Source organism: Camelus bactrianus, chromosome 8 (genome assembly GCF_048773025.1).
Source record: "Camelus bactrianus isolate YW-2024 breed Bactrian camel chromosome 8, ASM4877302v1, whole genome shotgun sequence".
NCBI lineage: Eukaryota > Metazoa > Chordata > Mammalia > Artiodactyla > Camelidae > Camelus > Camelus bactrianus.
The window spans coordinates 91,946,624-92,018,712 of NC_133546.1; positions in this window are offsets into that span (position 1 = coordinate 91,946,624).

The following is a 72,089-nucleotide window of genomic DNA, read 5'->3' on the forward strand; positions in this document are numbered from 1 at the left end:
TCCCTTTACAGCAAAACTCACCCAGAGAGTTGTCTATACTTGGTAAAGAACCCACTTCTGCTCCTCCCATTCTCCTCCAAACCCACTGCAGTCAGGCTTTCCTCCCCCAAAACTACTCTTGTCAGGACTACTAGTGGCTCCCTTGGTGTCAGATCCAGTGGTCCTTGCTCAGTCTTCATCAAGGAACAGAGTTTGGCACCCTTGGCCACTGTTTCCTTCTTCAAGCATGTTCTTCACTTGGCTTTCAGGACACCACACTCTTTGGGTTTTACTCTTACCTCACCAACCACTAACTTCTCAGTCGTTGTTGCTGCTTCCCCCTCCTCTTCCTAACCCCTAAACCCTGCAGTGCCCTGAGGATTAGTCCATGGCCTTCTCTTTTCTAGCTATGTCCACCTCCCAGGTGACCCTATCTGGTCTGATGGCTTACGTAGTTTGAATATACTGATGTGGTGATGCCAAAGTTACTCTAATGAATGTGTAACAGCAAACTGTGATCAGTGGGGGAAGAAAAGGTGCACGGTGCTATGAGATCACATACCAGGGGTTCCTGTTCCCGTCTAGAACAGGGAACGGGGGGGGGCAGCGCAGACTTTGAGTTGCAAGCCATTATTCAGCCAGGGATCTGTTTTTGCAAATGAAGTTTTACTGGAAGTCAGCCACCCCCATTTGTTTTGTCATCTAAGATTGCTTTTGCACTACAGTGGCAGAGTTGAATTGTTGCAAGAGAGACTACACAGCTTGCAAACCTGACAGTATTTACTATGTCCCTTTATAAGAAAATCTGTTGACCCCTGGGCCAGAAGATCAGAGAACAGATGATATTTGAGTTGAGGTCAGAAAGGCTAATGTGAGTTATCCAGATGAAGAAAGGGGGAGAGTGTTCCAAGCCATCGGAACAGCACGTGTCTGAGCCTTGTGGGGGAAAGGAGCATGGGGGATCAGGGACCTGATGGAAAGCTAGTGTACCTGCAGAACGAGAGCAAGCATGAGGCTGCTCAGAGATGGAGGTGGTTGTGTCCTTCACAAACACTGCCTAAAGCAGTGCTTCCACAACTTGATTGTGTCTAAGAGCCACATGTTAACATGCAGATTCTGGTTCATCAGATCTGGAGTGGGTCTGTGATTTGCATTTCGAACAAGGTTCCAAGTGATGCCTAAGTAGCAAGTGCCATATGCCACCTGGAAAGTCAAAGGGCATGATCTCATTAAAGCTGAGTGGTTGGATGAGGAGCTTGATGGGGAGGAAGGAATCAAGAATGATTCCAGGTTTCTAACTTGAACAGCCCATTGGTGTCACTTACTGGGAAGGGCAGCCTGGGGACCAAGCAAGTTTGAATGTGGAGAGGATGAGTTAAATTTCAGATGAGTTGAATGTGTGGTGTCTATGAGACATTTACATGTAGACCAGCAGGTAGTTGAATATTCTGGAAGGGAGGGATTCGGATTAAGGAATGGTTTTTCAAAAGTAGATGAGTGCATGTGGAATGTCTTCATAGGCTTAGGGGAAGGTATAAGAGATGGGGCAAGATATTATGGTCATGAGTCCAAAGGAATTGCTATCTGTGGGGAGGACAAGGTGGGGGTGTGGCAAACAAGAATAAGTATTTATGTAGATGTGGTGGGTGGAGCTTGAGGACGCTCTCACTGCTGGCCTCAATCTTCTTTGTGGAAAAGAAAGCAAGACCTATGAAGGGATTGGGTGGAGAAGAGAAGACAGGGAGGAACGAATTTCTGGCATGTGAATGCATGCCAGTGTATATGCAAAATATCAAAAATTTGCATCTTCTGATAAAATTTTATTTTATTGTCTTTTAAGGAACGTGGTTAAGTGTCATTTTAGAAAAAGCACAGAACGTAGAAAGAGTCAAGAAAACTGCTATTGTCCTACTATTTGACCCTTGACAGATCCTTTCCCCTCTCTGGGCCTCAGTTCTCTCATTTGTAAAATGAGAGGGGTCGGGATTGATCGCTAAAGCGTCATCTGATTTTCTGGTTCTGACTCAATACAATCAAAGGTTTTTAAATGTAGCATATAAAGAAATACTTAATAGAAATATTTACATTTTATCTTGAATCTTAATGAGGAATACCTATTCTGCCTAGAATTGGATGAGAGTCAAAAAAACATTTTCATTTCAAGTCACCCTGAAGGGATTCAGTGCATTTAAAGGATAAGAAATAAGTAGGGAGTTAAGTCTTGCAGAATTTCTGACTAAGGCTACACGACACTATAGGAACAACACTTACAATCTTCAAAGCGTTTGGTAATTGTGAATGCATCTTCACAAAATGCCCTGGGAGGTTGTTAACTTCCTTTTAAGATGGTGTAGAAACTGAGAGAAGGAATTTGTGACTTGCCTAAGGCTTTGGAAGGACTCCTGCAATCCTGTTCATTAAATCCAGGGCCTGAAGAACAGTCTTGTTTGGCTGATTTTCTTTACTTGAAGTCAGAGCTCTGGAGGAAGCCTCTGGGGCACCTGGGCCCCATCACCTCCACCTTCACCTTCATGTAATGACATAAAGTCTAGCCTATCAACAGGAGTTCCTTCTTTCAGGGGATATTTGAGAAGCTCCTGGAGAGCTGAGACCATGTACAGTTCATCTTGACATTTCCTACAGTAGTTGAATAGGAATTTATTTCTTTTTAAGCATTATTTTTTAGAATGAGAAAATTAGATTTTGCCCAGCAAAGGTCTAGCTACAACCCGAAAGTAATGCAAAAGTAAAACTCAGGTTCAGAGTTTTGCTTACTGAGAATGTGGTTCTTCCACCGAGTTCTGCCAGGAAATTGGTTTTTGCCCAATCTGCTCTCTGGGATAAGAAAGTGGATCTCAACCTTTCACTCAGTTGCTGTGTGCCAGTGCAACTTAAGTCCATCTTTTCTGTTTTCCCATCTAGAAGTCCAAAATGATAATGCCCCATCCTATCTACCTCAAAGGCTTTTTAATTTTTTTAATTGAAGTATAGTCAGTTACAGTGTGTCAATTTCTGGTGTACAGCACAATGTCCCAGGCATGCATATATATACATATATTCTTTTTCATATTCTTTTTCATTAAAGGTTATTACAAGATACTCAAAGGCTTTTGTGAAGATACCTCTTAAGTACTTAGAGCTCTTAGGAAAAAGGTGTTATATATATGCAAAGTATTGTCACATATACACACTAGATGCTTTATATCCAATATAAATTTTAAAGCCAAAATAAGAAAGTTTGTCGAGTACTTGTTAAGAAATATAAATGGCTGTACTGATACGTATCTGTTTCACAGGGAAGTTAAAAGAAGTAATTGATACTTGTAAAGTTCCTTGAAGTCTTTGAATTAAAGAGTCTAGAATTTACAAGCTATGATTACCTTCTGTATTATAAATGTTATAATTAATACACACACATATTTTCCAATTCAGATGCAGAGCTAGGACTTGTTTAAAATGAATAAACCCTTTGAAATGACTATTTTGGGGAGTAGCCTCTCTAGCCTCTCGAGTTCTCACTCATTTGGGTGGGCACCAATTGATGCGGACTCCAGTCTCCCCCGAGTACTTTTACCACCTGTATTTTGTAATTTTAGTAATCTGCCTTGCCTTCGTGGCAGGAAGAATTGAAATAACCCTGTGTTATGATTTACTCAAGCTTGACAGGAATCAGGAGCCAAATAAAAGGGAAGACAGCTATTTCTCTGTCTAATAAGGTGACCTCAGATTGCTGGATGTTCCCTGTGACATTTGCTTGAAAATTTTTCTTCCAGCTTCATTAAACTGTCTTTGGGAGGTAGCAACTAAATATTCCCCGTGGTCTAGATGTTCACGTTCCCCAATGATTGGCCCTGCAGCTGGAAGGAGAGTTGGGATACACAAGTGGGTGGGCTGGGATCAGGGCAGACAGTGGGGGCAGTCCCAGGCAGGGCAAGGGAGTCACCAGTGTTCTTTAAATAGCAAAGACCTTTGGGCATTTTAAGAAATATACTGTACTTACAGTCATTTGCTGAGACAGTACATACAGTTAGTTCAGATTACAAATGACTGTCCCATTGAGGTGCATACTGTTCAGAAGGACAGAGAACAAAGTGCCCCTGCCCAGGCTCACCTGGTCAGAGTGTACTAGGGGAAACCAAAAGGAGATTGCTGTCTTTATAGTTCTAAAACCCTTGAATGCTGTTCATTGTAAAATTCTTTCAAGTTCGCTATAGACTTGAAATTTTTCTAGTACAATGCTGGAGGGAAAAAAATAAAGAAGTGCCTCTTTACTTCATGACCACTTCTCTCTACCTCAAACATCACCAGATACACAGGATAAGAACCCCCCAGATCTATTTAATTGCATTTTAAGTTATATATTCTAGAATGTTCTCTAAAGTGAATATTAGGCATTTCTCTCTCATCATCCAAAGAAGTGACAACAAGGTGATTAGAGCCATGCATGGCAACAGGTTCTTAAACATACTGAAATCATACAGGAAATAGGAATGATAATGACAAATCTTCACACACACATTACTAAACACCTAGGGAGCCAAAAGTGACCTGAGATTTTCCTTTTTTGGAGATGGGTGAAAGGGGAAGGGGAAGAGAAAAACAGCTGCTAGTAAATTAAAAAAGGCGATGGTTGTCATCATATGGGGTACCCAGTAGGTACTTTAAAATGGAACTGACTATTTAAGAAGTAAATTAACCAAACCTCATGGTTGAATTATTTTTGCATGAAGATTGTATTTACCCCAATCGGGGACACATGCTTTGAAACTTGGACTGCCTGGAAAATTCAAGATGGGTGATATACCAGCACTCTGATTCCAGTCTCCCTTTGTACTTCATAGAGCTGGAAGAAAACATTTGAGATAAAGCTCTAGGAAGAATTGTCATGAATCTCATTTTATGTTAAGGGACAATTGGCATTTTGAATTGGAGTCCTGGGGCTGAAAGCACATGTGCATAATGTAAATATCTTAATTATCATTCATTATGCATCTTCAGGAGGTACATTATTATACATAATTGTGCATCTGCCTCTAAAGAGGTAGGCTCCTACCTACAGTGACCACATTTCCCAAATCCCAAACTGAGAAGGGTAATTGGAAACGTGGTCTGACAAGGAGATTGGATTTTTTAAAATCTGGGCCGTCCTGGAAACGCTCACACGTCCCTTGGCAGGCGCTGTGCCCAATGTGTGTGCACTTTTTAACCGAGGATGAGGAGACTAAGCTGGGCTCAAGTCTGTAAGACCATAAAGCAAGGCGGGGGCGGGGGACTGCTCTGCAGAGGGAAAAGGTCAGAAGGAGGTCATGGCTGGGTGACTTCAGAGCCGTTTGGTTGTGTATCTTTTGCAGCTGGGGAGAGTAAAGGAGTTCCATAATGGAGGTTTTAGGAACAAGAGAACAAGGTCTCCATTTGGCAGGAGAAGAAGGGGAGAAGAGGAAAAGAAACTAATATTTCCAAGTGCAGGTGGTACCTCACTTAGACTGGGGGGCTGGGGCCCCAGGCTCACTGTGTGCGGGCCGAATTGTGTCCCCCCAAATTTATATGGTGAAGTCCTAATGCCCAGCACCTCAGAATGTGACTGGATTTGGAGACAGGGTCTTTAATTAAGTTAAAGTGACATCATTAGGATGGGCCCTAATCCAATCTGCTTGGTGTCTTTATAAGAAGAGGAGATTAGGACCACATACAGAGGGAAGACCACTTGAAGACATGGGGGATGGCAACCATTTACAACCAAGACAATAGACCTTTGAATAAACCAACCTTAGCAACACCTTGATCCCAGACTTCCAGCCTCCAGAACTGGGAGACAATACGTTTCTGTTGTTTCAGCCACCCAGTCTGTGAGGCTTTGTTACGGAGCCCTAGTGAACTCATGCACAAGCGTCGTGTTGATGCAATGCCCGGGGGTCCGGCGGGAGGGGAACCAGCTGGGCCTGGGAGAGACCAGGCTGTTTGGGACGGCTCGGTCCTGGTGTTATACTCACCTGCTCCTTGCAGCAAGCTTCCAGGAGAAACTTTTAACTAGACAGTGTGACCCTCTCTGAGGCCTTGCAGGCTATGGGTTTCCTACCCCAGGCTGCAGCCCCTCCGGAGTGATTTTGAGCCTCATGTGCTTCCAGGATGAAGCAGGACTTTTATGAAACCAGCTTGCCAAGACTCTGAGGGGCTTGTCTGGGGATTCCCAATGATAGAGCTGATGGGGATCATGAAATGGTATCATCTTCAACTGACGCCCCAACAGCTGTGTGAGTTTGATGTCCGCTTGCGGTTAGCTCACTTCCACCTGTTCCCAGCATGCCTGCTTTTTCCCTGAAGAAATGGGCTTGACATTAACCAAGACACCATCCCGCCATTTGTCTCTTCCCTAGGCACACTATGAGGTCTGGACTCGTCAGCCTGAGAACACAGAGGCAGAGAGGGGCCACGATCCAGCTGCGCAGACAAGGAGGAAGGAAACGAGATGCTGCCTGCCGCACTCTGCCCCTCCTGTGCGTGTCCCCTGCACGAGGGCCACTGTAGCCGTTGACTGTGCTCCGTCTCACTCCCTCCCACATCCAGCTTATGAGGTAGGTACTATCATTTTCTACATTTTGTAGGTGAGGAAACAGAGGCTCAGAGAGTGAAAGGGCCAGGGGCAGAAGCCAGGTCTGCATGACTCAAAGCTTATGACCCTAATTACCCTACTTACTACCTCCCCCCTTAAAGGCTATAAATACATCATCCTGGACTTAGTCATTGAATCTGGGGATGCTAAAATGAAAGGACAGCTTCCTTCCGAGCCCTCCTGGTACACATCCTGAAACCCAAAGGAGGCACTTCAGGGCAAATTGAAGGCAGTCGTCTCTGTGTAGTGGGGAACAAAAATACTACTTGTTTTTTTAACCTCAAGTTGTAGAGCCTGAAAAGATTGGCTTGAGAAGGGTCTAGATCAGTTCCCTAGACACCAAGAGGGTAGAAATGCAGGGATTGCTGTTCTCAAAGCAAAACAAACAAAAATGCTCCCAACCTGACACAGAATTTATATATAATCCCCCTAAGACTGTGCAGGCAGCCAAAGCCACAAATGCTTTGACCTTGGGGCAAGATTTTTGTCAAGTCCATCAGTTCTGGCTTTCGACTAGTAATTTAGCCTCATCTTCACAACCATCATAGCTAACCCATCCTGACCTCCTACTGCATGTCAGCCACTGTTTGATCTCATTGAATCTTCACAGCAACCCTGAGATACAGACTATCACCATCCCCATTTTACAGATGAGGAACTTGAGGCCATTTCACACTGACAAGAAACTGATTATGAGTTACCTGCTCCTTTTATAATTCATTTTTTAAAAGGGGAAGGTTTGGGGGTTGGGGAGATACAGCTCACTCATAGCGTGTGTGCTTAGCATGCACAGGGTCCTAGGTTCAATCCCCAATACTTCCATCAAAAAAATAATAAAAATAAAAAAGGAAGAGTTTCATTAATTATTACTTCATAAGTACAGTTAGTAAAGAAAGTTATTCAAATAATTAATTGCAGTTAATATGGGGGAATATTTTAAAATATGTAGTTCCCAGTGGGGAAAACCTAAAAAAAAGAGGATAAGAAGATGGGCCGTTTATTGGCTTAGGTCATGTCGTGAGTGATAGCCTTATCCTGGGCTGGTAGAGAGGTCCAGGAAGTGCAGAATAAACTCCAACCTTTGGGGACCACCTCAAGGAGAGCGGTGACTACATGCACTCACAGCTCATCATGTAGAGTCTCTGAGCTGGCTATGTCAGTGGAATGACCTATTTCTTATGTAAAAGCTCAGAACATAAGAAATAAGTCATCCTGCACCACTAAGATAACTCAAAAATCCAGAAACATGCACAAAAGGGACACACCTGTACAGCAGTTTGTGGCTTGGGCCCCATTCCTGCCACAAAATGCACCACCCTCGCCTCCTGTTCTACTTACTGTCACAGGCTACACTTTGCTCGAGAGCTCAGATCCACTGGGGGTAGAAATCCCAAGCGTAGCAACAGTGTCCAAGCAGAAGCAGCAGCCAAATGTCCTTAACTAGCAGAGGAAAGGCCTGAATAACGATAATCAAGCTCAGAAGCCAAATCAGAAGTGGGTTCAGTTGTAGCAGGCATGGCTGGGGGGAGTGGGGGCCGCAAGGGGTAGGAATAGCGAGGCAGGCCGGCAGGCCCAGGCTTTTAGGCTTTTGCACCAGATCTATGAAAATTTCGTACATCTTGGCAGTGCCGTAGAATATACCTCAGCTACCCAGGAGAAAGCACTGGAAAGGGGGCCTGATTTTCCTCAGAAATAATAATAATTACCATTGAGTGACAGTTTACCATATGCCAGATACTATTCTAAGCATTCATTATCTCATTTTATTTTATTAAGGGATAAGAAACAACCCTACATGGCAGGCACAATTATTAAGCCCCATTTTACATAGGGAGAAACTGAGGCTCAAGAAGGTTAAGTAACTTCTAAGGTGACACAACTTCAAAATAGCAGAATTAGAATTCTAATCTTGGTGTGTGTGAATTCTGAATCCAACTCTTTACCCACTAGGCCAGAGTGTCGCAAACTTTTCTGTAAAGGGCCAGATAGTAAATATTTTCAGCCTTGCAGACCACATGGCCTCTGTCACAGTATGAAAGCAGCCATAGACAATACGTAAATGAATAGGCATGTCTGTGTTCCACTAGAACTTTATTTTAAAAAGATGGTGATGGGCTAGCTTTGGCTGTAGTTTACCGACCCCTGAACTAAGCTATGACACTTCCCTAATTGTCTGCAGCAACAATTGTTCTGGTCTTAGAATTAAGTACCCTAGAATTAGAGACGGTGATCTAATGCAAGGAAGGAGAACTGACCTGAAGAATTTGGGCTCGAGCCTCAGTAGTGCCACTCACTTTCTGTGGGATTTTGGTCAAGTTATGTAATGCCTTTGGGCTTCAGTTTCCCTATTTGCAAATTAAGATGAGAATCACTGTTTTATCTACCTCTCTGGAATATATGTTTTCAGGAAGATGGGAAAACACAGGTGGCCTGCTTGTTGAAAAATGGAATTACCATGCAAATCGTAGGTGCTTACTTTTCCTTATAGAATGACTGCCTGGAGCCCCAAGCCATAATTTCCCCATAGATCACATCCTAGGCCTGGCCCCTGGTGCCTTTGGAAGGAGCCGCAGGTGAGTCACTTGCATATCTATATGAGAGTTGATTCCTATGGCAACAAACATAATCAGAAGCAGCTCTCACGCTGTGCAAAAGAACAATGTGAGGATAGCAAACCAAAAAGTGAAAATCAGACAAGATATGGAATTGCAAGGAGACGGTTAAGCTCAGGTTGAGTGGCTAGTGCTGATACCAGTGACAGGGATTGTTTCCATCGAGTGAGAGCGAGCTCTTGCTTTGTTGAAGCATGTGTTTGTGACGCCGTTAAACATTCAGATAATATACTCCTTCCTGACAAGGAGCTTTCCTCAATGCCAATCGCCGAAGGAAAAAAAACAAAGCACTTCCTTTTGCTTTCTCTCACATCTGGGCATGGGGAAGAAGCTCTCCAACTCACCCCGGAAAGCTCAGCCCCTAGAAGGAGGTTGCAGAGACGGGCCTAGAGGGCCAGGGCACTAGAGCTGTAATGGCCCATGGAGATGATTTTGTCCAGCGCTTCACGTTTCTAGTATGGAAACTGAGGCCTGAGAAATGGCTGGCTGAAGGCCCTCAGATGTAAATAGCAGGACCTGCATTAGAACCCAGGTCTCCTGACTCTCCTGCTCGATGACGTGTCCCTTATTTGGAGTCTGAAATGTCTACTTCAGTACACTCCTGTGCATTGCAGCCATTTTTATTGACACACTCTGATATTGACAAGGCAACCTAGGCAAGAGTTTCCTTACATACTATTTACTTTTGCAAACCTTTAATTCACAGCATGATTGGGCCTCTTTCCCTCAAAAGAAATAAAGGAAAAGGTCGTTTGTGCCTCTGTATTCCCATGGAATTCTTTGAACAATTGGGATGAAAGTAGTATCTTGTTCTTTTCTCTTTGTTCTAGTTGTTATTACTGAAGTTGACATTGAAAATAGTTAAAACTTCTCTTCAATGTTTTAAGAGAATAAGCAGTATTGATTGTGAGATAAGGTTTCTAAAGCTTTCCTTTACTAATAATTGTTAGACACAGTCACTGTGTAGTACCTTTTAACTAATACTTGGTAAATTAGGCCATTGACGTTGCCAAATCATAAAGTATTTTCTTCCAGCTTTGTTAGTCTGTGACGAGCTTAACAAGACCTCTTAGTGCCTGAACATGGCAGGCAGTGAGAGTTCACTTTTCCCCTAATTAGCTCCGTGCCTATTTGCAGGGAGCTTTATTTTTTTCTAATATTTCTGGGTATAGTATTTCCTTAATATTGCCAAGGTCTTCATTTGTATCTTATGCCCTGTACACTTGAGGAAATTTGGGGTCAAGAAGAGGTTAAATATAGTGGTTAAAAACATGGGATTTAAAGTCAGAGTGGAGTTCAAGTCCCAGCTCCTCTATTTTCCTAGTTGTGTGACCGTGTGGGAATCACCCAAACTCCATCCTCAGTTTTCTCGTCAATAAGGTGGGGAAAATAATGGTAGCTGCCTCTGAGGATTGACTTGCAGGTGAAATGAGCTGATGCAGGCAGTCCTTGGCAGAGGCGTGCTCCGTAAGCGTGAGCCACTGTTTCCTTGGGGAGCCTGGGAAGCTTATCTCACTTCTCTTCTATGATACAGGAAGAAACAGAAAATACTTATTTTGAAGCCGTGAATAATGTTAAATAAAAATACAGAAATGCCCATTGTTAGTGCTGACACACACACCCTCTGTGTTAAGCCTACTTAAAGTCAATTTCTCCATCAAAAATTCTGTGCTGAGAAACAATTTTTTTCTCTCTCGGCCAAACGCCTTCCCGTTTTCAGTGTAACTGGTGTGTTTTTATTATTGCTACCTTATTTCCCAATGAGACATTTTTCCTCCAGAGCATATGATGTAATTTATAGCTACTGGTACAGACATTTTTTTCCCATATTTTGTCAGTTAAGCATATCACAGGATTTAATATGTACAGTCTTATATGGTTCACTGAAGTACCTGGAGGAGAAGAGAAATAATGACAAGGAAAACAAAATAAGAGGTTCTACTTTCAGCACCAAAGAACTGAGGGTAGAATCCTGTCCTGTTGATTTCATGAGTGAATATTAAATATTATGAGGCTTGTAATGAACATACTGATAACTTTGGTAAGCATTTCAAAGAACAAATTAATATTGAAATATTTAATATCTAGAACTCAAACTTTTGCACTGAAGCTTGCCAATTCTCTCGTATAGTTGGGAAGCAGATGGCATATCGTGCTTGTGCGAGGTAAAGTTGCTTATTGCCAAAACCTGGGTGGTACGCAGGCAAACTCATTTGTGTTGATGATGCTGGTGTGGTAACGTGGGCAGGTCACAGCATTTCTCGGTTTCGATATAAGTGGGTATGTCTGAATTGTGTTCCGCTAAATTCACACGTTGAAGTCCTAATCCACAGTATCTCAGAACGTGGCTGTATTTGGAGACAGGGTCCCTAAGAGGTGATTGAGTTAAAAGGAGGTCATTAGGATGAGCCCTAATCCAACATGACTAGTATTTCCCTATAAGAAGAGATTAGGATGCAGACACACATAGAGGGAAGACCATATGAAGACACGGGGAGAAAGCAGCCGTCTGCAAGCCAAGGAGAGACACCTCAAAAGAAATCAGCCCATTTGACACTTTGATCTGGGACTTCCAGCCTACAGAGCTGTGAGGAAATAATACATTTGTGTTGTTTAAGCCGGCTTGTCTGTGGTATTTTGTTATGAGGGGCCCCTGGACACTAATACATATGCCCAGTCATTGCCTTGATCACCTCAGCTGAGGCGGAGAAGCATAGTAGGTCTGCATTTGTGCGTCCTTCTGCCTCAGTGACTCGAGAGAGGAGCAAAGCCACCACAGCAGCCACCCAGCCCTGGCTGAATGGCCACCCCATGGGTAACGGGAGCTGGGTTTTTCAGAGGTCAGGCATGGGGCACCAGAGAACGGTCAGGAGGTCAGAAACCTAGGTGATCAGGGCACAGGCAAAGGAGCCAGGAAGGAGTCAGGAGTCAGGGCAGACAGAAGGGCCACAGTCTAGGGTTGTGGGAGGACACTAATAAAAGACTCTCCCCCACATTAACTTTGGACCCCATAGGATTGTACTCTGATGGAAAGTAGGAGCCAAAGGTACCCTTCTCCAGGGTTAACAAGAGCAGTGGAAATAAAAAAAGAAAGACTCATCACTGAGAATTGTGGCCATGGGCCTGTCCTTATGTAGAACTGTAGCCTGGATTTGCATTGCCTGGGTTGTCAAAGAAACACCAAGCTGTGAATGTGACTAAAGGTGGTCTTGGACTGGTCATGCCGCCAAGCACTTGGCAGAAGTGCACACAAATCCTTCTGCAAGAAACTACTTTCATCTTCAACTTAAAAATTTCCCTCAGGTAATTCTTTTATGACAATGAGATGCACACTCCTATCTTAGTTTAAAGAAAAATAGAGAAATACTTGAACAACACATTAAACAAATTGGACCTAACAGACTAGGTATAAACTAACATCTACAGCTATAGACTGTCTATCCTTTTCATGCATATATGGAATGTTTAAAAAGTTTGACAACACTTTAGGCCAAAAGCAAGTCCAAATCTATTTCAAAGTATTGCAGTCAGCTCACTCACTGCTGTGAGTAGAAATCAATAGGAAAAATAAAACCAACACAGCCCCATGTGTATGGCTTTTACATTTTTTCATCACTTAACTTTAATTTAAAATGTAGACATTAACATATGCACAATTTTTACATTCTTTTGGAATTTCTTCATTTTCCATGGAGTTACAATATGGATACAGTAATGTTTAAAGTGCAGTAATCTTTGGTGTATGGCTTTCATTTAAAATTTTTTTTTTTATTTTTAGAATTAACACACAGTAAAATGGACTCTTTTGCTGCATAGTTTTATTAAGTTTATACCATTTATAAATTCAAATAAATACCACCACTGTAATCAAAATACAGAATCCTTCTATCACCCTACCTCTACCTCCTGGCAACCACTGATTGCTTTTCCATTATTAGTTTTAGGTTTGTCTTTTCAAGAATGTCTTTAAAATGTCATAAAAGTGGGGGAGGGTATAGCTCAGTGGTAGAGCCTGTGCCTAGCATGCATGAGGTCCTGGCTTCCTTCCCCAGTACCTCCACTGACAAAAAAAAAAAAAAAAATGTTGTAAAAGTACATACATGCAAGGCATAACCTTTGGAGATTGTTGTTTTTTTTTTTTTTTTTTTTCCATTCAGCATGAATCCCTTCAGATCCATCTAAACTGTTGTGTGTATCAATAGTTCTTTCCTCTGTATTGCTGAGTAGTATTCCATGGGATATACCACAGTTTTAAAAAATTGTTAACTCATTGAAAGACACCTGGGTTTTGTTTCCAGTTTGGGCTGTTATTAGCAGAGTGACTATAAATATTCATATAGAAGTTTTTATTTGGATATACATTTTCATTTCTCTGGGCTAAATACCCATGAATAATACAATTAGTTGTTTAATTACTGTTGTCTGTCTTTTGTATGTTAAATTTCACGAGAAACTGTCAAGCTGATTTCTAGAGTGGCTGTAACATTTTAAATTCCCACCAGCAATATCTGAGTGATTCAACTGTTCTGCACCCTAGCCAACACTTAGTCTTTTCATCATGCTTTTAAAAAACATTTTATCTTGAAATAATTTTAAACTAATAAAAGTGGCAAAAATAATACAGAAATTTTTCATTTATCCTTCACCCAGCTTCTCCTAATGTTAACATCTCACAAACCATGATACATGTATCAAAATTAAAAATTAATAGAAGTATGATACCCTTGACTACTGACTTTTTAAAAAATTTCACCGTTTTCCCCACTAATGTTCTTTTTCTATTCCGGGATCAAACCCTGGATACCACATTGCATTGAGCTGGTCCTGTCTTTTTATTGTCCCTATAATCTGGACAATCCCTCAGTCTTTCCTCATTTTGTGTGACCTTGACAGTTTTGAAGAGTACTAATCAATTATTTTGTGGAACGTCTCCCAGTGTGGGTTTGCCTTATGTTTTCTCATGGTCAGACTGGAGTTATAGATTTCTCATCACATTGTATTAGGGGGGACATGATATCAACATGACTTATTTCTCATCATATTAAACTTGATCACTTATTGCAGGGTGGTCTCTGCCAGATTTCTCCTTTATAAAATTACTAATTTTTCCCTTTCCATACTCCATTCCTTAGAAGCCAGTCATTCAACCCAGCTCACAAGCAAGAGGAGAGGGATTAAGCTCTACCTCCTGGATGAAGGAGTATCAAAAAATCTGTGGACATATGTTAAAGCCACTATAGTAATTAATCAATATTTAGGGGGAGATACTTTGAGAAAGCTATGTAACTATTCTGTTTCTCCTTAAAGTATTGTCCCCTAATGTTGGCATTCACCAGTGAACCTTACCTGTAGCACTCATTGCTGTGGAGTTCTAATGCGGATTCTCTAGTTCCCTAATTCCTTCTACATTTATTACTGATAATTCTCCTATAAGAAAGATCTCGCCCTTCTTCCACATGTATTTGTTATTCGATCATTTATTTAGATCAGTATGAACCCATGGATACTTAGTTAACTCTTTGGGTTAGACTCCAATGCTATAATTATATAGTTATTTACCTTGCTGCTCAAATTATTCTAGCTTTGGCAATTGAGAACTCTTTCAAGTTGGCTTCTGTGTCCTTCTGACGTGTCCTCATCCCTTTTCTTGCATTTTCCCTGCCCCATTTTCCCTGTCCCAGCCCTAGAACTGTCATTTCCTCAGGAAGCCCTGGCTCTTTTGATTGGAGAGTGATACTTATAAACTATAATGTGGGTGCAGGGTGTGCTCATTCCTACTGGAGTGTCCCTGCTCCTAGGACCCCTCAGCAGACAGAGCTAGGATAGGAGACATATATTAATATTCATATATGTATAAGTGTGTATTAATCCATATATGTACTTATTTCTATATCTATCTATATGTGTATATGTGCGTTTGTATATATGTACACGTATACATACATATATGTATGAGTTCATACTGGTGTCTCTGATTCCAGTCCAGCACCATAGGTTTTATTCTTCTAACTTCCCACCTTGGTTATTTGTAAGTTCTTTCTCTGACTGTGAGAAACCTGGCTCTCATCATCTATCCACCATCCATTTACTTATTTGTTCAAGCCTAGTGTAGTTTCAGAATGGCCAACCTGTATCCTTGTGAGAAACAAATTTACTGACTGGGGCACATAGTTTATATATAGTTTTGTTTGCTTTTCGCCTTACAGCATCAATTCAAAATATTGTTTTCCGAAGTTACTTAGGTTGGCTACCTTTTCCCCCATTCCTTTCAGCAAGGTTACCTTATACATTTGTAATACAGGTAGATTCATTTGTGATGGTCTGCATTCCATCCTAGTTTCTCCTGAAATCCTTTTTGATATTTTGAATTTGCATAAAGTAAAGGTCACTCTTTGTGCTGTAGTGTTCTGTGGATTTTGAAAAATGTAGTCGTGTATCCAGCACCATCGTACCAGAGAGAACAGTCCCAGCGCCCTGCCAGTTCCCTTTGGCAGCTGTTTGTACTCAGTCACTCCTCCCACCCTGACCCCCAACAGTCTCTGATGTGTTTTCCACATCTACATTTTTGCCTTTCCAGACTATCATATAAATGGAATTATACAGCATGTGGTATTTTCTATCTGGCTTTTTTCACTTTGCAAAATACATTTATGATTAATCCATGTTGTTATGTGGATTAATGGCTCATTCGTTTTTATCACTGAATAATGTTGCATTGGGTGGATAGACCACAGTTTGTTTATACATTCATCTACTGAATGATACCTTTTATTTTTGCTTCCAGCTTTTGGCAATTATGAATAAAGTTACTTTAAACATCCACATACAGGTTTTTGTGTATACGTAGGTGTTCAGTTCACTTGAGTATCTAAGAGTGACATTGTTGGTTATATGGCAAGTATATGTTTAAATGCATAAGAAACTGCCAAACTGTCTTACAAAGTGTCTGTAACATTTTATATTCCCAACAGCAATGATTTAGAATTGTTACTCCACATCCTTTCCACATGAATTGTTGTCTTTTTAAAAATTTTAGCTAAATAGTTGTGTAGTAATTCTCACCAAGGTTTTAATTTGTATCTGCCTAATGGCTGATGAATATCTTTTTATGTGTTTATTTGCTTATATCATCTTTGATGAAGTTTTAGCTTACGCCTGTTGCCCATTTTTCAGTTGGGTAGTTGTTTTCTTACTATAGAGTTTTGAGCATTCTTTACATATTCTGTATTCAAGTCATTTGTTGGATATGTGGTTTACAGATATTTTCTCTCAATCTGTCATTTGTCTTTTCACTTTTTTTGACAGTTGTCTTTGACAAAGCAAAAGTTTTTAATTTTGACAAAGTCCAATTTATCATTTTTTAACCATGGTTGAGAATTCACCTCCTAGCCCCATGTCATCAAGATTTTCTCCTAAGTTATCTACTAAAAGTTTTATGTTCTTATGTTATACATCTAAATTTTTATTGGTTTTCAGCTAATCTTATATAAGATATGAGGTTTAGATTGAGTGTTTTTTGGGTTTTTTTTTTTTTTGCCTGTGGTTGTCCAATTGTTCCAGCACCATTTGTTGAAAAGGCTATTCTTCTCCCATTGAATGCTTGTATTCCTTTGATAAAAGTCAGTTGGTCATACTTGTGTGGGTGTATTTCTGGGTTCTCAGTTCTACTCCATTGGTCTATGTGTTTATTCCTCTGCCAGTAACACACTGTCTTGAGTATTAGCTATCTATATGGTAAGTCTTAAAATTAGGTAGAATGATTCCTCCACTTTATTCTTCTTTTTCAAAATTGCTTTGGCTATTTTAGTTCCTTTACCTTTCCATATATATTTTAAAGTCCCCTTGTCTATATCTACGAAATGATCCTGCTGGGATTTTGCTAGGAATTGTGTTAAACCTGTATATGAATCTTTACTATGTAGAGTGTTCTCATTCAGGAACATAGTGGGTCTCTCCATTCATTTAGGTTTTTTGAGTTCTTTCTGTGGTATTTTTTAGTTTTCAGAATATAGATTCTGTGTATTTTTAATCTGATATATACCTAATTATAAAAATAGAGCAGGATGTTGGAGGTGGGTGTTAAAATTTCAGGTAGGGTAGGCAAAGTGATGTTTGAGAAAAGACTTGAAAGACATGACAGAAGAGTGAAGGTCAGTGAAGATCTAGGAGAGAAGATCAGTCCCAGTAGTGCAGAAGCTTTGGCAGTGCAGAAGCTCTAAGGCGGGAGCGTTCTAGGCTTGGGGATTCCAAGGAAGCTGGGTGAGCGGGATAGGGCGAGTGAAAGAGGGAGTGGTAGGGCAGGCCGCCACAGAAACAATGGAGGGGCAGGGCTATACAGAACCTTCTAGATCAGGCCTTCCAAGAGACTTCCGCTTTGATCTCAAGTGAAACGGTGAGCCCCCAGAGGCATCTGTGCAGAGGAGGGCCATGAGCTGACTTTGACATAGAGAAGCCCTCTGGCAGCTGTGTTGAGAATGGACTGTAAGTGATCAAGGATGGAAGAAGCAAAATTAGTTTAGGGGACTCTTGCAGTAAACCAGAAGTGGCTGGACTCTGAAGAGGTTGTGCATTCAACAAATAAGCATTGACTAATGGGGGAGGCTATAAGAAGTTATCAGTATTGCCACCAAAACTCAGGCAATGACCTGGTAAGTGACAACAGTGAAACCAAATTTGGAAAGGAAAAGTACATTACAACAGCATGAATAAACCATCCAATTGCAAGTGTTAAAACCTAATTAGTATTCAGTTTATCACACCTAAGGTGCAGACAGCAGCGTGTGGGAAGCCTAGGGTGCTGTTGGCCCCAGACTCTTTGCTTGGGTTAAGAGCAGAGTCACTATTGTCTGCAGTGGGTCTCCACAGAAATATACCTGGCATGTCTGCTTAGCTTTGCAAGATCATAAGGGCTCAGTATGAGAAATTAGGCAGTTGATTGGGCTGCAATAGTGCTGCACCATTGGTTTACTCCTTAAGAAAACCACAACTGGAATTAAACAGAGGCAATCCTGTTAATTTGAGAAGAGAAGCAGAATTGTACTTAGCTTTGTGTCTGCTACTCAGCTGATGATATGTGGTCCCCAATCACACCTCTAGTTTTTGATGTGTGCATTTATAAATGCTTGTCATGGGGCCTGATATAATTAAATGGATTTTCAAATGTTTTCCGAGGTACATTGCCCCTCCATCCTCAGAGTGCTATGACCATTATACCGTAGATCCTCATTAGGCAAAAGCTTACAAATCTTCAGTGACTTCATAAGGATGGATTATAAAATTAAAGCAGGGTTTTTAATGTTGAAACTTATGAGCTGTAATTTTATTAGGGCATATTTTTCTTCCTCCTACTGCACATATCTGCAAATAGCATATACTCTTTGTATAATCCCAGTACTAGTTATAGACTATTTACTTGTTTTAAAAAGTAATTTAGACCGGAATGAATAACTGTACCTTAATGTATATAAAATATGTTGCAGTTATTCCTTTGATTAGTTCATCTTTTTTTTTGGCATGAAATTATCCATAGGTGACTTAAAACCTAATGGAAGCCTCCTGAAATACTGAAATTATAAATACAGATTCTCATGCTTGTTATAGAGTCATTGGATAATACCATCTTAGAGGTAGAAAGACACTTAACTCTTATCTAGACACATATTTTCCAAAGGAACACATTCTTTCCCCAGCTTCCCTAAGGATTGGGCATCAAGCCTCTGTTCATACATCTTCATCAATGGGGAGCTCACTACATTTTGGAACAACCCAGTCTTCTATCAAATCTGTCCCACCAGCCTTTCTATTTACTGGTCCCACTGGAATAAATCAGATAGGGTGCCCAACCATCTGGAAGCCAACCTGGCTCAGAGTCACACAGGATGCTCTTTGAGTGTGGACAGGAACCCAAATAATGCAAATACACTAAAGTCTTTGGGTGCCCCTACACAGCCTGCCTCTCCAAGTATAAATCAGCCAGGTGTATTTGCTTGAATGTTCTGAATCCTTGCCTTCCATTCTGTCTCCCCATACTGTAGTTGACAAATTGCTAGCTGTTTTATTTGATAGTAGTGAAATTAGACAAGTAAATATCCTATTTGATTAATAAGGCGATATAACTGGCCCACAGGTAGTTAGGGTAAAGTTACCTTAGACTTCTTGGGGGCTGAACTGGATCAATTAATCAACCATTTGATGGTCAGTGACTGACCATCAGGAATAAATGCTACTTTGCATAGTTTGGGTTCATTTAATAATAGCTGATATTTATTTATTGCTTATTATGTGCAAGATGATGTGTTAAGCATTAAGTTATTTAATTCTCATAACAAGTTTGTTATGGGAGTTTCATGATTCACATTTTACAGATGAAAAACTGAATGTTCAGAGAGGTCAAGTGACTTGCCCTGGGTCACACAGCCAGTAAATACCAGACACAAGATTAAAATATGAATCTGTCTCACTGCAAAAGTTCAATCTGTTGGCCTTTACATAATCTGTAGTGGTGTATGGGGTGCAATACTAGGCTTGCAACATCAGGCTTAAGGCTTTCATCATGCAAGTCCGTGGAGAGGGTGGAGGTGGAGAGTTCTGCTGGGTAAGTAGCCGAGATGGAGTTAGTTCATTATTAACTATTCTGCTTTCACTCACTCTCAATGTCATTACCCAGGACCTGCTAGGGCATCATTTCCATTCCCACTTCCCCATTACTGGATCTCATCCTTAACAAAACAACATTCTCTCTGGATTCCAAAATATGCACCATATGATAGGATAAGCAAATTCACCCCGATGTGTGAACAAGAGATGGCTAGGGCACACCTGACTCAGAATCTTCCTTCCCCTTCCTGGACACATGTTCTTACTTAATGGAAGACCTGGATTCAGGCCTCCGTGTCAGGTATCTAGCCTTGAACAATGACTGAAATGGTGGGGGGATTAGGTCAGGGTGACTGCCCAGCAAGCAGGTGGAGGAGACACGTTGGATTGGATATGACCTTGGGAGCCTTCACTGACTGGAGCTCTTCGTAGAGCTAATTCTATAGGTGCTTGATCAAAGGCATCAGTTAAGAACTTGGATGTCACATCCACTTTGCATGAGAAGATAACTTCATGTGCAGAGTTTGGGCAGTATTTTCATCTGTGGTAAAGTCACTGATCAAGCCACTTAACCAGTTCAGTCAGGTCCTTTGGAATCCCTGCCACAAGAAGTGAATAATAATGAATAAAATGCTAATTTCTTGCTTACAGTGTAAAAGATAAGGGGTGTGTGTGTGTACTTAAATACATTTCAGATAAGAAGATAACCAGATTACTATCACAGAATTCTAGGGTGTGTTGGCTGTAAAGTGATATACTAAATATTGCTCTAAAGTAAATATATACTAAATATTACAATTTTCAGTTGTAATGTGTGAAATAGATTAAGTATGTACTTTTATCAACAGCAGTACAAAATGCAAAGCTTTTGGAAGAACAATAAGAAATATTTGGTGTTAGTGAAGAGAGAACCCTTTAAAGGAAATCATAGGTATAGGGGACTCTATCTCACCAAAGATCTGTTTCAGAAGGTTAAAGTTTGCTTTTTGCAGTTGATTCCATATGGAGAACTGTCTTCTGGGAATTGTTCTCATGTTGTTCCAAAGTGAGCAAAGGGGGAAATGTAGAAAGTAGTATTCTAAAGAAGCAGAGCGATATAGAAATGATAAATCAAGCGGAGTAGATGGAATTAGTTTAGCAGACAACACACTTTAGCTTGACTGTCCAGTCTGCACAGTGGATATCTCTAGATACTTTATTATGACTACACACTATAACATAATTAAAGGTTCACTCTAGTGTTTTTCAAAAACGATACAGTTACCCATTTGGGGTTTCCATCCAGAATGGATTAGTATTAGAGCTCCATTCTTAAAATAAACAGAAGAGCCAAAATAATTTTTGTTCAAGGGACACTAACTTTGTTCCAATGCTATAGTGTCTGTATTAATTTCCTTGGGTTGCCATAACACATCCCTGCAAACTTGCTGGCTTAAAACAATATACATGTATTGTCTCACAGTACTAGAGGCTAGAGGTCTGAAATCCAGGTGTTGGCAGGGCCGTGCTCCTCTGAAGCCTTTAGGGGAAGAGGTTTCCTTCCTCTTGCCAGCAATCCCTGGTGTGCCTTGGCTTGGAAGTGCCTCACTCTGACCTCTACCTCTGTCATCATATGGCCTTTTCCTCTATGTGTCTGTGTTCCTGTTTCTGCATTTCCACTCCTCTTATAAGAATACCAGTCATTGGATTTAGGGCCCACAGTAATCTAGCATGACCTCGTCTTAACTTGATTACATCTACGAAGACCTGATTTCCAAAAAAGTTCATAATTATAGGTACTGTGGGTTAGGACTTCAACGTACCTTTTGGGGAGACACAATTCAGTCTACTACAGTGTCCTATAAAAGCACTGTATTTTTGAAAACCTCTTTTTTAACGAGATGCCAACCAACTGCACTTCAAGGATGGTATATCAGCAGGACAGGCTTCAGAAACTTGAATGAGAAATTAACAAAGGGCATAACCAAGAACTGAAATACTCTCTCCTAACTGAAAAATCATCTTCCTTCCCACCACCTCTGCTGCCAGATTTACCCCTTAAGGTTAGTGGACAGAGCAGGTAACATCTTCCAAGTGACCACACATCCCATCCCTGAGCTTCACCTTATCCCAATTTCTCACACCATCCCTGGTTAATAGCACTGGCTCTAGAGTCTTATTATTTAGGTTTAAATTCCAGCCACCCACCCCCAACATGTGCTAACTGGCTCTGTATCTCAGTACCAACTACAGCAAACTGGAGGGGCTGGCACAATTTCCTTAGTCAAGTTTCTTATAACTTGTTTAGTGAATTCCATCATTTGGTGACAAGCTCACTGCCACAACCCTGCTATCTTTGGGACACTATTTTTTAATGTTTTCATCGGAAGAAAAATATACTTCTTGATGCATTACATTCCTTTATTCATATGTGACTGGATGTCTAGCTCTGCATTTTAAACCTATTGTTCAGCATGGGGTCGGGCCCATTGACCTTTACAGCCTTGTGGAAATCAGCATAAGAATGTTTTCTGGGAGTTCTTGTTTCTAAATATTATTTTTGAAAGTGCTGGATGTTTCAACTGATCTTTGGCTTAAACTCTGGCAGTCTTATCTTTTATGTCCTCCTTTGCTCTTGTGGATGCGTTAGGGTAATTATTCTGAGAAGATTGTCATAACACAGCAAAGGGTTTAGAATAACTCTGTTTATCTCCCTTAGAGTGAGAGGGGAAAGGTCTTGGGAGAGAATTAACAATGTCCTATAGCTGCTTGCAGGGGAGATCAAACAAATTGATAGCGATCTTGTTTTTACTGCAAGATAGAACCAAATTTATAAAGACGAACGCAAGCTGCAAAGGCTCAGACCAGGTGTAGTGGGTGTTCTGTGTGGATCTGGGATGTTCATTAGCACAGGATGGGAATTCAGAGACGAGATGGGTGGCCAGCAGGCTTACTGGGAAAATGCATTTATGGGTGAGAATTTATAGGCAGTAGCAGAGTATATTTGCTTTTGTCTCCGTTGTGAAATTATTCTGACCAGTTTTGAAAGTCACTGGCTTCCATCTGCATCTCAAGAGGATTCTTCAGGCCACTTTGAAAGGAGCTTTATCTCGTTCTTCTCCCAGGTCACTGAAGATAAAATGGGACAAATCATCACTCCATGGCACCAGCGTGTGTATCAGAAAAGAAGAAGTTTCCCTTTAATAAAACAAGAAAGCACCAATATTTTCTCAGAAGAAATCGCAATTTTCATTTTTGATGCATTCTGATAAAGTCGCAGAAAATTCAGGGCTTTCTTTGCTTCCCCTCCGGTCAGTCGGGGTCCTTGACTATTATTTCCAGGGCTTTGGTGGAGCTCTTCTCCACCTCCAGGCCTCTCAAAGAACCCGGCCTCTACCCAGGGAACCCTAGTTTACTTATAAAGCACACCATGCAATGAAGGCTTGACGTCTAGGACAGAAGTGGCATGAATGTCCCCACAATTCACTGTAGATATTGTAGGAAGAAAAGGGTTCTCATTTCAAACCAAGCCTTGCACCTGGTGGTGGGGAGAAGCAACAACTTCCAGAGACCCAGGTAGGGAGGCAGGTGGCCAGGCTTCCTCCCCCAGCTCTCACCGACGCCCAGTGTGACCACGAGCAGGCAAGCGTCAGTTTCCCAGTCTCTAATATGAATAGGTTTGGTAAATGAAGTAGAAGGTGCTTTCTTGCTGTGAAGTTGACGTGCGGCTGGTGCCCCGATGTGGCTTCTTGGATCCGCTTCCGTGGCCCTGTCCCACACTTCTGCAGTACACATTTCTAAGTTACTCCCCTCCTCTGTTCCTTACCTTTCTCAGCATTTTGCTGTTTCTCTTTGTTTTCCCAACCCCTTTTCTTCCCTTACCCTTCACCCTAAATTTGGGGTAGGGACATTCCCTTCAGGCTCTGTTTAATGTTCAGGTGGCATTTTGCTCTAACGAGGCTATTGAGCTCTGTTCTTTAGGCAAAGCAGACTTTATTTCAAATAAAAGGTTCTGATAAGTTCAGGACGCTCTGGTATCAGCGGAATGTGAAGAGACAGCCTAAGGATGCTACAGTAGCATTTCAACGTGGGAGTCAGGGAGCCCTTCACAAGGCCGCTGGCATTGTGTCCGCCGTCAGCAGTCTCCCTAAGCTCACTGTCACCCCAACTCCAGGGGTTTTCCCAGGGCAAGAGAGACAGGCTAATTGTATGGGATTCTTCTCTGAAACCAAGAGTGTAAGGTTGCTCCGTCTAGAAGCTCCAGGGGCCTCTGCACCTCAGGAGCTCCTTGGACAGACATGATGGCCTGGTCGTCTCCACAAGCCTCCCAGCCTTGGTGGGGCCACTACCAAGGACAGCTTGCTAATCTCTCTCTCTTTCTGCCTCACTGAGCAAATGGAATTCTGATTTCTTTCATCATTTGCATAGCAGATTTTTGTTGACTTTTAGGGTTTCAACAATCAAAGCCACTCTCTCCCCTCTGCTCTGGGACATTGGGAAATGAGTAACAGCTAACATGTATTTGCCAAGCGCTCAGTCCTTCCTCACGTCACAACTCCATGCAGCAGATGCTTGGAAGATCAACCCTGTTTTGCAGCTGAGGAAGCCAGGACATGGAGAAGTTCTGCGATTTGGCACAGCATATGCCGCTGAGCAGTGAGCTGGACTGGGTGTCAAGCCCAGGGAGCGTGGGCCAAAGCCTGGACATGGAGCCAGATGCCAGGGTCACTTTCGCTTTCCCATAGCTCCAAAACTGGCCATGGTGGAACTGGAATAAGAACACATGTCTTTGGGGCCAGTGCCCATGACCTCAGCCACCATGTCCTGCTGGGGCGTGGCGGAGAGAGGAAGGGGCTCACCAGGCCCTGCCATCTTTCTTGTGATTCTGTTGCTAGAGGAATCGAGGTGTGTAGACTGCTAGACTCTGGAACATCACTCTGTAAAGGAGAAACCCCAAACTAAACGCATACCAAGAGAACGGCCAAATGAAAATAGCAGGGAAATTGTGATACCTAAAACCAGGGCTTGCGGCCAAAACTAATACAGGGGGAAAAAACTCAGTAAAATAGACTTTTAGCATTCATACAATAAACTATCAAATAAACTTGGCAATTGTCATAGTATTTGGTTTCATTGAGAACACAGCCTGTTAGCAACAGGCAATAACTTAATCTATTAATTAAGTACAAAATTCAGTTCTCATAAAAACAGAATAATTAGCCCTTTCTTACCTTCGTATATCTGCATCAGCAGATACGGGCATTTCTCAAGAAGGGAAATAAGGGGGTTCTTCCGTCTGCATTGCTCACCACGGCTTCGCCACCGCAGCTTGGCGAGCTCAGCACTCAGGAGACTGATTTTTCCTTCTGGATGCTTTTCTTGCAATGAGGATATTCTCATCTCTGGCGACAGTAGATGACTCAGTTAAATTCACATTGCTTGATCAACCAAAAGTTCATATATTATAAGCAAGAGTCTTGCTGTGAATTTCTACTCCTTTGAACCCAACCAACCCCTGCCCCTCGAAAAGATTCACATCAACACTTTAAGAAGCAAATCAAGTGATCATTAATTGGTAAAGTAGATAGTTACATAGAACAAGACTGAAGGGACAAACATTTGAGGCTGGGGACAATCTGTGAAGGAAGGATGGCCCCGTGGTTACGCACCGAGGACGTCAGAAAGACCTGGCTTCACAGTCAGACTCTTCCGCTTATTTATCTGCGGGGCCAGAGCTGGGCCACTTACTTGACATCTTGAAGCCTACTTCCCCTGCCTGTAGTTAATTATATGTCTGTCTTGTAGTACCATTGTTGTGAAGATTAAACAAGATAGTATGAAAGAGGGCCTTGCTTGGCTCAGAGCCTAGAAGCACAGTGGTGGCCCTGTGTTCCCGTCACTGAACAACTTGTAGTTTTCCACAAAATCCAGGCTCTCTCTTGCCCCTCTCAAGGTCTCATAGTCCCCTTGACTCTGGCCATTGCTTTCTCCTGGCTCACACCTCCGTGTTCTATGGGCGCACATGCAGAAGCCACCATCCTTAAGACGTCTTCCTTATTGTTAACTGGGCGAAGAGTGATAGCAGTTATATATTTTACAAAGTCCTTATAGTTAAAGAAGTGTAATAAGGTTTAGGAATATAGGTGAATTGGCATAATACCTCAGATTAGCTTTGAAATACTCCAGGAAAAAATAAGGGGAAGGGAATGAGTGAAACAAGGTTGAAAGATGTTGAGAACAGTTGAAGCTGGGATACGGGCACACGGGTTTCACATACATGTCTCTTTACTTTGGGGCATATTTGAAATTTTCCATAGAAAAGAAACAAATCTTCCTTGAACTCCCTCCCCAAGCTGATGAGACGTCCGTCCTGGATACTCCTTAACAACACCATTGTATCATCCCTTAATGCTCTCCTAATGATCTGTTTCCCGGACAGTCTCCGCTAATAGACCATGAACTCCTTCAAGGCAGAGACCTGCATATTGTTCATTTATGTATCACCACCTGGCACTAAACATAAAAATGTAAAAGGATCACTTGGGAACAAATTATGTGTTGAGTCGAGTATACATTCTGTTTGGAATGCCTCTTTCATGTTTTGAAGTGTCCTCCTCCAAGGAACTTGCTTTCAGGGCCTTAGTAGATCCTGAAAACAATCTCAGGGGCTGATAATCCTCTCCTCTTTCAGCCACTGGCTCTTAGAATTAATTAAAGAGAGAAGCCGTCATAACACATCCTTAAGAATCGAAGACTCTCCATCACTAGATGTCTTTAAGAAGAAGGAGGTGAGTTTTTGACTCTGCTCAAGGAATGAAATACCCACCTTCTCCCAACAGCTTTAAGCTGCACCTTTGATTTAACAGATGTGTACATAACACTTCCTTACGGCTCCCCAGCAATGGCTGAGGCCTCCAAAACCATCATTTTCTAGGTTTTGAATATCCATTTTAGGCACATTTATGACAGTGTTAGTGGTGCTGCCTCTGGGTCTCCTAAACATCTACATGCCTGATACTTTTAGATTATGTATAAAAGTACAGAGATGTATTTAGAATACACTGTGTGTTTCTGAAGATTGAAATCCCAATGTTAGAATACATTCCATTTAATTGTCAAAACGCTGTAACACTATTCTGCCCATCTTGAGGTTTTCATTATCAAATAATTAGAAACAAGTTAGCCAATCATTCAATAAATATCTTTAACCTCTTGCCATGTGTGCCAGGCTCTGTTCTAGGCACCAGGAATACATCAGAGGACCAACCACACAAACACCCCTGCCCTCATGGAGCACACATTTTAGAGAGTTCCACTAGCCCCATTTTAGAGATGCAGATACCTAGCATCGGAGGTTCTCATTGGAGGAACTCAGTGAGAGTTGTTCATTCCTGCGCTAAACTCCTCCCTTCTCAGCTGCTAGTCAGGGACCTTGCCATCTTCATTCTCCTCTCTCCCTCCTGCGTCCTCAATCTTCTTTTCACTCCTGGGTCTTTTCATCAGCATCCACACGTCGCAGTTGCTCCCGATTCGGGAAGAGCTCTTGACCCCACATTCCCCTCTAGTTACCACTGCTTCTTTGCCCATCTGTACAGAAACCAGTAAAAAAAAAACTCCTGAGCGAAGTTGCAGGTACTCACTGTCTCCATTTTCTCTCTTTCTGAATGGCCACTTCTCATTCTCTCTGGAACCCAATTAGAGCAGCACTGCTCTTCCAGGGGAATGGCTTTCTCAGCGTCACCTATGATCTTTATGTGTTAAACCCGATGATCAACTCCAAGCCCTTATTTAGACTGACCTGTCAGGAGCACTTGACTCACTTGATCATTTCCTTCTCTTGGAAACACATCGAGGACACCACACTCTCCTGAGCTTTCTCTTCCCTCACTAGCCATTTCTTCTCAGTCTCCTTTGCTGGTTCACCCTCTTCCCCCATCCTTTATCTTTACTCCATCTACACTCACCCCCATGCTGCTGTCATCAAATCGCATGGCTTTAAATACCAACTCTGTGCCAATCACTCCCCAATGTCTATCTCTAGCCTAGGTTCCTCCCCTGAACTCTAGGCGCCTACTTCCACCTCCCTGCTTAACATCCCTCCTTTGGTGTCTAGCAGACATCTTCAGCTTCACAGTACCCAGACTGACCTCCTGATCCTTCACTCCCCAGATCTGCCTCTTCTGGAGTGGTCTCCATCTCTATAAATGGAAATTCTATCCTCCCATTTTCCCAAAGAACCTCATGTTCTGCTTCAATCCTCTCTTTCTTACCCCACATCCCATCCTCCAGCAAATCCTTTTAATGAAAATTCAAAATAGGTCTAGAGCCCGACCATTCTCCTGACCTCTACTGCTCCCATGTTGGTCCAAGCCAGCATCATCTCTTACTCAAATTATTGTTAATATAGCCTCATAAATGACCTCCCTGCCTCTACTCTTGCCCTCCACAGTCTCTTCCCTTCATGGCAGCCAGAGTAACAATGTTAAAATATAAGTCAGATCCCGTCATTTGCCTCCTCAGAGCCTACCCATGGCTCCCTGTCTCCTTTAGAGTAAAAGTCAAGTTCCTACCATCACCTCTGAGAGCCACTACACTTCTTGTTCCTTCTGCCTGGACCACTTTTCCCGCATATATCCACATGGCTTGCTCATTCCCCTCCTTCTGGTCGTGGTTTAAATGTCACCTTCTCAGGAAGACCTCCTTGACTATCCTATTTAAAACTACAACCTTCCTACCCCCCACACTTCCTACCCCCTTCCCTGTTTTATTTTTATCCATAGCATTTGCCATCATTTAACATACTGCATATTTTACTTTCTTATCTATTGTCTACTCCCCCCGCCGCTGCCCCCCCCACTGACAATGTAAATAAAACACTAGGAGAGTCAGGGATTTTTATCTGTTTTATTCATTGCTGAATCCCCAGTGCACAGAACAATGCCAGACACATGGTAGGCACTCAGTAACTAGTTATTGATTGCCTGAATGAATGAATGAACACTTATTCTCAGCCAGGCACAGGAGATACAGCAATCAACAAGGCGTGGTCCTTGCCCCAAGAAGCTCACATTGTAAAGAGGAGAAATAGAAAAGTGAACAGAATTCCTATTCAACATGTTAATTGCAGTACTAGGGATGCATGCCAAGGAGGCTATGGGAATACACGGTAGGCATTCGATAAATGCTTGCTTAATGTTGAACGAATGATTTCCAGTTAGTTTTATTAATAACAACAGAAATACTTCTCTTGAAGCACTGACACCGTCCTAATGACTCTTGTCCTTTTCAGCCCCTCGGGAAGGGCTGGAAGCTAAAGAGACCCTGTTGCCGTAACACTGTCCATCTCTACCCTGCAAAACCTAAAGCATTGATCTGTGTCACTTGTTAAAATCACAAAGGAGAAATAGAGTTAAACTGAAAGCAAAAGACAAAAATGGGCCAGGATAAGCAGTTCCCAAGAGCATTGCAATGAGACGTATTAGTCTGCATTAAGATGTAAATCGCATAGTCCTTTGAGTCAATATTTGCTGATTGTATATTTCTTTTAGCCAAAGGTGAGTCAGTGTGAGGAGGAGAAAAGAGAGAAAATAACAAAAGCATGAATTGCTGGAACGGAACTTTCCCTCTGCTGCTAAAACTTTGCACTGAAGCTGTGTCTGACAACAAAGCAATAGATTGAAAAATGAAAAATGGAGTCAATCAATTGTTCTGTCTACATGACACATATTCTTTGACTTCTTTCCCAACTGAATTGATATTGTGTATATGTGGTTTGAAGGGTAGAAAATGGGCCAGTGGAGGGGAGAGTATTATAGGAGGCATTTGGTTCCAGGTCCTTCTCTCTTTCCCATTGTCTGGCTTTTCCTGGGTGGTGGGAGATTGGGAGTCAATGTAAAGTGTTCTGCCGCTACCTGGAGCATGGCTTGCATATTGGGGTCCCAAGTACTCCTGTTGCACTTTTCTTCACATCCTGGGAACAGTACACCTTGATCTGTACTAGAAGCAGACAAAGATGTCGTAGGGGCCATTGGTAGTTGGCACTGTGGAACAGAGGTGCTCACCTAACCAGAGTGCAGAGACTGAAAGAAGAGGACCGAGGCTGGGTGGTTGGGAACACCTACACTGAAGGGGCTCGTAAGAGAGAGATGGAGGCGAGCAATGTCACATGCCTCTGAAAGGTCAAATAAGATGAGGACTAGCTAAAAGGTAGAAGCAGCCTAAATGCCCATCAACTGATGAATAGATAAGGAAAAGGCGGTGTATCTGTACAATGAAACACTGCTTAGTCAGCAAAATGAATGAAGCACTGATTCACACGACAACTGGATGACCCTCAAAAACGCTACGCTAAGTGAGGGAAACCAGCCGCAAAAGACCACATATTGTATTACCCTGTTTATATGAAATGTCTGGAACAGGCAAATCCATACAGATAGAAAGCAGGTTAGCGGTTGCCAGGGGCTGAGGGGAAAAGGAGAATGAGGAGCGGCTGCTGGGACAGAGCCTCCTTTCAGGGTGACGGAACATGTGAATGTACTACATGTCACTGAACCATGCACTTTAAAATGGTTAATTTTATCTTCATATGAATTTCACCTCAATAAAAAAATATAAGATGAGGACTGAGATGTGGTCATTGGATTAGGAAGTCATTAAGACTTCTGTGAGAGTAGCATCGGTGATATTGTGGGAGCAGAAGCCAGACTCTGGGCAGTTGAGGCATGAGTGTTGAGAATGGGGCTGCAAGGAGCATAGACAAATCTTTCAAGAAGGAAGAAGATAGCAGTAGAATTGGAGGGGTGATGGCGGGCATTGTTTCTTGACTGTAAGATGGGGGAGACCTAAACCTTTGTATCAAATGAGGAGAAGGAGCCAGTGGAGAGAAAGGGTTTGAGGATACAGAGAGACACTGGCTGTCTGATGGAGCATGGTCTCTATGGAGGAGATAGGGATGTGAGCCAGAGCAAAAGTAAACTGATGAACCTTGAATAGAAGGTCGGAATGTGCCTCCCATCATGTGGGAGGCAGGAAGAAGAGATGCCAAGGCAGATGGGGATGTGGAGAGGAAGTTGATGATGTTCCCATCTACTGGCATTGTCTATGAGATGGGAAGCAAGGTCAATACAAAGAAGACTGATTAAAGCTGGCTACTTGACATAGCGCCATGTGGTTACCAGAAGCTAACTGACTTCCTTTCCTATAATCCTTAATGAGGGAACAAAGACTGGTCTCCCAATTCTTTCATTTTGGTTTATTTCAGTTGTCTTTATTGGGCTTGCATTTTTTGATTGTATCACTCCTTACCAACCCCCACACATGAATTTAAATTTTGAATTCCATTTGTCTAATGAGTAACTATACTTGAAATGATAAAAATAACAAGTTCTGTGAGTACTCCAGTTGTAATGATCTTAAAGTACAGTGTCTGAGGCATCTGAAATTCAGTACCTTAGAGAGTTAATTAAGTCAGGTTAATTGGAAAAGATCTAATCTCCAGATAGGGAACATGGTTGATTATCTTATTTATGCTTAAATAGAGTAGCAGAGGTCATTACAAGACTTTTTAGAAGATTATTGATTGATACATAATTTCTTAGTTAATTTTGTTTGACAATATATCTTGCTGCTTGAATCTACCACTTCCTCGCTTTGGAATCTCCTCAGCACAGTTGATCTATTGAAATCATGACAATTTAGCACATGGCTTATTTGTCTAATCTAGTTTTAACATATACAGACACCTAGCATTTGGCATTTGACTGTGACTCTACAAACCAGCAGTATCACACATGTGTGGCATGCTGCCAAGGGCAGAACTGGGAAGATGGAAGTTTCTCGGGACAGTGGAGGTACCAATGGGTGGTTGGAACAGGACTTTTAGTCAACTTTAATGTCCATAGCTTTGTCCCATTCCCAAGCCATGTCAAGTAAACACACACTCCAGGTACAAACAGTGTGCTTGCCTGGCAAATGCAATTTCAAGACAAGTCTCCTAACCTGGCTTCCCAACCAGTTTGTAACCTTGAAGCCCCTGCTCTAGAGAAATGCTGGAGTCACTTTTGGCTGCTCTGCTTCAGGCAGCCGTTTCTAACAATGGAGCTGGAAAAGATTGCTTTGTCACTGGAAGTTACTGGAAGCAGGAGAGCATCTTTCTTGGGAGGCTCTAGAAGCATTTATTGTTTGGATAGGAGTTTAGACTAATGTGAACTTCTGGGTGCATTTAATTTTAAATTCTTTATTTCAAAGATCTACAATAAAGTTGGACCAAAGAGGTCTTGAAATCATTCAGGTTTAACTATCTATGTGTGTTCATGTGTGTGTATTTCACTGAGATCTCAGTAGTATAATACAACTATTAAGACCCTTGATCATCTAGATCACTCTATTTCCTCCAAAATATTACTTATCATAAAATTTATTTTCTATCTTTGCTTATAACAGTAACTATTTTAAAAAATATATTCCTAAAATAAGTTCTGAAAGCAAATTCACTTTCTTTTCTGGAATATTCCATGTATTAAGACTAATGATTTCAAAGCATTTATCTGGGACGATCTTTTGGAGTAAAGGAGCTTATGTGGATTCTAACTCATTTTGGAGTGCTCACTTCTGCATTTGCAAGTTACCGTCACCAAATGTCTGCTGTTCTGCCCATTTTAGAAGCATAAAAGATGAAGTCCAAAGGATCAAATTGAAAAGAATGGAGAAAATTGACAGTAATACATAAAGCAGCTGTGTTTAAAAAAGAAACCTTCAAATATTCCCCACCTCATCCCTGGCACAGCTGTAGAGGAAACTGCTGTAAATGAGCATGTTTTACATTTGGACAGTATAGTGAATTTTCCCTTAACACTTAAGCAATTAACCAAGCATTGGTGTTTTGCATAAAATTTTGTCCTTGTTATAATAATTTCTTACATGTTTATATCGCTTTAGAGTTTGAAACGTGCTTTGATGTCTATCATCTCACTTTAGTAAGTTACCCAGCAGTTTCTCTGTGCCAGGCATTTGAAGCACTCTATAGTCTATCTCATTCAGCCCTTCTAACATTCCCACGCAGTAGGGCTTGTGATCTCAGTTTATAAATGAGCAGACTGAGGCGTGGCTGGGGTAAGAGCCTTGTGTCTGCCGATGCAGTGGGAGGTACAGCCTGACTTCTAAGTCCGATCCAAGTGCCCCGGAGGCTGTGGGATTTCCCTCCATGCTCTGTGGCCTCTGAAGCTTGCCTTACTTTTTCTGCCTGTTTTACCTCTACTTCTTACTAACCTGTGGTCCCTTTTGGTACGAAAGCTTTATTGCTAGTCACCACGGAGAAGTAGTCCTATGACAAAGAAGTGCTAAACAATGACAAACTTAATTGCAACATTAATTGCAGTAGTTGTTAATCTCTACTGAGCGAAACTGACTATGTGGCACTGAGTGGGGGCTTTTGATATCTTATTTCATTGAATCTGCACACCATACCTGTGTTGCATTTGAACCTTACTCAGTCCTAGAAGGCTGGCAGAGCTAGTGTCATTGTTCACCTTACAGATAAGACCACAAGTTCCTTGAGGTTAAAGGACATGTCTAAGGGCACACTGCTTAGTAGGACGGATACTAGAATCTAGGTCACCTATCTTCCTGTCAGATACCCTTCCTCTCTGTATACATCTCACAAATGCCAGGGTGTGGCTGCTGTGCACCCCAGATGATATGCTCTACGTTTATTTTGCAGTTTTATTTCTACAGCCGGCGCCAGCGCTGCAGCAAAATTAACAACTGCATTCCTCTTTAGTGCTCCTCTATTCAAATTGCTTTATGCCCCAAGGACAAGCAAGTGATGGCCTCTCTGTGCGTTTGTGTCTCTTTTTCATTTCATCTTATTCCTGACAACAAATTGAACTTCTGATGGGGATAGATAAGATTCTGATTCACTGAGCTGCAGGCAAGAGTGACTCAGTAGATTGAATGTGTTCTCTGGGAAGTCTAGAGAAGTGATCTTAAGGAAGAAGAGTATGTATTAAGAAAACAATTTCTCTCTCCAGGAGGAGTGGCTAACTCAGTGCCCCAAAGCATATAATCCATTTTGTCCAAAGTTCTGTTAGACACCTAGGTACCTGGCTTCCCTTGTCTAGGCAGAAGCAAGAGCACAAGGGACGAGAGAACTGGGCTCTAGACCCAGATATACCACTTACTAGCTGTGCGGTCACTTCTTTAAGCCTAAGTCTCTTCATTGGGAAAAGGAGAATATTGTACTAAATCATCTCTAAATGCCTTCCTGCTTCAAAAATCATGATAGCTGAGGTACATGGAAGACTTTTTAAAGCACTTCCATCACATTAGCTCATTATTGCAAGCCTGAAAGGTGAGTATTTGTTTTTCTCCATTTTACAGATGAGGAAAGGCCCAGGGCTCAAGACTGGAAGTGACGGATCCAAGGTCACACAGCTAGAAGTGGTGAAGTTAGGGATGAAGCTCATATCTCTTTGATCTTGAACCCCCATCTTCTTTTCACTATCACACATCTGCATTTGCTTACTCTGTGTTTATATAATTGTGCTAAACTTTGTCTGGATATTATGGATTGATGTATCTGCCCCAACAGTTGATTCAGTTGTTTGTATAGATTTTTCTTATTCTAAATGGCTAACCATGGAGCAGGGAGGGTATACCTCAGTGATAGAGCACATGCTTAGCAATCACAAGGTCCTGGATTCAATCCCCAGTACCTCCATTAAATAAATAAATAAACAAATAAATAAATAAACCTAATCACCTCCCCCCTCAAAAACCAAAACAAAATAATACTATAAATGGCCAACCATTACCTTAATTTGGTGACTTCCAAGGTAGAGCAGAATATGCTGTAATTTTGTGGGAGAATAACCTTGTTAGGTAGGGGCAGCAGAGCAACTAAATGACCTCCTGAATAGAAGCTGATCTTTACAAACATTTCTCTGTATATTCAGGGCTTCAGCTTACTTAGAAGCCAGCACATCCCCAGAAGAATTCCTCCCCCTGCAAGGCCAGCCAGGGGCTGCTTCTCAACCTGTTGTGACCTCTGCCTTCCACACAAGAGCCTGGGATAGAGACTCTGGCTGGTATATAGCCTATTATTCATACCCTGTGACAGAGCCCAGGGGATGCAAAGCTGGCTAGAGGAACACCTAGATGGATTTTGGCCTGGTTTCTGTGAAGGAATTCCATCTTCTCAAAAGCAGAAAACAGACAAGTCACCTCTTTTTATTACTTGGTGGGGACTGACAAGATCTATGATGTCAAATATCTTGTTGCATCTGACTCAATAGACAGGCACTGATCTCAGAGAAGGCAATTTGTGTGCTTAAGTGTGGGGAAGAAGAATAAATAAAGAGATGGTTCCTATTCATAAGGAACTTGGATCCACGTGGAGAAGACAAACAAATCGCAATCACAACTCTACATGGTGGGGGAGGGGATAGCTCAGTGGTAGAGCCCGAGCTTAGCATGCACCAGGTCCTGGGTTCAATTCACAATACCTCCATTAAAAAAAAAATAAGTAAATCTAATTTCTCCCCCCCACAAAAAAAAACAACATCTCTACACAGGATGGTGTAAGTAATACAAGAAATATGAACAATGAATGGGCTGTGGAAGTCTAGAGTGTAGAATAAAGTCAGTCTGACTTGGCAAGGGGTGAGGATTGGAACTGATGACCAAGGGATCAAAGAAGGCTTCATGGAGGAAGTGGCTCTGGAACTGTGACTTAATGAAGGGTATGATCAGAAGAGATGGAGAATGGAAGAAACAGCATCCTAAGCTTAAAAAAAGAAACAGCATGTGGAAAGTCACATGAATGTGGAGAAAGCCATGAATGTGCATATTCTGAACTCTAGATGATCTTGAATTCCGTGCTTTGTTCTGTAGGCACTAGGGAGGCATTGCAGGTTTTTGAGCAGGAGATGGATGTGATCTGTGTAGAGTTTAAGAAAGAAAACCCAGGTAGTAGTGTGGAAAAATGGATTCGTGGGCTGGGGAGATACAGAAAAAATGGAATGTAATTATAAAGTTATGGGATGGTGATGAAATTTTGAGAGCCTGAATGGCAGTCATGATGGAAATAAAGACATGAATGCAATTTTTTTTTTTCACTGCAGAGGGATATTTTAATCATTTGGATGTGGGGGTGATAGAGACACATCTAGGATGACTTTCAGGTCTGAGGCCTTGGGAACTGGGTCAGTGGCTTAATTTCACCAATAATAATGATAATGATGATTTTTTAAAAAACTCCATGGTACTTACCGTGAGCCAGCCAGTCCCTGTTCTCAGTGCTCTACGTAGATGGGCTCGTTTAGTCCTCACGGCAACCTTTATGAGGTAGAGCCTGGCTACCATCCTCACTTTAAAACGTAAAGTGAGGCAAAGAAAGGCATGATTATCTGCCCAGAGTCACACAGAGGGTTTCGTGGTAAAGTTGAGACTGGAATCCAGGTACTTTGGCTCTTGAAACCCATGCTTCGTGGCCACTATTGTAAGGAGCCAGTGGCGCGTAGGACTGCCTGTAATCTACAGCCTTGAAAATACTTACGATATTGTCAAAATTACTGCTGATCTAAGCACAAAATAATACCTCGTAATTATTTTAATTTCTATATTTTTATTGTGAGTAACATAGAACACGGTTTATACATTTATTGGCCATTTAAAGTGTGTACTTCTTGGATGTATTATTTGCTCATTTCCTTACTGGGATTTCTTTCAAGATTGTAGAACTATTTACATATGAGGAATATTAAGTCTTAATATATATATATATATATACACACACACATAAAAGTATGTATACATATTAGATTAAATCATATGAAATTGCCAATATTTGATCGTGCCATTTTGACCCACAAAAATGGCAATTTCTTACAGTTCTGCCTAATCATTCCATTAGTCATAATAACTGATATTTATTTAGTCCTTAATATGTACAAGGCACTGTGCTTTATTTACATGTATTAGCTCATTTAATTCTGACAACTACTTTACAAGGTAAATACTCTCATCTCCATTTCACAGACAAGAAAATTGAGGGACAGGGAGGTTAAATAACTTGCTGTAGTTCATGAAGCAGGTTGTCAGGCACGTGCAGGGGCCTTATCTGGATTGAAACTTGGTCTTTTTGACTCAAAAGCCTGTTATCTTAACCACTGCCTTATATTGCCTTGCATTCTTATTCTTCCAGATGACTTTTAGAAACAGGTTCCTCAAAAAAATTCCTGGTGAAATTTTAGTTGGGATGACATTCAATGCATGGATTAGCACATGGGGAATTCATATCTTTACACTGTAGAGACTTCCTATCTGAAAGCAAGCTACCGTTCTCCATTAATTCAAATATATTTTTACCTCCTTTGTAGAGCTTTATAGATTTATTCATCGGATTATTTAAAATGACAATTCCAAGGATTTACTTAAGGTTGTCCTTTGTGTTTTTTAACTTTATGCTGCTAGTATGATAGGATTTTTTCTTCCATTATATGATCTAAATGGTTATTATTTGTATATGGAAAAGCTTTGGTACATTACTTTTATAGTTATCCATTTTACTGAATTTTCTCTAAGAGTTTTTGAATCTGTTCCCGCATATCCATCACAAGATCACCATCCTCTCTCACCTGGATGACTAAATAATAATCTAACTGTCCTCCTTGCCTCCTAGCTTGCCCACCTAAAATCCACCCTGTTGCCATGGTGAGCTTTCAGAAGTACAAATCTCATGTCCCTGGGTTTAAACCTTTAGGTGGATCCATCCCCGCTGCCTTCAGGAGACATTTGTGCCCCCTCACAAGGTATTCAAGTCTCCTTGAGCCTTGCTACTCATTCACGTAGACCCAACATTCCAGCCAGACCCAGCACTCACATTTCTCATAACGCAGGGTGAACACCCATGCCTGCGTGTCCCGCACCCTGCAGGTGCTACCCCTCCTCCCTCCGCTCAGCTCTTCTCCGAACTTTACTGGCTACGCCAAGTGGGTTCTCCGTGTCTTTGTCCCTGTCTTCACCTGGCACCGTTTATACACTCCAGTATGGCAATTACCATGGAGGCTTGTTGTTGATTCTCCACACGGATTAATGGTTAAGATGGACGTCAGAACCAGACAGACCTAGGTTCACACCTGGTGCAACTGCTTGCTATTTATGTGACCTTGGGAAGGACACACGACCCCGTGTGGATATGAATGAACACTCCACAGAGCAGTTGTGAGGATTACTCAGGACAGCGTGTGCAAAGTGCGTAGCCCCACGCCAGGCACGCAGGAGGTATTCCGCACCTTTTCAAAGTGACAGTGCGGACGATGAGAAAAGGGTGGACTAACCAGATGGTGTGGGCTTCAGCGACAGGGGAGCTGCGAAGCAGGGTTCAGGGAAGCTCCACTCGGGAGCCGGGAGAGGGATAACTTATCTTTCTGCCTGGATGGATGAGGGCTGTGGGAAAATGAGCAGCCTCCACTAGGGGGTTGCTAGACAATGACATTTTTAGAGCTTGGAGTTTAAGTTAAGGCAAGAAAAGCTACAGAGGGAATGTTTACAGCTTCTACTGGGAGTTGCTTTTGATGCTGATGTTGTACCTGGGAACCGTCATTCCTCCTATGCCAGCACCAAGTTGGCCCAAAAGACTGAAGTAAAAATGGAATCGATGGTGGTGAGTCACGGGAGGGAGGCCAGATGGCCAGCCACCGCACATGCCAGTCAAGGCTGGAGTGACAAAAGTCTTATTTCATTAGCTTCTCAGAGTTCTTTGAACCATGCAGAGGCCTGAAACTGCCTAAGGACTCCTTCTGAGTCAAGTATCGGAAATGGACCCCAAAGCCTTGCCTAACGGTACAATTTCCCTCCAGCCCTCTATCTGATAACCTAGTTTCCAACCCCAGTAACCGAACCCCTCTAGTTACTTTGAACCACTTCTCCGGGAAGAATCTGTTTGGCTTTGGTCATTTGGCAGCTGGCATGAGGAGAGGGTGGGGAAAGGGCTCCTCTCTCTTCTGTTACGGTCTGTGGCCCTCCCCGATGTACCCTTTGCCTCCATGTATCTTCTTGGGAGGGCCTTTCTGCGGGTATGGCTGGTATCTTAATTTTTGTGGAATATATACCCTGAAGCTGTGATGTCTAGAACCAGGGCAGGCCTGGATTGGGGTGTTGACCATTTTCTGGCTAATGGTTTCCCTTTTATTTGTGTAGCTTGAATCTCTGCTCTGGTAAGGGAAGACAAGAGGGGGAGAAAAAGAAAGAGGGAGAGGGAGAGAGAGAGAGAGAAAGAGAAAGAGAAAGAGAAAGAGAAAGAGAAAGAGAAAGAGAAGGGGAGGGAGGGAGAGGTGAAAAGAAACAATTTACTGTTTTTTTTAAGAGATCAGCCAGTGAAAATATAGATGATGGAGACAGATCTAGGTATAGGCCCAGCTTCACCACTTTTGAGGTCTGTGATGTGGGCCTGGTTATTTAATCTCTCTGAGCTTCAGTTCCTTCATCTTCATTAATTGGATGCTTATTTTATTCAAACAGATATTTTCTCTTTGTTATCCCCATTACTTATCTATTTATTTTTCTTAGTGGAGTTACTGGGGATTGAACCCAGGACCTTATGCACGCCAAACACACGCTCTACCACTGAGCTCTATTCTCCACCCCCCGTTATCCCAGTTATTAATTCAATGTTGAACCGCCTTGAGGGATGGAAACGAAAGCTGTACAGTGGTTTGACTTGTTGTATCTCATCATCAGCTGTCAGGATGATCTACTACATATAGAGAATACCTAGAATTCTTTATCATCAAAATATGAATCATCACAGGGAGCAGGTAGTGCCTGCAGGTCCTGAAGCAGTCGCTATCTATTTTTAGTCCCTACATTAAAGGTTTTTCTTTCCCTCTCTTTTGTATGCATATATGTGATGAGTGGGGTTGTTGAAGGAACTGAGCTTGAGGATGGAAATGGGCTAAATCTCTTCCCTCTTTGTCATTTAAGAAAATGATTCAACTTTCCATTTTGGGAGTATCTAAGGGTCACCTTTAGCCAATTATGGCTCATTTTCTGTTTTTGTGTTATATTCTCAGACTTGAAAACCTATACAAAAGGGATCTCTTCTGTATGTTTTCTTCATGGTGGAAGTGACTAAAACTCACTAAACATAGAAGATCTTTGTGAGAGTGTCACTTAAAATTGGAAAAAGAAGTCTTTTATAGAAAAACTCTTATAGGTAATAGTAATTCACTCCCTTCTAATAATGCCAGGAGGGTGAAACAATTATTTCTGATATTTAAAAAAATAGATGGGCTTAATTTTTTACATCCTGAATTGTTAACAAAAGAACAAAACTAGATATATTGCAGGAGGCAGACATGCACATGCACCTGGGACCAATTAAATATTTTTCCTTCATCTTAATCAGAACACTGGGGCTTTTCTCTTTCATAGTGGACCTACATTCCCCAAATTTGAGATTTTTAGATGCTATTTTTAACCAACCATTTTCACTGGGTTTATTTGAATCAGATTTAAATTTATTTGAGTCAAGTAAGAGACTCGATCTAATGGTAGTAGTAATGCCTCACATTTGGATTGATTTTACAAATTTCAGATGGCTCTAGTGCGTTATTTTATTGATCCTCACGGCAGATAACAGATAACAGTCTTGTAAGATAAGCCGGCCAGGCAGTATTGTCTTCCCATTTTACAGGTGAGGAAACTGAATTTTACACAGTTCGGGATCACACATTAGCAACAGAGTCAGACTCAAACCCAGGTCGTCTGACTGCCTAACCCACTGCTCTTCCAAGTTCACTACCACCTACTACTTGATCATTCTTTGTTTCCTTTCTACTCCTTTGAAATGGCCTGAAGAACTGTACTAGTTTCTCATAGCTGCTGTAACGAAGTGTCACACACTTGATGGTTTACAACAAAAAAATTTTTTTCTCTCTTAGTTCTGGAAGTTAGAAATCCAAAATCAAGGGTGCAGCAGGGCTGTGCTCCCTCTAAAGGCTTTAGCGGTGAATACTTCCTTTCTTTGTCCTAGCTTTGGTGATTCCTGGCAATCCTTGGCCTCCCTTGGCTTCTAACTTCATCATTCCAGTCTCTGCCTCCATTGTCACATGACCTTCTCACTGTGTGTTTCTGTCTGTGTCCAGCTCTCTCTCTTCTCATAAGGCCATCAATGATACTGAGTGAGGGCCCACTCTACTCCAGTGTGACTTCCTCTGTATTAATTACATCTGCAACAATGCTATTGCCAAATAGGATCACTTTCTGAGATACTAGGGGTTAGGACTTCAACTCAATCTTTTGGGGAGACAATTTTTTTACATTATTTAAAAAATTTTGTTTTATTGAGTTATAGTCAGTTTACAATGTTGTGTCAATTTCCAGCGTAGAGCACAATTTTCCAGTTATATATGAACATATATATATTCATTGTCACATTGTTTTTCACCATGAGCTACCACAAGATCTTGTATATATTTCCCTGTGCTATACAGTATAATCTTGTTTTTCTATTCTACATATGCCTGTCAGTATCTACAAATTTTGAACTTCCAGTCTATCCCTTCCCATCCCCCTCCCCCCTGGCAACTACAAGTTTGTATTCTATGTCTATGAGTCTGTTTCTGTTTTGTATTTTATGTTCATTTTTTTTTAGATTCCACATATGAGCAATCTCATATGGTATTTTTCTTTCTCTTTCTGGCTTATTTCACTTAGAATGACATTCTCCGGAATGTCATCCAAGTTGCTGCAAATGGCGTTATGTTGTCTTTTTTTATGGCCAAATAGTATTCCATTGTATAAATATACCACCTCTTTCTTTATCCAATCATCTGTCAATGGATATTTAGGCCGTTTCCATGTCTTGGCTATTGTAAATAGTGCTGCTATGAACATTGGGGTGCAGGTGTCATTTTGAAGTAGGGTTCCTTCTGGATACATGCCCAGGAGTGGGATTCCTGGGTCATACGGTAAGTCTATTCCTAGTATTTTGAGGAATCTTGGGGAGACACAATTTAACCCATAACCGATCCCTCCTCTTTGAGGGATACTGAAACCTTTTAGTTCTCAAGGGGAAAGGAGGTTACTAAGGTTGGATATTGTTGGGAAATGTCCTCAGGTATTTATTTGTGTGTTTTCATAATGTGGATCTGGAGATCACAAGAGCTGGATGGAGTTGGAGCCATGTTTCGATGTGATTCTCAGGAGCAGTTGCTTTTGGAGGGTGCTTGGAGAGATTCTGTAGTTAGAGAGGAGTCATCAGGAGGTACTTCCTTCCAATTTCAGCAGGCGTGTAAGTTTAGCTTTGAGGGATGACCTGGATCAATGCTTTGTAGTGTAAATCTCCATTACATTAGTGGCAACAGGCCTCCAAATAAGTAGTGGGATTCCATGTAATGAACATTTATTGAGTAGTTACTCTGTGCAAGGCCCTTTGCTGTGGTGGACACAGAAAGGAGAAAACCATGGCCTTTACCATCAGGGAATCTAGTCTAGTTGTTCAGTTAAAAAATACTGGCAACTCCCTGCGTGTCAGGAACTGTAAAGTCACCAGTGATGTAAGGGAGAAGGAGGGGAAGCGAGGGGAAGGGAAAATTTCCCAGGAGGTGCTCAATTTCTAGTGGCTGGAAGAAGGCAAGTAGGAAGCCATCTATCATTCAGTAAGTTCAGGGTGTGCGAGGACAGGAGAGGTGCACCTAACACAAACTGGGGCCTCAGGCAGGGCCATCACATCGATGTCTGAGGGACATCAGTCCAGAACTCGCATTGTGAGAGTTTCTACTCAGTACAGGTGGCAGGAGGAGATACCCATGGTGAGTTCACACTAGTCTGCAAATCAGACATCAGTTCCCCTTTCTCTAGGTGTGTGTGGCCTAGTGAATGGCAGATAGGAAGTCTGAATCTGATTCTGCTGGCAGGAAGGGGGCACAGCACTGATGATACTGTGGAGAGTAGTAACTTCAGAAAAATTGCCCTGGCAGCGATACAAAGGAGAATGGAGGGGGTGAGTGTGGAGGCAGGGGAGCCAGTTAGAGGCTTTTTCAAGGGGCTGGGGAGAGGGGAGTGCCATCATTTCCAGCCAGGCTAGTCGCTTGGTCTTCCCACACCTGGTCTGGCCCTGCTACAACCCATTTCCCACCCAGCAGCTAAATGTACAGTTAAAAGCATCAGTCAAATCCCACAACTCCCTGCTTACTGCCTGTCAGTGGCTTCGTCTTGTCCCTTCACATGGCTAACCTTGGAGTTCAAGGGTTCGAAACGGCCCGGCCTCCCTCTTCAAATTCTTCCCATTTCACTCTTCCCTTTCACTTTCTGCTCTCCAGCCAAATGGCCTTCTTTTCAGTACTTGAAACACACAAAGCTCTTACCTGCTTTAAAACCTTAGCACTGGCCATTCCCTCTACTTGGAAAGCTTTCCCCCCAGATCTTATTATTCCTAATCTTCCAGATTTCAGATAAAATGCATCTCCTTTCGGAGAGGTCTTCACTTGACCGCCTTCCCTAAAGCAGCCTCCGTACTGCCCTGTCTCCTCGTCCTTCATGCTGGACATTGTGGGTTTCCTACCCGGCATGAGCCCCCCCTTCCTTCTCAACGGGACGCCGCTTTTGTTCATGTGTTCACCTCTGCCGCCTTCAGCCCCGAGTCTTAATTAAGGGAATGGGGCTGCTTGCTCTGCAGCTCATTGTCTTCCATGTGCCAGCGACTGGCCGAGGAGAAGGCATGAGAACCAACTCTGGACAATTCATCCCTTCACTCAACAGATACGTTCTGCACACTATTCTATGTCCTGGGGATACAGCAATGTACAAAACAAAGAAAAATACCTGCCTTCGTCAAGCCTATGTTTTAGTAGGGGGAACAGGCTGTTAGCGCCAAGACCTGGCCCCACAAAACAAGCTGTAAGATCCAGTGCTGGGGCACCTCAAGCCAAACACCTAAGTGAGAGGGGACACATCCCCACCCATCAGCAGACAGGCTGCCTAAAGACTTCCTGAGCCCACAGCCACCTCGAGACATACCCATAGACATAGCCCTGCCCACCAGAGGGTCAGGATCCAGCCCTGCCCACCAGTGGGCAGGCACTGGCCCCTCCCACCAGGAAGCCTGCACAAGCCTCTAGAACAGCCTCACCCACTAGAGACCAGACACCAGAGGGAAGAAAACTATAATTCTGCAGCCTGCAGAACAAGTCTGCAAACGCAGGCCAGACCCTACTTCAGGAACAACTGGCCCCTGGCCCTTGGGTGACAAGAGGGGAGTGCACTGCCGGGACACGTAGGACGTCTCCTACAGAGGGTCACCTCTCCAAGGTTGAGAAACATAACTAACCTACCACATACATAAAAATACAAGTAGAAATTTAGACAAAATGAGACGGCAGAGAAATATGTTCCAGACAAAGGAACAAGATAAAATCCCCAAAGAACTAAGTGATATGGAGATAGGCAATCTACCAAAGAAAAAGTTCAGAGTAATGATCATAAAGATGATCAAAGCACTTGGGAGGAAAATGGATGCATAGAGCAAGAAGTTAGAAGTTTTTAACAAAGAGTTAGAAGATATAATGAACAACCAAACAGAGTTGAAGAATACAATAACTGAAATGAGAAATACACTAGAAGGAATCAAGAGTAGAATAAATGAGGCACAAGAACACATGAATAAGCTGGAAGACAGAGTAGTGGAAATCACTTCTGCAAAACAGAAGAAAAAAAAGAATGGAAAGAACTGAGGACAGTTTAAGAGACCTCTGGGATGACGTCAAGCACACAGATATTTGTACTATGGGGGTCCTAGAAGGTGAAGGGCGAAAGGGCCTGAGAAAATATTTGAAGAGCTAATAGCGGAAAACTTCCCTAACCTGGATAAGGCTTGAGTAGGAGTAGAGCCAGATTGTGTGGGAATTGCTGCTTTCATAGTCTGAGGGGGGCACTCTTTGCAAAAATACTGCAAAAATGAAAATACCAAATTGTTCATAAAACTGTATATTTCGAATTAGAAAATAAGTCACAAGTTAATGACTTTTATAAATCAGACCTCACGAATTCAGCAGAACAACTGCCTGGCAGACAACTGTGTTTTATTCCCCTGGATTTGGACTGAATATTCTTTGATCACCTCTTTTAATGACAATGATTATGGAATATTTTCTGTAGAAAGATAAACTAGTCCCTTCCTCAAATGTGATTAACATTTTATTTTTTATCATCAGTAATTTAGAAACAATAGTTTCAGCATCACAGCTTGATGTTAGTAACATCAAATCAATTTTTACAATTGTCTAATCTGGGGGAAACTTCTATCAAGTCTCTTCCATGAAAGAAAAGTTTTCAGGATTTTTTTTGTGCAGAGATTACTCTGAATTGATCAGATTCATGAACCAATTTGTGGAATATCCTAGTAGTGGCAAATTGAGTTTTATATTTTCCTTGTCAATGTCATCATTTCATGGCAAATCAGAAAGAAATTTTAATTTCAATATTTTCCAATATGTTTATGTGATTCACTCCTCTTTGTGAAGTGGAATATCAAGCAATCCAAGGCTGTTCTTTGGATGTTTGTAGTTAATGATCATGCTGATGTGTGAGAACTTCCATTTCAATAGTTTGAATGGAAACCCAAAATTTTACATGTTTAATGGTTGGAAGAGTTTTCCATAGACTAGCTTGTGGCTCTGAATGTTTGAAACTTTGTTTCTTTTTGAATATCCACATCGTTCTGGGGCTGAGGCTGGGCATGGCAGGACATATAATACTATGAAATGATTTCTGTTCAGCACTTTCATTTCATGATACAAGGTAAATCACCAACATGAGCAGTGGGAGTATTCCCAGAAGCCATTCCTACTCTGGAATGGCTAGGGACAAATTAAGTATGTGCTGAGGTAACTGAGAACATGTAAAAATATATTACTAGATCCATATTAAATGTATCCACAACTCAACTGTCCCTTAGCTGGATCCCTAACATTCCCATGGCCATTCCAGTGCCACCTGACATCAGGGGAAGTGTGACAGAAGAGATGCCAAAATAGAAGGAGACAGAGGCCTTAACTGAAAGTGGTTAAAATATCTTATCTTTGCAAATTTTACAATAACTTATGACCATGTGAACACATTGCTAGGCCCTTCCCAGAGCTTTGGAGGGAGTTGGCACCTATGAAAGACATTCGTTGTCTTTAGCAGCATAATAACAGGGGAAGGGTGTCTCTCGTGCTCTTCCAGACGTGTTCCCATCTTTTGGTGATGCTTAGAACTGGGGCGGCATCTTGCACCCAGTCAGAGGATGAAGCCAATCTTAAGATGATGGATCCTTGATGGTATTGTTGAGCCATTAATGAACCACCCCTGGATCCTGTCTTACCTCTGGACTTGCTGTTCCATGAGATGATAAATTACTTTATTCTTTAAATCATTTTGAGTTGGCGTTTCTACCAGATATAGCTAAAAACATCCTGATTCACTCTGTTTATTTTCCTCTAAGCATTTATTATTCCCTAAAATTATCTTTTGAGTTTACTTGGGGTTTTTTGGGTTTGTTTTGGTATATCTAAATGTAAGTTACACAAGACTTTATCATGAGTGATGTGGTATCTACAAAACTCCAAACAGTGCTCAGCTCATGGTGGATGCTCAATGAATATTCGTGGAATTGGATGAATGGATGGAGTGCGGCATTAACAGTGAGTGAGGCTGGCAATGAATCTTCATTTTCAGTACATTCTACACTCCCAGCTCTGGACCCTCGCAGAAAGGAGCCCATGTTACTGAAGGTGTTCTCCTGGTATTTTGAGATTGCTATGCTGAGGCACTGTCATTGTAGATATTTCTCTGCTCCACTCCAACCAACCCATTGGTTTCATCCTGTCAACAAGGCAAGTCTGGGGACTGGATATGCAAACCTCAAAGTTGCACTGCTTTGTCTTATATGAGTACTAAATTATGGGCTGTCTAACAGTTAAAGAAGCTAGATTTCTTGGTGGCAAAAAGAAACAAATTTTCTTTGGAAAGTAACTTTTGGCTCTTAAGTGTGCTTTGTTCCTCACATCCCATCTGCCCACCACATTCTGACATTTCTCCAAAGAGAACATCATCTGTGTTTGCCCTCCTCTTTATTCCCTGAGGTATCTAGTATCCAGAGTTATCTTTCCAGAGTTATCTAGTATCCCCAGCACTTTCAGAAATATCCTCCAACAGCCCACTCTCCATCTTTGGCCAGCTTCATCCTTAATTTCCTACATCAATGATTGCTTTCTAAAAAAGCCTTTTAGTGGCTCCCTGGACTTGGGGGTTAAGGCCACATTTGTTTCTGCTCAGCTTTAATAAAAGGTTATTTGATTACCTGGAGACAACGACTGGGGTCTGTAGTAGTAGTGCTAGTGATGGCAGCCATTCTATTAGAGGATTAACAAGACATAGGACCATTCTGCAAATTAGAGAGTACCACCTAGATCTGGACCCATCTGTCTCTTTCTTCCTTCCTCCCTCCATCTCTACATCCCATGTCCGTTTGTCTGTCTTTCTTTTTCTTTCTTTCTTTCTTTCTTTCTTTCTTTCTTTCTTTCTTTCTTTCTTTCTTTCTTTCTCTCTCTGTCCCTTCCTTCCTTCCTTCCTTCCTTCCTTCCTTCCTTCCTTCCTTCCTTTCTTCCTTCCTTGCTTTCTTTTTTCCTTCCATTCTTCCTTCCTTCTTTCCTCCTTTCCTTCCTTCCTTTCTCATTCACAATGTGTCAGACACTATGGTCAGAGTTGGGAATACAGAAAAGAATGACACAGTCCTTGCCCTCAAGGTGCTCACTGTCTATTCGAGGAGGCAGACACATAAACTGTTGTTTACAGTGCAGTGTGATGAGAGTATGCATTCAGTTTTATGAAAGCCCTTAGAAGGGGCATCAAGTGCACTCCTAGTGACTCAAAGTGTTCAGAGAAGGTGACTCCTGTGGTCCTCTATCAAGGATGAGTACAAGTTAGCACAGTTTTGGTAGAGAATTGATGGAAGATATTCCAGGAAGAGAAAACAGCATGCACAAAGCAAGAAAGTACATGGCACATTCAAGGAACTAACAAAATCATTGTGGCCAATTAAAGAGCTGGGGGAATAGGGTTGCTAGAGTGGTATTAGATGAAATCAAAGAGGTAAGAAAGAACCATAGCATTTATGACTCTAAGACAAATGAATAGACATTGATGGGTTTTCAGCAAGGAAGTGACATGGTCAGACTGGCATTTCAGAAATGTCACTATGGCTTCAGTGTAGAAAATGGATTGGAGAAGATTCTCACAATAAGGAGACTAGTTAGGAAGTTGGCACAGCAGCTTGGATCTTAGCAGTGGATGTGGGAAACACTGAACATATTTGGAATATATTTTGGAGGCATGGTTTATAGATATTGGTACTGATTGGTTGTTGACGGGTTGAAGGAGAGGGAGAAGTCAAAATAAGGATGAGTATAGGCAAAGATTTCTTAACAGAACACAAAAAGAACCTATAAAATGAGACATTATATATTGACTTCATTAATATTAAGAATTTCTATTCATTCAAAGATGCCATTCAGAAAGTGAAAAGGCAAGCAGTAGACTAGGAGAAGATATTCACTTACATATGTCTGTTGGATAGCTCATGTCTAGGATATAAAAAGAAATTTTACACATCAAGAAGGAAAAGGCAGCCCAATTTAAAGTTTAGTTAAAGATTTGAAGAGTCATTTTACAAGAGGACTTCCAAATGGCTAATAAGCCATGAAAAGGTGATCAGCATTATTAATCATTAGGGAAATGCACATTAAAACCATAGTGAGATACCACTACACACCTACCGGAATGACCAAAATTTAAAAGTCTGACAATATTACAGTGTTAGCAAGGATGTGGAACAATTAGCTGTCTCATATACTGCTGGTAGGAGTGTAAATTGGTACTAGCATTTTGGAAAATTGTTTGACAGCATCTGCTAGAGTTCAATAACCTATCTTGTGACTCAAAAGTTCCACTTCTGGGTATATACCTGAGATAAATGAATGGCTACGCTTACCAAAAATATGTTTAGAAATGTTAATGTCATTGTTATTCACAAAAGCCTCAACTGTTCACAGACAACCCAAAGGTCCATCAACAGTGGAATGGATAGTTCAATTTGGGTATAGTCATACAATGTAACACAACTGAGTAATAAAAAGAACAAACTATTGATACAAGCAATGATGAGGATGATTCTCACAGATGTAATGTTTGTGAAAGACAGAAGAGTACCTGCAGTAGGAACCCATTCATGTAAGCAGGCAGAACTAGTCAAAGGTGATAGAAGTCAGAGTAGTGGTTATCTTTGGATGCTAGTACTTATGGGAAGGGGCACTGGGGAGCCTTCTAGGTACTAAAAACATTCCGTATCTTGATACAGTTGGTGGTTACATGGGTGTGTACATATGTAAACATTCATCAAACTTTACACTTAACAGTGTTTTCACTTTACTGTATGTATATAATACCTCAGAAATAATGAAATATGAGTAAAAGATGACTTTCAGACTTCTAATCAGAACAACTGAATGGACGGTCCTGCCATTGGCTGAAGTGAGGAATATAAGTATAGTAACTGGGGCCAGCATAGGGGTTGCAGAGAGGGGATGAGCTCACATTTGGACATTCTGAGTTGTATGTGCCTGAACACCCCGAGATAGATCAGACTAAAACTTAGGAAAGAGCTCTAGACTGGATTCTTCAAATTAGTGGCTATTTTCTATACACAAGTATATATTGTAGCCATAAAATAGGACAAAAGCACGGAGCCCAGAAGATTCACAATCATGAATGATCTTTGCTTTTAGAAGCATTTATGCAGAAAATAGGGTGGAATAATGAATAACACTGGTGAAAAATATTGAGGCTAGTTGATGAAGGGTCTTACATCTTAATCTGAAGAATTGGGAATTGATTCAAGGTGTAGTGGGAAACCATTACAGGTTCTTGAGCCTGAGAAGAATCTATTCAAAAGCTCCTTATAATAGATTATTCCTGTTGCCTTAGATGTAAAAGATGTACAGGAACAGGCCGAGGCTGGAAAGGGAAAGGCCGATGAGGAGGCCAACTGTGGTCTTTCAGGCTTGAGGTCAGAAGTGCTTGGCCGGAGCAGGGCCATTGCTGATGAAGAGGGGAGGACACAAGACCAAGAAATGGTGAGGCAATGGTCAGCAGCACTGACAGGATGTGAGGGAAAAAGAAAACTAAAGTCTAGCTCCAGCTGAAGTAACGTGAGGCAGCAGCCTTCTTCGGATCAGCACTTGAACCCGTTTCATAGTCATTGAGCGTATTTAATGAACTAACACGTGTAAAGTGCTTAGCACAATGCCCGACACATGCCAAGTGTTCAATTAGCTTAGCTGCTATTATTCTGTCCACAGCTGCTCACTGCTGGAAGAATTCTTGTAACAAGGCAGGTCGGTTCTGCTTTAAATTCATCATTACCAACCTCAGGTGGGTCCTTAACACCGCTTACGCCTTCACTCGCCGTACGCACTGTTTCACATCTTTTCTCCCTTCCTCGAGGGCCTTGTCCCACTTCACCCTTTCATTCTTGATACGTGACCCAGCCTCTTGCATCGCAGGGAATATAGATACCAGCAGAAAATACTCCCCCAACAGTTCACTGCTCAGTCCAGTGATTGCATCTGACTCATCCTCTCCTCCACACCTGCTGTCACCATGGAGAGGTGTGCTATGCCAAAAAGCTAGTACCCTAGAGAGTACTACTTCCTGCCTACTCTGGACCTTTATGAAATATGGGGGTCAACCCATTACCTTTCTCTTTAACCTCTTTGTCTGTAGAGCAGAGGAAGAAAATGCAAAGTCTCTCACTGCCTGGGTTCACACACTGGTTTTGCTACTTACTAGCTGTGAGATTCTGGGAAAATCTCTTAACCTCTTAGTGCCACCATGTCCTCAACTGTAAACTGTTCTCAGCTAACCACCTCACTGGGTTGCTTGTGAGCCTTCAATAAGACCATGCATGTAAAGTGCTTAGCCAGTGTCCAAGATGTGTGTTATCCATTACTTCTTGAATTTTTCTTCAGAATTTAAATATTCTCAAGTGTCTCCCATCTAAAAAAATATAAAAGCCCTTGTGGACCCCCACATGCTCCTCCATAATACTGCTTCATTTATTTGTTGCAATATAATAAATGAATGAATAGTATGTGCATGTTGTATTTGCTTCCTCCCCTCCAATTCATTCTTCAAATCCTTCCAATCTTGTCAAGGTCACCAATGACTGGAATGTTGCAGGATCCAACAGACACTCTTCTATCCTCATCTTGTTTAACCTTTCAGCAGAAGTGGCTTTTGAGCATACCCTCATGCTTTACTGCCTCACTGCCTTTGGTTTCAGGGTCCCCCATGATCTTGGTTCTTCTCCTACCATTCTGGCAGATGCTGCACTTTTTTGTTGCCCAGTCTTCCTCTACCCAATCTTAGGTTCTCAAGGCTCTGTCCTAGCCCCTCCCATGACTTCAGTTATCATCTGCATTAGTCAGTATAGGCTGTGTTATGCTATGATCACAAATTAGTCCTGAACTCTCAGGGACTGAACACACAAAAATGGTTTATTTCTTAAAAGCTTATCACACTCCCCTCTCCAACTTTTATCTCCTCCCTGGAGGAGAATATCTTGAGTTACCAAGTTTCAAGTTATTTCAAATCCAAAATATTCCTTGAACCCCACCACTTCTCACAGAAGTGGTCATGTCATTCCCCTGCTCAAAACTATTGAAGATCTTCTCATTACTCTAAGGTAAGTCCAGACCTTCTCCCATGACCCACAAGGCTGTGAGTGACCAACCCACTGTGGTATTCTCAAGCTTTATCTCATATCTCACATGATCCTTCCCTGGTGCACTCTGCTCCTGTTGGTCACACGGGCATTCCTTCAGTTCCTTGAACACACCAGAGACTCTTTCCTCTGGACCTTGTGTGTTGTTCCAAAAGTACTCGTTTTTCCACCTCTGTTTGATTTAATTTCCGTAGGCAGTATAGTGTCCTGGTGACAGGGGTAGGCTCTGCAGCTGCAGAGTCTAGAACTACCTAAATTTTCTATGCCTCAGTTTGTCCATTTACTCAATGAAGAAATCTGTCCCCTGATGTTGGGTCTTAATACCCTGGTTCTTTCTCTCCTTTTAGGGGGTTGTATAGTAGTAAGATGCCTGCAAGGACTAACAGTCAATTCCAAGTTGTTCAATAGGACTTATGCCAGTTTTACATTGCGTGTGCATGGTGTATGTTCATTAATTTGTAGACAATTATAGATGTGATCAATAGTTTCATGTTGTTTACATATCATTATCTTAGTAGGAGTAGACGATACACAGCATGAAAGGCAAGAAACTATCACTTTATAAGTTACACAAACTGTAATCAAAATTGCCAATAGGAGTAACCATGTCCTTCGTAAGGTTTAGGCCAAGATTCTCCTAAACCAAACCATTTTCCTAGTATTTCCCCTAAACTGGGAAGAGGATCATTTACAGAAGAAATTTGATTCTTCATTTGTGTCATGAAATCAATTACATCAGAATACATCAAGTAGAACATATTTAGTATGTATTATAGCACAAATTCTCTCATCAGAAGCAGTCAGAATATCAAGGGCCATGCAGTTTTGTAGGACCACTTTTCTCATCGTGGAGACTTCTGAATTGTGAAACCTATTGGCTTGAGTACTATCATTTAATGCTTGCTGAATAACTTTTGTTAAAGCCTCCACGTGATTAATAATACCTTCTATCCCAAGTTAAGGAACGAATATCATGCCCAGATGGTCGTACCATTGGAAAACTGATCAAAACCCAGTGTGCTTGCATTAAAGGCAAATTGACAAGCTAACCATAGGTGACCTTGAGCCCAAAGGAAACCAATTGTACATCTTCCTAATCAACCTGGGGAAAGCCAAGGCCATAAACTGTTCCATAAATCCATTGGGTCCTGTTAGGAACTACAGAGTATTTACCATCTAGTGTAAAGGAATATTTATGGCCAGGTTCAGAACAAGTGTCATTAACTGGCCAGGTAAGAGGGTCCCACTTAGTGATATTGGCAGTAATGGTAGCTTGCAGGCTTCTAAATTTAAATTTCTAAGGGCCATTCAATTAAAGTCTTAAAGAGGAGAAATCCATCAAGGTAACCTAGGAGTACTGGACATAGGTAATTGCCATAAACCCAGCAATTGGATTGATTCCTCACACTTGCAAATGACTGAGCCAAAGGAAGAGACACATTTGGCTCATAAGCAAAAGCATGAGCAATTGTGAGAGTAATTAGTATACAGACCTGGTCTGGCATCTTGCATCAGCTATCTTCTTCAGATGTTGTCTTCTCATTCTGGTCTGGTAGTGCTGGTCTTAGTCAAAGTTGGTTGTCAGAAACAGGAGTTGCAGTCCATTCAGGAGAGGTGGCCTAATATGAGTGACTGTAAGGAGTATTTTACCTCACTCTTTAGAGGAAGGGTTTCCTTATATATCAAAACACAAATTAAATACCAGTAGTAATTCAGACAAAAAGCAAAAAACAAAAACCAAAAAACAAATTATAACCATATTCATCAGTTCACTCTGTCCTATGTGACTAATTCTTATTGTTAATCTTCTGTTAATAGTTTCATAAAGCCATTAGGTTTTTCATTAGAATTCTTTAATTTCTTACCCAGTTCAATGGTACGATTTAAAAGTTATCAGAATCTTGTACTTGTCAAAAAGTCTTTTCTATGAATCTCTTTGAAAATGAAGCAGTTTTTGCAAAAGCATCAGAGTACAACAATAACTGCCTCTAAGTAACAAAGGCTTAAAACAGTAAGGTTAAAGATCTGATTACAATGCAATTGACAAACTTGGTTATTGTGGCAGTGTATAATATTTTAAGATAATAACTAGAATTATCTGATAACAGATAATTCTGATGACTGATAACATTTTACCAGAACATATTCAACTTTTAGAAATATTTATATAATTTCTAGAACATTTACATTAATGATCTTTACCCATACAATGTAGCATAAGAAGGTCTACCAGTCATTTTACAATGCTTCCCATGTAATTAAACATACCAAATAAGCTTACTTAGTGTGATATCTTGCCATGATAAGGAGAAAAAATAGTACTCCTGAGGTATTCCAGGGCCCTTTGGAAAAGTTCAAAGTTAGCTAGAAGTCAAATAAACTTCAACTAGAATTTATCTTTGGGAAGTCTATAAAAAATATCAAAAAGATTTCAAAACATTTGGTCAAATAGAATCATAGGTCACTGTGGAACAATACTTACTTACTTAACCAAAGTGACAATAAAAGATTTCAAAAACAAATACAGAATGTTAAAACAGATTACTTAAAAGTTGAAGAAACTTTACAATCTGTTATCAAAGCAGATTAATGTTCTAAGAAAACTTTGTTCCCTTAACAAAGAGAAAACCATATTCAGGTTTTGTACCACTACACCTTTACAATTAACATTCATTTACTCAATTAAATTTATTCTAATCTTAGTCAGTCCTGACCACACATAGAATTCCCTCCTAAGGATTCTTTTTTTTTTCCTCGCAAATTCTCTACAATTCTCTATCCATATTAATTTGTCCCTTATTTTCTTTTCCCTTAAGAAACTGCATTTACATTCCTTATACCTTATTTTTTCCTTGTGTACAAAGATGTTTTCCTTATTAATTTTAGTAGTTTTAATTACATATTTTAATTAGAATTCTTAACCTTAAAAACCTTTAGTTTCTAGCAAAAACTACAAAGCAAGTTATTTTGAACTTTTTGTCATTCTAGCATTTCCTGATTGCCAAATTGATGAATTTATCCTGTAACCCAATTTGTTTCCTCAATGGGGCACATGTCCAGTGAACCCAAATATCTTTAGTTTTCCTCTAATAAGATAAAAATAGGTGAACTTAGACTTGTTTAGCAATTAATGTTCCAGTAGCTTATTTGGAAATGATCTGGATATTCCATGAATTCTCATCATTTAACTTAATTTAATAATTTCAAGTTACTAAAAATCTGGAGAAACTATCTGAAGTAGATATGCTAAAACATAATTATTCCAAAAAAGTTAATCTACTCTTATCTCATTTACATTTAATTTACTTTAAAGTTTCATCATTTCAAGTTATTTCCTTGCTGACAAATTTTATAACAGGAATAATGAGGTCTTATTTGACTTCTAGTAAACCTGGGTACAATAAAAGTATACTTAATGTTGATGACTCTAAAGACATGTCTGTATTAATTAAACCAACAAAGTTAAACTTGTTTTCATTCATTAAAAATTAATTCTAGATGACATGATTGTGAAATTCATTTGGGTTAGTTTCTTTTTCTGAGTATTTACATCAGTGCTTAATTTCCTTTAAGCCAATTAAGTAGGGCTCTTTTACAAATTAGTTTTGGCAATACCACACATCTACAACACACATATATAGATACATTCAAAACATAAACAGACACAGAGACCCCATAGTTCCCATTCTGAAATTTCAGCCATGAATCAGGTACAATAATACAAAACATATCACTTACAGAAGTGATTAGATTCAAACTGAATTTCTGGCAGATGGAACAAATCAAGGTCACCCGTTTAGATGGCTAAACACTTTTTACTAATATTTAGAGAAGACACTTAAGGTACATATTTGTCCTTGACAAGCCAAGTTCCAAATTACCTATCCTGCCTGTTTATTCTTTGGAAGGCAGCAACCTTCCTGAAATTTGAATTTTAAAAAGATGACCTAGATAAGAGTTCCTGAAGAAGACCAGGTAGAACATTTGCATCTCAAAGGCACAGGAAGAGAAATGCATGTTCCTCCTAAGAGAACTTTTGTTCCCCTCAAGGCTAGACTCTTTTACTTGCAAGACTCTTAATATAAATAGGGGAGGTTTCGGGAATGGCCAAAGTATTGAGGGGCTTTGGATTGTTGCCAGAGCCACATCTATGGTCCTGAAAAGACTGGAGTTGTAAAGCAAGAACAGCTGTTTTTAATTCCTCAAAAATTTGAGTGGCTACCTAAATGATATCAAGAGGCTGCCATCCCAATTCACCTGTGTTGGAATGTTTTTCTTTCCTTCATTTAGCTTCGGGGAGAAAGCACCTCCAAATTCCTGGCAGGCTCTGAATATCTCCTGCGGTCCTTTTAGTCAGGCTAGTGGCCTCCCATCTTGATAATCCATTTACAAAACTTTTGAGGATCCTCCCTGGGTTCAAGAAATTCTTGAACTACGGCCTTTAGTTTGTCCTTGACAGGAAGAGCCTCAAGTGGTCCCACTGCTAAAGGTAACCTTTTAATAGTGTCTTCAGAGGAGAAAGGCAATTCAGACAGAGGATGACTAGAGTGAGTACTCAGCTAAAGGACGATGGAGGGGAGCAGTAATGTCAGTCATAGAGGGTTTTTTGTTTTGGGTAACTTTTATATCATTAATTTTTCACTAGCCTTCTGCAACAAATCTTTCAATGAGGCTTTTTTTTTTTTAATTTTGAAGCCTTCTGGAGCGTCTGCATACCAATTAAAGTAGGTACAATAGTTTAACTTGTGATTTCTCTAAAATTTTAACAATTTAGAAGTCTTTCCAATTCAAAGGATCCAAAGAGCTAGCCCTACCAATATTTCCTCCTGCTTATCTAACTTTAGAAGAATGAAAACCTCTTCCCACTCTTGTTTCCAGTGGACCCTGCAGACAGGTTCCAGACAGACTGACATGGTAAGAACTTACCTTCTACCAGCTTCCTCTAACTGTGTGCACAAAATTCAGCTTTAGAACGTCAAAAAAAGAGCCCCATCTTGGCCATTTCAGGGTGAGATTTCCTTTAATTTTCAATTAAGCAGGCGCTTGCAAGCGTACATGAGCCCAGCTGGTACGTCTGTAGGTGGCTGGCTGGCCTGGGTCTCTTTGGCCTTTGAGGCACAATTTCCCACAATCAATTTGGTAGTTTAATTCAGACATGAGACATAATCTGAACAACTTTCTGAGGACAATGTGGCGGGTTATATGTGTGCTGCTTCTGAGCCTAGCTTAACTCCTCAAGGAATTACCCTTGGGTGGGTTCACCTGCTTTATGTGTCTTGGTTTCTCCCTCCAACAGTCAAAAACCACCATGCGTGCTCAGAACACAAGATGATCAGTCTTTATATCATGTGAGCCCGGAAGGAGAGTATTTCCTTAATGGTTGTAATGGGGTTCCCCTGTAGGATCGCTACATGTCACACGGACTGATCCTCAGACACTTCCACTAGGTTCTCAGTCACCTGAGAACGCCTTGTGGCCAGAAGGAGCCAATGTCTCTTGATGTTTGGAGCTGAATAATACTGTCTCTCATTTCCTAGCAAAAATTTTGTTCAGACCATATATCAACTTGTTTTTCTTTTTTTTTTTTAATTTAAGCCAAATTTAACAAAAACCCAGCCACATATGTTTCCCTGGGCCTACTGCCCAGACCGCCTAGGTCCCTGCCTAGGAAATGCCCTGGTGCCCCTTAAGATTCTAAAGTCTAAGGTAAAAACAGCTCAAATAAAATTTTTAGGATCATCACTTAAAACCAATGAAATCTGGATATCAGGATATCAGGAGAACTCACCAGAACACCCGATTAGTCCCAAGAAGCCAGTGGGGCACAGTGGGCCCATGCTGGAACTGAGCACTGGTTTGGGGTAGACTCCAGGTGTCCTATGATGGGTAGCTATGACATTCTGTTAATTCTGCCATGCATATGTCAATGAAAAATTAATCAGTAGTCAATCTAAAAAAGAAATAGAAAGTTTTATTGAAGCCAACCTGAGGATTATAACCTGGGAGGCAGTCCTTCAGAAAGCTCTGAGGACTGTTCTGCTTATTAGAGGTCAAAACACAGTTATATAAGTTTTTGAGACAAAGGATTATGCATCAAATGACATATTAGTGACAGTTGGCACAACCCAGATCTGCACATACAAAGTGAGTAGTGGGTCACCGTGATCCCTGAGAAGATTAAGAAGGAAAGTTATCTCCTGAGGAGTTATCAAGTAGTGGGTCACCCTGACTCTTTCCAAGATTAAGAAGGACTGCTATCTCCTAAGGAGGTCTGGTTAATGCAGATACACAATATACATGAAAGGGGAGGCAGGAGGCCCAAATGGGCAGAGAAAAATTTTGTTTAAATTTTTCTTGTCTTGCCATAAAAAAGTGAAATGAGTGTCATCAGGACAAACATACACATACACGCTTTCACAGGAAATCCACTTATGGGTTGACTCCAGTACTTAGGAATGTTTTATCATCCCTGGGCTGGAGCCCTGCACAGCCCCCGTCTCTACAGAGAGCACCCCCACCTTCAGACCTCCTCTGTGGGTCCCCACTTAGCTTTAGAGAGGGTCACCCCTACCCAGAGGGACTGGACAGGCCCTTAGTAGAATCCATGCCTTCCGTCCTGGGCTGCAATGATTTCCCACAGCTCACACCCCAAACTCAGGCCTAGTTTAGAATAAGTCTTGGGGGTATAGGGTGGGGGCTTCAGCAGGACCTCCAGATAGGCCTCTGTTCTCCCCTCCCAGGCCCTTTGACATCTCCCTGCTGGAGGGAAGGGCTCACTCACTTGTCACCTCCTTGCAGGTGATCCAGTGGGTACTAATTGGAAAGAAACACAGGCATACAGACAGACATCTGCACATTTCTGAAGAACACAGATTCTCCAAACAGGGTTGTCTAAATCCTTGTTAAGGAAGAGAAGTGTTTCCTGACACCACAGCCGTTGGCCCAGCTAACCCAAGCCCACTCTGGAGATAGCGTTTACTCTCTTATGCAGAGCTGGGTCAGTCCCTCTTTGTTCCTTTTAGTGCTTTCAAGACTTTGCCTCAGGGGCCTGTAGGTGCATAAGAAATGGAAGCCATTACCAGGGTACTTACCTCTTAATGGCCACCACTTAGCTACACAAACACCTGGCAGAAGCTTTAAAATGAACGGATTTCTTTTGTCTTGCCTTTTTGAGTGTGGTCACTTTGCTGGGCAGGGTGCTCTGCTGTAATCTCAGTGGGCCCCAGGGGTTCCAAAGTGAGTATCCTTTAGCCCAAGTAACTGCTTGGGCTGGAGATGCTGATGGGACAACAGTGGCTGCTCTCCTGGTTACCTATAAAGTGAGCTGAATGATTATTTAACATCTATATCTTTGCCTCCAGCTGAACGCTCCACGTTTGTCCCTGTATCGCAGAGCCTGGCCCATAGTCAGTGCTTAATGAATATTTAGTTAATGAATCAATCTCCAGAAGTGTGAGTAATCATATTTTCAGAGATACGTGATGAAAGAATTCAGAGAGCTGAAGCGGCAGGGCCGGCGTCGGGGAGTACAGTGTGAGCAGGAGAGACCGACGCGTTCACTAGGTGGTGAGGACCAGGCGGTAAAGGACCCTAGCTAGGAGGTGAAAAATTTGTATAGGGTTTGTCCTGCCAGTTCCCATCAGTCCAGGTGGGGAGTTTGCATCTCGAGGCCCAGAGCTGAAACACAGACAGAAACTCAGCGTCATGAAGTGACAACTTTCCCAGGGAGGAGGCAGGGGGAGACCAGCCCGAGCAATCACGCTGGTGGGGAAACAGTCCTGGAGAACATGGAGGCTGGGATACTGGTGATCAGAGCAGCTGGGAGCAGGAGGCTACCAATTCACAACCCGGGCTACGGGTCCTACGCACAGAAGTGTGGGGTCTGAGCAGCAGCGCTGGAGTTAACATTGTCAGGTAGGGGCTGTGCATCCCGTCCAGGGCCGGTACTAGGCAACAGGCGTCCGCGGGATGGAAACTGACTTGGCTGTGGGTAAGCTTACAAACCAAGGGCAGGAAGCCAGGCAGTTCCTGACAGCAGAGGATGATAGAATTGAAAAGGGTGCCTGAACTTTTCTGACCTTCTGGGCATGGTCCCTTTATTCCTACTCATGTTCCTTTGTTTTTGTTCTTCCTTTTCCTTCTTAACATCAGTTCCATTCTATTACTTCTATTGTTATTATTATTAAACAGGCAATGTATGAATGCTTTTTTATATTCATTTATATAAGGTTCTGATATACCATTACTTCTCTGAAGTCTAGCTCAGGCCAGTATGTTTAAGAAGTCCTTCTGACCCTGGCCCCCCATTCTGATGTTTTCATATGTATCTTTGGAACTTCTAATTCTAGTCTTCTTTGAGGGGAGGGTGGGAATCCCATTACTATCACCTCAATTACTGTCACTCTGTAAATGTTCTAGGATTTTCATTTATGCTTATTGCAAGCTTTCAATGGCAGGGTCCATTTCCTCGGTAAACCCCATCATCAATTCACTCATTCAAAGCACTTGTGGAGCACTTACTCTGTACCAGGTGTTGTTTAATCTACAGATGAATTGCTTTTGGGAGAAGCTACTGAGCAGCACAGAAAAAATATTTATTGTCAGATATCTTTTTGAAAAAAAGAATGAAAGAGGACCGTAGTTAATATTGTGAATGCTGCTTAAGCAACCAAACTCAGTCTGGTTTACTTTTAGGACTAATCGTTGGTCCAGCCTAACTGGACTGGCCTTTTGCCAGCTCTTTTTGCACAGGCTCAAATGCAGCCCTCTGATACCTGTTCCCTGACAGGGAAGTTAGCTGTTCTTGCTAAAGGTCATCTTGCAGGCTGCTGTGGCTTATTGCTCCTAACCGGGGAGAATTCCCTTTAACGGGTTCAATTTTCATAAAGTCTTTTCTGCTCTTTGGAGCAGCCATAATTTAGTGCCCCCAATTAATTGAGGGAGCTAAAATTTCATACATAGTTAACTACACCTTCAATCAGTATTTGGTGCCTAGAAAATAAGTCCCCAGTGGCCATTTGCCCCTACAAGTCATGCTGCACCGAAAAATTGGTGCCTGTTCACAGACCGTTTCTCCTTCAAATGTTCAAGTTCAACAATGATAGCAGTCGGCCAAGTGGAGAGTGTTTCCAAGAAAAAGCACGCTCAATGCCACTCTAGGGTATCCAACAGAGAAATGGAAGTGACTTTAACTTCCTCCAGGTAGATGAGTCAATGGTTATATTATCCATGCTCAACCCATGCTAAATGAGTGAGGGTCCCCAAGAAGCTATCCATTTTTTTCCAATGGGTTGTAACTGTTTGGTAGAAGCAGTTACTCAACCCAGTTGCTGACAAGCCTTCACCAATTATGGGTTGTTCAGATGTGGCAGCTCACCCTCAGTACTCCTTCAAACACCTGGGAAGAAATATTTTTTAAATGTTCACACAGATTTCTGACCAAGATGGCCACTGTGGGGAAGGGACAGTGTCCTGGCTGGGAAGTCAAGAGTTTGGGGCTCTGGATCCGGCTCCGCCACTGATTCCTCCTTGTGTGAACTTGGAACTTGGCCCCTCCCCAAATCCTGTCTGTTTCCCCAACTCCAGGACACTCATCTTTGCCAGCCATCACCACACATTTGGGAGAGAACTGAAAATACATCCAGACAACGAATGCTCATAGCTGCATTATTCATATTAGTGCAAAAATGGAAACAACCCAGATGTCCATCAACTGGCAAATGGATAAACAAAACACAGTATGCTCACACAATGGAATATTATTCGGCCAAAAAGAGGAATGGAGTATGGATCCGTGTAACAACACGGATGAAACTTGAATACATCATGCAAGTTGAAAGAAGCCAGGTGCAAAAGGCCACACATTTCATGATTCCATTTATATGAAATGTCCAGAATAGGCAAATTCATAGAGACAGAAGATTAGTAGTTGATCGGATCTAGAGGAAGGGGGATTGGGAGCAACTGCTTGATGAATACGAAGTTTCCTTTTGGAGTATGATGAAAATGTTCTGGAATTGGATGGTGGTGATGGTTGCACAACTTTGTGAATATACAAAAAACCACTGAATTGTACTATTTAAAATAAAAGAATCACCAAAGTAACTTGTTGAAAATAAAAATCCCAGTCCCCTCCCTATAGATCTGCAATTGGAAAGTCTGGAGTAGGTGCTGGATAATCTAAATTTTTTAACAAGTAGCCAGATAACTCTAATTGTCAGATACATTTATAAGACACTGTAGTAATAACTTTTTCCCGAGGGTTCCTCCAGGTCTCTACTGCTTGACTTCTCTGCTATTCTCATTACCCATTTAGTTATCCATGCCCCATGCACTGCGCACTGAATCAGTGCACCAGACAACCCCCCCCCCCGGGGAGGGACAGGTGGGTGGTATCGCCAGTTCTCGTCCTAGTGCATCTTACATCCTTGAGGACAAGGGATGCTTCTAAGTGCCTTTTAAATTTTAATTCACATTCTATTAAAAAACTAAACAAACTATTTTAAAGAAAGAGCCTAGCACATCTACTTAATAAAAATCTTTTTTAGGTGAAAAAAAAAGATCAGGACATCACGATGTGGCTTTCAACCAAATTTCTCTCTTTGGGTCTAGTTCTGCCGAGTCCACGGCCGACTTTCACTGTCCCTTTGGTTAAATTAATAACTGAGAGACCCACTGGTCTTTCGGAGGAGCACAGCAATACAGAAGACTCCACACTGAGATATCATTTCTGAGGCAGCTCCAGGCCCCGGCAACACAGAAGGCTGAATACATTGGAGGTTTGGGGGAAAGCCATCCTAGCTCACTGGTGGGAGGGGGCCTCACAGCAGATGCCTCTCTTGGCACTCGGAAGGAGCTGCTTCTCACACTATCAGTCGCTGTCAGAAAGCCTTGAAACTTCTGAGGTTGGCCTTGAGAAAGAAATGAAACCACTACACAGTGGTGAGATGGACATTTCAGAAAGGGTGCTGTGCTAGTCATACTTAAGGTTTGGAGACAAATTGCTCGAAATGATGCTGATGTTTTCAAATGCCATAGAAAAACGTCTCTTCTCCAGCAAGAGGACGCACTCAGTAAATTTCTACAATTGAGGAAAAAGAAAAGACAGCAGAAGGCTTAAAAAAGGGAGGGAGCCACCAAAAGAGTTCACAGAGTTTCAGAATTGCTGGCTAATTCTGCTGCCCATCTTCTCTGCATCTCGGGAGCCCAGGGGTCTTCAAAGGGGTTCTGCAGAGCAAGAGAAGCAAGATTACAAGAGGAGGAGAGAACGATGCAACCAAACCATTAACTTTTCCTGCAAAAGTATTCTTGCTTTGGATAGAACTACCAAAGACCACCCCCCCCTTTTTAACTAGAGTACCAGAAGGCTCATGAAGCTTTTCTGGTTCAATCCCCCTGCATCTTGTCAGAACTAGGCAGGGCAAACTAGAGCGCAAAGCCCCATCTAGGGACTTCCATCCATCTGGCTGGCTATGCAGGGACCCACCCTTATTTCTCTCCTCTCCCTTTTCACTTTTCTCTCTCCACCTCTTATCTACTCTGCCTTGGGCCCTGATCTATGGACCAAGGAATCAGAGAAGAGTTAGCCTTGGTCCTTGCCCACAGGGACCACATAGCCTGTGGGGGGACACAGACAGCAGACAAATGAATGCCAGGCAAAATGATCCCTACTGTAACAGCGTGTGCAGAGGAGCCTGGACTTTATGCATTTGTATGGGCTTTTCCAGGAGTGTAAGATGCAAAGGAAAGTGACTTGCTGGTTTTCACTGGGGACTCCTGGTCCATCGTTTTTTCCTTCTTGCTCTGCTCTGTGGCCAGTTAGCCGCAGCAAACATCCTAGGAGGTATTGTTTGTGGGAAACAGATTAAATGTTTCAAATTAAATGCAGGCAGTGGAGGATTATGGAAAGTTTGTTTTAAGGAGCAGGGGAGTCTTTCTTCCTTTTTTTTTTTTTCAGGGAGAGACTGCCCTGATTCTCAGAATGCCATGAAGTAAGGACACCTGTTTCCTTCCTTGGAGGAAATGATTTTTAAAAAGCAAGACCTCTTCCAGATTTCTGAGGGCGCCTAGGTTCTTGGATGGTTGTGAAATGAATGTTTTCCGGATAGAAATGTGCCTGCTAGAAATCGTAGAATAAGAAGGCATCTCTCTGACTGCTAAATACTTGGGCTGTGGATTAAAAACTTGGGTTGTGACACGCTGGAATTACGGCTCAGAGTCTCTTGCTTTCTGTCTTCTGTGCTGCAGGGTGTAACGGTGCAGGGAGCTTGCTAATTTACACACTGCTGTGTGTCACAGCCCCCAGCTTGGAGAAGTCGGGCCAGGGTAGCAGGCAATGTTTGACAGCTGACCTCAGGGGTGACTTAGAGTTTGGGGTGATTAATGTTTATTCAGATCTTATCTAACGGACTCCTTGATTGTACAGAACTGGGAAAATTAGATCTGGACAAGCTCTGTAATATCTTCTTCCTGGAAAAAGACACTGTTAAATAGGTCCTTTAGTCTAGTTTAAGTTGATCAAGCAATGCTTGTATATACATTATGATTTTCCTCTTTTGACTATAAAATCTGAAGAAATGGTAATACAGCCATGCGATATGGCAAGTAATCTGATGAGAAAAACAGAGACATACTGCTTATTTCTCACTTTTTTCTCGTGTAACTGAATGCCCTTCCCGCCTTTAGTTGTTTCCTTGTGATTTTGTGCCACAGTTTAACACTGCACATGTCCTAATTCTGCAGTATGGTTTGCTGAGTATCTCTAGGCGTGGGGAATAGAGCTGAAATAAAATGTATTTTTAGCCCACGGTTAACTCCTGATTGCCCATGCACAGACGTGCCGTGCTGCCAAGGACGTGGGCTTTTGCAGGAAGCAGAAGCTGGGCCAGGGCCCTAGTCGTGCCCTTCAGGTAATAAGTGTTCATCCCACAGCCGCCATTTTTCACTTATTCAGTGTGTGAACATGTGTAACATACTTAACTGTTCAGAAACTTGGTTTCCTCATCCGTAAAATGGAACAACAGCTCTCACTTCCTATGTGCTGGGGATTGTTCTGAATCCTTTACATACATGAATTCCCTTAATCATAAAAACAACTCTTCACTGTAGTTATAATTATTGTCATTATTCCCATTTTACAGGGGAAGAAACAGAATCACAAAAAGTTAAGTGACTTGCTGAGGTACGTACATTATTTAATATTCCTGGGCTTCAGTTTCCTCATCTGTAAAATGTGATAATAATAGTGTCAATTTTATGATTACTGTAAGGATGAAGTAGGCTAAGTAGATGAAGTCACTTAGAACAATGCTTGGCACAGAACAAGCCCTCTAGAGTTCCATTTTATTACCTTTAAGGCACTTGTCACTTTCTGAAATCACCTTATATATGTGTTTACTTTTTTATTTTCAGTCTCTCTTGCTAGACTGTAAAGTCCCATCAGTTCAGAGCCTCTGTTTGGGTTCTTCCCTGTTATCTCTCTGCTGCCTGTAAGAGTGGCTATACACAGAAGGTAGTTACTAATTATTTTATGAATGAATGCATGACCGTGAGAATGACTTCTACCATTATCTGTCAAGGAAATGACAAGTTTGCCACATTTCCATTTAATTTTTCCATGATAACTACTTCCCAAAGAGCAGTGACTTGGTTTGCTACACACTTAATGGCCCTTCCTTTAACAACGAAAACTTTCCTACTTTTTAACGAAACCAAAACTATATGATTTCCATTTCTGATGCTACTTGGCCTAGACGCTTCATTAACCTACCATAATACATAGCCCAGCACACGTGTAAATTGGAATCATGGCAAGTCTCCCCCAGATTGGAACCATGAGTCCAGGTAATCTGCTGGGGCGGAGGAGCATGGAGAAATGGTTAGAGACTGGGCTATCTTAGGGGCCCAGTCACAGGGAAGTGAGTCCAAAAGGACAAGCAAAATCAGGAAATTAATTTGTGACATCAAAAGATAGGGAGTTTGGTCCAGAGGCCCAGTTTTGGGGAATGTGTTTGATTAAGGAGGAAGCAGGCGACTGATTGGTGAGGACACACCTAGGCAGTAAACTAGTAAGGGCACAAATGCAGTTGCTGGGATAAACTGGGTTACTAAGCAGGGCTTATGTCACTCCCATGCTCAGACTCCTCCAGTGTCTTCCCATCACACTCAGAATAACATCTGCAGTCCTTAATATGGCCTGGGTAGTGTTTCACAAACTATCCTGAAGGTAAGAATCACTCAGAGTTTTTGTTAAAAGTTCTTAATGTCATGCCAGACAACAGTATCTTCTCCCCCGTGCCACACTGTTGTTTTCCTCTGCTAGTGCTTGGGCCACTTACCCTAGTTTCTTTTTTTCCTTTTCGATGATTTTAGCTCCTGGCTCACTGTCCCTCTCTCCAAAACCACTCCTGCATTAATTATTGGTGATTTCGCTACTGACATAGATGACCCTTCCAACAGCTTGGCTTCTCAGTTCCTTGAACTCTTCCCTCCTCTACTGACCTGGTTCCATACCCTTCAGCCAGTCACTCCCATGGCCACGCCGTCCCTCTTGTTACAAATAACTGCTCCCCCTGCAACTGCAGTTTCTCGCATCCTGGTCTCTTTTCACCACTTGCTATCTCTGTGGCTCGTTCTGTCCAATGCCTGATCTCCAACCGTCCCTTCAACCATAGCAGACCCTATGACCCATTGATACTACAGACTTTTCACTGTCTCTCACCTACCTGCTGTCCTCTCTTCCCTCTTGAATTCCACGGCCAAGCATTGTACTTGCTTTGTGTATGTATCCTCAATAGCCTTGCTCCCCTCTCACTTTGCTTAGCAAGACCACGCCTACTTTGTAATTATAAATGACGAGGAAAAACCCCACGAAGATGCTGGCTGTTCTTCCTTTAAACTCACAGCTGTGACCCTCAGCAGCAGCCCTTCGTGCTTGCTGCCTAGCAGTGGCACACTATTTGTTAGGCCCTCGTACTCACCCGCTCCCCAAGGTCATGATTCCATACCTTCTCCTCACTCCCCACACTTCCATCGCTGCCCCTCCATCTTGATTTCTGGCTGATAATGATGCTTCCTTTTCCCTGAGAAAATGGAAGCAATCCAAATAGTTTCCGCAGACTCCCACCACACCTACCTGCCTGTCTTCCCTCCTATTAAACGGATAAACTGTCTGCGCTAAATCTAATGGCCATTTCTTAGTTCTCACCTTACCTGAGCTGGCAACACAGCTGAGCGGTCCCTTCTCCTGAAAGTGCCTTCTTCACCTAACAGTCAGGACACCCAGAGCCTGGGTTTTCCTCCTCGCTCACTTGCGGCCTGCTTGCTCTCAGTCTCCTTTGCTGACTCTGCTCCACCTCCCCAGTCTCTAAACACTAGAGTTGCCCAGAGTCAGTCCTTGGACCTCTTCTCTACCTTGCTCGCTCCCCTGGTGGTCTCAGCCAGTCTCACAGCTGTAACGACCATCTACATGCTGACAGTGCCTCAGTTTGTATCTCCAGTGCAGACTTGATGATCCTGTACACGAGTGCAACCCACCGCTACCCCCAGCACTGCCAGGCCCACTTAGTAGCTTTGGTTTTGTCTGTGGTTTAGCATGTAGCAATAGCCCATGTACAACATATTTTTAAAATGTTCATTTTCTGTCTTCCATATTAGAATATGCCTCATTGAGACAGAACTTTTTTGTCTGTGTTTGCTTTTAATTGATGTATCCTCAGTGCCCCAAATGGTACCTCTCATGTAGTAGGTTTTAAGACTATTGAATTGGAATTTCCAGAGGAAAAGCCCTGGTGACTGGTTTATTTAACATGGGCCCAAGGTGATTGCCATGAATCAGGGAAGTTGGGGGAGTTCTGACTTCATCAAATCCTCTACTAACTGATTCCTCCTGGTCTCCCTGACCTAATTTCATCCATTCTCTGCACTGCTCATCTTGCTCTCCTGCACTGGCCTCTTCATGGTTCCTGTAACATTCCAAACACCTTCCAACCCCAGGGCCTTTGCACCTGATATTCTCTTTGCCGAGAATGTTCTTTGTCTGACTTGCCCATCCAGATCATTCAAGATGCTATTTAGTTTACTCAGTTGAATTCAGTTTATTCAGGGCTAATAAATATTCTGGACTATGCTTAAAAGACCCCCTGAGAAGTCTTTCCTGCCTCTATCATTCTCAGTCCCCTACCTGCTTTATTGTTCTTTACAGCACTCTTCAGTACCTGGCACTAGGTAATATGTTTATTTCTTGTCTGTGTAGACTACAGTGTAAAAATAGTAACAGCTAACACTTGCTACCTTCCAGATACTATTATAAATGCTTTGAATATAATAATTTTAAATCCTCACAATATTTCTAACATTAATGTGTACTCTTACCATACTCACTTTGTAGATGTGGAAAACTGAGGCACAGAGAGTTTGAGTAGCTAGGCCAAGGTCACAGCGCTAGGAAGTAACACGGCCTTTGCAATTGGCTTCTGAGTCTGCCTCTTGTCAGGTGACCTAAAAATAAGGATTTGTGTCTATTTTCTTTACCATTATATCTCCAGGGCTACAACAGTGCTGGGCACATAGGAGGAGCTCAATTATTAATAGTTAAATATTGAATCATTGGGGCTTAATAAAAGTTTCTTAAGGCTATTTTAACAAAATACCACAGACTAGGTGCCTTAAACAAGAGAAATCTATTTTCTCACAGTGCTGGAGGCTGGAAGTCCAGGATCAAGGTGTCCTGAGGTTTGGTTTCTCCTGAGGCCTTGCTCGTTGGCCTGCAGGGGGCCACCTTCCCACTGTGTCCTCACATGGCCTTTACTCTGTGGTGCACCCCTGGTGTGTCTTCCTCTTCTTATAAGGGTTCCTGTCCTATGGGATTAGGACTCCACCCTTATGATATCACTTAACTTTAATTAATTACCTCTTTAAAGGCCCTATCTCTGAATACAATCACCTTGGGGGTTAGAGCTTCAACATATGAAGTCTGGGAAGATGCAATTCAGTCCATAATAGGGCTGAAGCCTAGCTCCTAGAGAAGTAAGACACCGAGATCTGAATCGTTACCAAGGACAGGGCATGCGAGGGAAGAGAGAGATTCCTCCACCATGTCGCCTACTGGTTTTCAAACTCTTATTATGAGTCCCTTCTCAACAGAATTCTCCTGTAGAAGCATATTATAGCAAGCACACAAACAGGGGCTGCCCTGCTGGGAGCTGCGGTGGACAGCCCTGTGGACCCCTGTGAACAACTGTCACAGGAAGGTCCCCTGACCAAATCCCAGCACCTCATGTTAAAGAAAAGACGTCGGAGTCTCTAAGGCAGCGCAGATACTCTTTACATACCCAGTGTCCAGCAATAGGCTTGGTTTCAGCTCAGAGGAGGCAGCTCCATCTCCAGCTCAGGATTTACGGGCTCCAGCTGGAAGCTTGGAGACCTTGGCAGCTGGAAAGCAGGCAGACCTTAAACCAAGGGAGTGAGAACGGTGGCCATCACAACTGCCGCAGGTGTCAGTGGGGCAGCTCAACCTCACCCCGATCAGAATAATGACCAGGCTGCAGCGGCCTTTGCATTATTAGCAACTCATCATTTTTAATGAAAGGTTTAGGCTGAGTTTGAGTGAGAACAAACACTGCTGTTCAAGTTCTCTGATTGTGTAGCTCTATATCGCCTTCATTCTAAAGCACAGGAACTGTTGAAAACATCATAAATCACTCCCAAGAGCCTCAGTTCAAATATTATTTCAGTATGCAAATTACAATCATAAAGCATAATGAAGCACATTTGAATATCTAGTACAAAAGTCACCATATAAATATAAAATAGGAGTGAATGAATGTGGTCAACGTTTTATTTTATAAATGCAATTTGCCTCCCAAAGCCTTTAAAGAGCTTCTGGCCAATATTTGGAAGACCCAGCTGAATTCCATGACCAAAAATTTCATTGCTTTAATTATGAAAGGAGCAAGAACATGAATATACATATATGTGTGTGTGTGTGTGTGTGTGTGTGTCTGCATATGACTATAGATATATGCATAATTTTGTCATCTTCTCTATATTTCCTACTACCTTGCCAATTTTGAGTAGGTTGTCTGGGTTGGCCATTCCTTGACTCAGGGATTCTTACAGTTTGGAAATCAGAACTGTGCCTTGGACCTCCTTGCTGGCAGGGCTGGGACGTGGAAGGAAATCAGAGATGAAGGGGTGCAGGCGCACGTGAAAGTGCCGACTATTAGGCTGCCTTGCTGATCAGTGCGGCTCCAAGTAGCAGCCATTGCACTGAAGAGCCCCGGGGACTGGGACAATTTTTTGTCCCAGGAAATGCTGGTGTCATGCTCAATACTTTGGTGTTACCTAAGTCCCTGGGATTTTTGTTTAATCCCAAGTGGCAGCCTCCCCAAAGATGACTGAGTTTAGGTCACTTCCCACTCCAGGAGCATAGGCTCTCAGAAGTGGAATTAAGATGGTTTAAAGAGAATATTCCAAACGTACTACAAACTCGTGTCCATCTCCAGACGTAAACGCAAATGAAGGTCTCATCCTTGGGCTTACGCTTCGCTTTTACTCTTCTCTTGTCCTCCTTCTCTTTGTCAATTACGTCACGTTAGCTCTCTCACATTACATTTGGGTTGTAGAAGATTCTGAAGCTACCACTGCTTCTGTCAAGATCCAGCTCAAGACTGATGTTTTCCAAGAAACCATGCCCACCTTGATCCCTATCTGATACCTTAATGTCTGTCTCTTTGGTCCTGTTTGTGTGTTTTTGCTTTTATTTCCATTGTCTGGGTAGACTGCCTAAGGAGAACATTGCTACAATGTATGTCAGAGAATGTTTTGCCTGTGTTTTCTTCTAGCAGGTTTATAGTGTCTTGTCTTATGTTTAAGTCTTTAAGCCGTTTTGAGTTTATTTTTATGTCTGGTGTGAGGGAATGTTCTAACTTCATTGATTTACATGTGGCTGTCCAGTTTTCCCAACACCACTGGCTGAAGAGACTGTCTTTTGTCGATTGTATGTTCTTGCCTCCTTTGTCAAAGATTAATTTACCAAAAGTCTGTGGGTTTATTTCTGGGCTCTCTAGTCTGTTCCATTGATCCATGTGTCTGTTTTTTTTTTTTTTTTTGCCAATACCACACTGCTTTGATTGCTGTAGCTCTGTAGTATTGTCTGAAGTCTGGGAGAGTTATTCCTCCAGCTTTGTTCTTTTTCTTCATTATTGTTTTGGCAACGTCTGCCTCTTTGGAACTTTAGATGTTAGTTTGTTCCCCATTATCAGGATTCATTATCTATGATTTTGAAAATATTCTGGGGTTTCATTTACACATTTTATCTCTCTGAGTAGATTGCCATCTTCTCAAGGAAAGAGCTATATATAAGTGACTTATATTTAGTTAATAAATCCCATGGTCAATTCAATAATTCAAAGCATTGTGGAGTGCCTGCTTTGTACAAGCCAGTGTATCAGGTACTTTAAAATTAATGAAAACAATAATTGCTTTTGGAAGAAGCTTCTGATCAGATTTAGAAGAAGAGAGCCTCAAAGACCTAAGCACCCAAGCTTTGTGACCTTTGTTGACATTGGAGTCACTCCCTCTGCCCTTGGATCTAGATGATTCTATGCTTCTTGGCTTCAGGAAACCTATCCCTGTCCCTGGACCATTCTCTGTCCTTTTCTACTTGTCTGAAGCTGAATGTCTGTGATCAAGTCATTCCTCTCATTAAAAATGTTGTGGGACGCACCAGTGTCTTCAGAAAAAATATTCCCCGTCAGAGCAAGGCACTATGATATCAGAAGATCAGGGGTTTGAGGGTTAGACAAGTCAGCTGGACCGTTAACTGGCTGTATGACCCTAGGCAAGTTTCTGCACCTCTTCGAATTTAGTTTTTATACCTGTAAAACATAGGATAAAATTCCTAACTTAGAAGGCAGTGTTTCCCACATTTAGAGTACATCAGAATCCCCTGGAGGGCTTGTTAAAGCGGTGCTAGGACCCACCCCCGGAGCTATAGATTCTGTAGGTCTGGGATGGACTCAAGAACCCGCATTTGTAATGAGCTGCCTGCTGATCTGCTGCTGTGGTCCGAGGCTCACACCTGCCGAACCACCGTGACAGGTTACTGGGCGCAGCGGGAACGATGCACATCAGGAGCCTCCCTGCTGCGCTTTCACGAATGGCAGTTGCTCGTGTTGCTCTCGTGGCCCTTCGCCGCGTGGTCTCCACTTCTCCAGTTTCGTTGCCCACCACCAGTCTGCACACATCCTGTGTGCCAACCACAGCCAACCACTCGCTGTTGCCTGAACCTTTTGTGCAAGCGGCCTTTGCCCTCGGGGGCCTTCGCCTGTTCTAGCTTTCCTTGCAAGAATGTCCCTGCCCCTCCTCCCACCCACACCGCTATCCCGCTTTGGAAGAACCACCTCCTCTTCAAGGCCCAGCTCAAATGCCCAGGGACTTTTTGCAAAGCTTCTCCAGTTGGGATTAATTGGTCTTTCATCCATCTGTTCATTTG